Source organism: Toxotes jaculatrix, chromosome 1 (genome assembly GCF_017976425.1).
Source record: "Toxotes jaculatrix isolate fToxJac2 chromosome 1, fToxJac2.pri, whole genome shotgun sequence".
NCBI lineage: Eukaryota > Metazoa > Chordata > Actinopteri > Toxotidae > Toxotes > Toxotes jaculatrix.
This window is the reverse complement of record NC_054394.1, coordinates 32561592-32632990: the sequence shown is the minus strand read 5'-3', so window position 1 is coordinate 32632990 and position 71399 is coordinate 32561592. Positions and strand designations below refer to the sequence as shown.

Below are 71399 nucleotides of genomic sequence, written 5' to 3'. Positions count from 1 at the left end.
TCACAATTTTTTTTGACCTCAAAATGTCATAAAAAACGTCATAGTATAGTATGCCGTTTTTTTTCGGGCAAAAAAAGTCAAAAATTTTTTTGACCTCAAAATGTCATAAAAAACGTCATAGTATAGTAAGGCGTTTTTTTCGGGCAAAAAAAGTCAAAATTTTTTTTGACCTCAAAATGTCATAAAAAACGTCATAGTATAGTAAGGCGTCAAAATCGGCCAAAAAAAGTCAAAAATTTTTTTGACCTCAAAATGTCATAAAAAACGTCATAGTATACTATGGCGTCAAAATCGGCAAAAAAAAGTCAAAATTTTTTTTGACCTCAAAATGTCATAAAAAACGTCATAGTATAGTAAGGCGTCAAAATCGGCCAAAAAAAGTCAAAATTTTTTTTGACCTCAAAATGTCATAAAAAACGTCATAGTATAGTAAGGCGTCAAAATCGGCCAAAAAAAGTCAAAAAATTTTTTGACCTCAAAATGTCATAAAAAACGTCATAGTATACTATGGCGTCAAAATCGGCAAAAAAAAGTCAAAATTTTTTTTGACCTCAAAATGTCATAAAAAACGTCATAGTATAGTATGGCGTTTTTTTCAGGCAAAAAAAGTCACAATTTTTTTTGACCTCAAAATGTCATAAAAAACGTCATAGTATAGTATGCCGTTTTTTTCGGGCAAAAAAAGTCACAAATTTTTTTGACCTCAAAATGTCATAAAAAACGTCATAGTATAGTATGCCGTTTTTTCGGGAAAAAAAAGTCAAAAAATTTTTTGACCACAAAATGTCATAAAAAACGTCATAGTATACTAAGGCGTCAAAATCGGCCAAAAAAAGTCCAAAATTTTTTTGACCTCAAAATGTCATAAAAAACGTCATAGTATAGTAAGGCGTCAAAATCGGGCAAAAAAAGTCAAAAATTTTTTTGACCTCAAAATGTCTTAAAAAACGTCATAGTATAGTATGGCGTCAAAATCGGCCAAAAAAAGTCAAAATTTTTTTTGACCTCAAAATGTCATAAAAAACGTCATAGTATAGTATGCCGTTTTTTTTCGGGCAAAAAAAGTCAAAAAATTTTTTGACCTCAAAATGTCATTAAAAACGTCATAGTATAGTAAGGCGTCAAAATCGACCAAAAAAAAATCAAAATTTTTTTGGACCTCAAAATGTCATAAAAAACATCATAGTATAGTATGGCGTTTTTTTCGGGCAAAAAAAGTCAAATTTTTTTTGACCTCAAAATGTCATAAAAAACGTCATAGTATACTATGGCGTCAAAATCGGCCAAAAAAAGTCAAATTTTTTTTTGACCTCAAAATGTCATAAAAAACGTCATAGTATACTAAGGCGTCAAAATCGGCCAAAAAAAGTCAAAATTTTTTTTGACCTCAAAATGTCATAAAAAACGTCATAGTATAGTATGGCGTTTTTTTCAGGCAAAAAAAGTCACAATTTTTTTTGACCTCAAAATGTCATAAAAAACGTCATAGTATAGTATGCCGTTTTTTTCGGGCAAAAAAAGTCAAAAATTTTTTTGACCTCAAAATGTCATAAAAAACGTCATAGTATAGTAAGGCGTTTTTTTCGGGCAAAAAAAGTCAAAATTTTTTTTGACCTCAAAATGTCATAAAAAACGTCATAGTATAGTATGCCGTTTTTTCGGGAAAAAAAAGTCAAAAAATTTTTTGACCACAAAATGTCATAAAAAACGTCATAGTATAGTAAGGCGTCAAAATCGGCCAAAAAAAGTCCAAAATTTTTTTGACCTCAAAATGTCTTCAAAAACGTCATAGTATAGTATGGCATCAAAATCGGCCAAAAAAAGTCAAAAATTTTTTTGACCTCAAAATGTCATAAAAAACGTCATAGTATAGTAAGGCGTTTTTTTCGGGCAAAAAAAGTCACAATTTTTTTTTACCTCAAAATGTCATAAAAAATGTCATAGTCAAAATTTTTTTTGACCTCAAAATGTCATAAAAAACGTCATAGTATAGTATGGCGTTTTTTTCGGGCAAAAAAAGTCAAAAAATTTTTTGACCTCAAAATGTCTTGAAAAACGTCATAGTATAGTATGGCGTCAAAATCGGCCATAAAAAGTCAAAATTTTTTTTGACCTCAAAATGTCATAAAAAACGTCATAGTATAGTAAGGCGTCAAAATCGGCCAAAAAAAGTCAAAATTTCTTTTGACCTCAAAATGTCATAAAAAACGTCATAGTATAGTATGGCGTTTTTTCGGGCAAAAAAAGTCAAAAAATTTTTTGACCACAAAATGTCATAAAAAACGTCATAGTATAGTATGCCGTTTTTTTTCGGGCAAAAAAATTCAATTTTTTTTTTGACCTCAAAATGTAATAAAAAACGTCATAGTATAGTAAGGCGTTTTTTTCGGGCAAAAAAAGTCAAAAATTTTTTTGACCTCAAAATGTCATAAAAAACGTCATAGTATAGTAAGGCGTCAAAATCGACCAAAAAAAATCAAAAATTTTTTTGACCTCAAAATGTCATAAAAAACGTCACAGTATAGTAAGGCGTTTTTTTCGGGCAAAAAAAGTCAAAAAATTTTTTGACCTCAAAATGTCATAAAAAACGTCATAGTATACTATGGCGTCAAAATCGGCCAAAAAAAGTCAAATTTTTTTTTGACCTCAAAATGTCATAAAAAACGTCATAGTATACTAAGGCGTCAAAATCGGCCAAAAAAAGTCAAAATTTTTTTTGACCTCAAAATGTCATAAAAAACGTCATAGTATAGTATGCCGTTTTTTTCGGGCAAAAAAAGTCAAAATTTTTTTTGACCTCAAAATGTCTTCAAAAACGTCATAGTATAGTAAGGCGTTTTTTTCGGGCAAAAAAAGTCAAACATTTTTTTCACCTCAAAATGTCATAAAAAACGTCATAGTATATGCCGTTTTTTTCGGACAAAAAAAGTCAAAAAATTTTTTGACCTCAAAATGTCATAAAAAACGTCATAGTATAGTATGCCGTTTTTTTCGGGCAAAAAAAGTCAAAAATTTTTTTGACTTCAAAATGTCATAAAAAACGTCATAGTATACTATGGCGTCAAAATCGGCAAAAAAAAGTCAACATTTTTTTTGACCTCAAAATGTCATAAAAAACGTCATAGTATAGTATGGCGTTTTTTTTCAGGCAAAAAAAGTCACAATTTTTTTTTACCTCAAAATGTCATAAAAAACGTCATAGTATAGTATGCCGTTTTTTTCGGGCAAAAAAAGTCAAAAATTTTTTTGACCTCAAAATGTCATAAAAAACGTCATAGTCAAAATTTTTTTTGACCTCAAAATGTCATAAAAAACGTCATAGTATAGTAAGGCGTCAAAATCGGCCAAAAAAAGTCAAAATTTTTTTTTACCTCAAAATGTCATAAAAAACGTCATAGTATAGTATGCCGTTTTTTTCGGGCAAAAAAAGTCACAATTTTTTTTGACCTCAAAATGTCATAAAAAACGTCATAGTATAGTAAGGCGTCAAAATCGGCCAAAAAAAGTCAAAAATTTTTTTGACCTCAAAATGTCATAAAAAACGTCATAGTATACTATGGCGTCAAAATCGGCAAAAAAAAGTCAAAATTTTTTTTGACCTCAAAATGTCATAAAAAACGTCATAGTATAGTATGCCGTTTTTTTCGGGCAAAAAAAGTCACAAATTTTTTTGACCTCAAAATGTCATAAAAAACGTCATAGTATAGTATGCCGTTTTTTCGGGAAAAAAAAGTCAAAAATTTTTTTGACCACAAAATGTCATAAAAAACGTCATAGTATAGTAAGGCGTCAAAATCGGCCAAAAAAAGTCCAAAATTTTTTTGACCTCAAAATGTCTTCAAAAACGTCATAGTATAGTAAGGCGTTTATTTCGGGCAAAAAAAGTCAAAAATTTTTTTCACCTCAAAATGTCATAAAAAACGTCATACTATATGCCGTTTTTTTCGGACAAAAAAAGTCAAAAAATTTTTTGACCTCAAAATGTCATAAAAAACGTCATAGTATAGTATGCCGTTTTTTTCGGGCAAAAAAAGTCAAAAATTTTTTTGACCTCAAAATGTCATAAAAAACGTCATAGTATACTATGGCGTCAAAATCGGCAAAAAAAAGTCAACATTTTTTTTTACCTCAAAATGTCATAAAAAACGTCATAGTATAGTATGGCGTTTTTTTCAGGCAAAAAAAGTCACAATTTTTTTTGACCTCAAAATGTCATAAAAAACGTCATAGTATAGTATGCCGTTTTTTTCGGGCAAAAAAAGTCAAAAATTTTTTTGACCTCAAAATGTCATAAAAAACGTCATAGTATAGTAAGGCGTTTTTTTCGGGCAAAAAAAGTCAAAATTTTTTTTGACCTCAAAATGTCATAAAAAACGTCATAGTATAGTAAGGCGTCAAAATCGGCCAAAAAAAGTCAAAAATTTTTTTGACCTCAAAATGTCATAAAAAACGTCATAGTATACTATGGCGTCAAAATCGGCAAAAAAAAGTCAAAATTTTTTTTGACCTCAAAATGTCATAAAAAACGTCATAGTATAGTAAGGCGTCAAAATCGGCCAAAAAAAGTCAAAATTTTTTTTGACCTCAAAATGTCATAAAAAACGTCATAGTATAGTAAGGCGTCAAAATCCGCCAAAAAAAGTCAAAAATTTTTTTGACCTCAAAATGTCATAAAAAACGTCATAGTATACTATGGCGTCAAAATCGGCAAAAAAAAGTCAAAATTTTTTTTGACCTCAAAATGTCATAAAAAACGTCATAGTATAGTATGGCGTTTTTTTCAGGCAAAAAAAGTCACAATTTTTTTTGACCTCAAAATGTCATAAAAAACGTCATAGTATAGTATGCCGTTTTTTTCGGGCAAAAAAAGTCACAAATTTTTTTGACCTCAAAATGTCATAAAAAACGTCATAGTATAGTATGCCGTTTTTTCGGGAAAAAAAAGTCAAAAAATTTTTTGACCACAAAATGTCATAAAAAACGTCATAGTATACTAAGGCGTCAAAATCGGCCAAAAAAAGTCCAAAATTTTTTTGACCTCAAAATGTCATAAAAAACGTCATAGTATAGTAAGGCGTCAAAATCGGGCAAAAAAAGTCAAAAATTTTTTTGACCTCAAAATGTCTTAAAAAACGTCATAGTATAGTATGGCGTCAAAATCGGCCAAAAAAAGTCAAAATTTTTTTTGACCTCAAAATGTCATAAAAAACGTCATAGTATAGTATGCCGTTTTTTTCGGGCAAAAAAAGTCAAAAAATTTTTTGACCTCAAAATGTCATTAAAAACGTCATAGTATAGTAAGGCGTCAAAATCGACCAAAAAAAATCAAAATTTTTTTGGACCTCAAAATGTCATAAAAAACATCATAGTATAGTATGGCGTTTTTTTCGGGCAAAAAAAGTCAAATTTTTTTTGACCTCAAAATGTCATAAAAAACGTCATAGTATACTATGGCGTCAAAATCGGCCAAAAAAAGTCAAATTTTTTTTTGACCTCAAAATGTCATAAAAAACGTCATAGTATACTAAGGCGTCAAAATCGGCCAAAAAAAGTCAAAATTTTTTTTGACCTCAAAATGTCATAAAAAACGTCATAGTATAGTATGGCGTTTTTTTCAGGCAAAAAAAGTCACAATTTTTTTTGACCTCAAAATGTCATAAAAAACGTCATAGTATAGTATGCCGTTTTTTTCGGGCAAAAAAAGTCAAAAATTTTTTTGACCTCAAAATGTCATAAAAAACGTCATAGTATAGTAAGGCGTTTTTTTCGGGCAAAAAAAGTCAAAATTTTTTTTGACCTCAAAATGTCATAAAAAACGTCATAGTATAGTATGCCGTTTTTTCGGGAAAAAAAAGTCAAAAAATTTTTTGACCACAAAATGTCATAAAAAACGTCATAGTATAGTAAGGCGTCAAAATCGGCCAAAAAAAGTCCAAAATTTTTTTGACCTCAAAATGTCTTCAAAAACGTCATAGTATAGTATGGCATCAAAATCGGCCAAAAAAAGTCAAAAATTTTTTTGACCTCAAAATGTCATAAAAAACGTCATAGTATAGTAAGGCGTTTTTTTCGGGCAAAAAAAGTCACAATTTTTTTTTACCTCAAAATGTCATAAAAAATGTCATAGTCAAAATTTTTTTTGACCTCAAAATGTCATAAAAAACGTCATAGTATAGTATGGCGTTTTTTTCGGGCAAAAAAAGTCAAAAAATTTTTTGACCTCAAAATGTCTTGAAAAACGTCATAGTATAGTATGGCGTCAAAATCGGCCATAAAAAGTCAAAATTTTTTTTGACCTCAAAATGTCATAAAAAACGTCATAGTATAGTAAGGCGTCAAAATCGGCCAAAAAAAGTCAAAATTTCTTTTGACCTCAAAATGTCATAAAAAACGTCATAGTATAGTATGGCGTTTTTTCGGGCAAAAAAAGTCAAAAAATTTTTTGACCACAAAATGTCATAAAAAACGTCATAGTATAGTATGCCGTTTTTTTCGGGCAAAAAAATTCAATTTTTTTTTTGACCTCAAAATGTAATAAAAAACGTCATAGTATAGTAAGGCGTTTTTTTCGGGCAAAAAAAGTCAAAAATTTTTTTGACCTCAAAATGTCATAAAAAACGTCATAGTATAGTAAGGCGTCAAAATCGACCAAAAAAAATCAAAAATTTTTTTGACCTCAAAATGTCATAAAAAACGTCACAGTATAGTAAGGCGTTTTTTTCGGGCAAAAAAAGTCAAAAAATTTTTTGACCTCAAAATGTCATAAAAAACGTCATAGTATACTATGGCGTCAAAATCGGCCAAAAAAAGTCAAATTTTTTTTTGACCTCAAAATGTCATAAAAAACGTCATAGTATACTAAGGCGTCAAAATCGGCCAAAAAAAGTCAAAATTTTTTTTGACCTCAAAATGTCATAAAAAACGTCATAGTATAGTATGCCGTTTTTTTCGGGCAAAAAAAGTCAAAATTTTTTTTGACCTCAAAATGTCTTCAAAAACGTCATAGTATAGTAAGGCGTTTTTTTCGGGCAAAAAAAGTCAAACATTTTTTTCACCTCAAAATGTCATAAAAAACGTCATAGTATATGCCGTTTTTTTCGGACAAAAAAAGTCAAAAAATTTTTTGACCTCAAAATGTCATAAAAAACGTCATAGTATAGTATGCCGTTTTTTTCGGGCAAAAAAAGTCAAAAATTTTTTTGACTTCAAAATGTCATAAAAAACGTCATAGTATACTATGGCGTCAAAATCGGCAAAAAAAAGTCAACATTTTTTTTGACCTCAAAATGTCATAAAAAACGTCATAGTATAGTATGGCGTTTTTTTCAGGCAAAAAAAGTCACAATTTTTTTTTACCTCAAAATGTCATAAAAAACGTCATAGTATAGTATGCCGTTTTTTTCGGGCAAAAAAAGTCAAAAATTTTTTTGACCTCAAAATGTCATAAAAAACGTCATAGTCAAAATTTTTTTTGACCTCAAAATGTCATAAAAAACGTCATAGTATAGTAAGGCGTCAAAATCGGCCAAAAAAAGTCAAAATTTTTTTTTACCTCAAAATGTCATAAAAAACGTCATAGTATAGTATGCCGTTTTTTTCGGGCAAAAAAAGTCACAATTTTTTTTGACCTCAAAATGTCATAAAAAACGTCATAGTATAGTAAGGCGTCAAAATCGGCCAAAAAAAGTCAAAAATTTTTTTGACCTCAAAATGTCATAAAAAACGTCATAGTATACTATGGCGTCAAAATCGGCAAAAAAAAGTCAAAATTTTTTTTGACCTCAAAATGTCATAAAAAACGTCATAGTATAGTATGCCGTTTTTTTCGGGCAAAAAAAGTCACAAATTTTTTTGACCTCAAAATGTCATAAAAAACGTCATAGTATAGTATGCCGTTTTTTCGGGAAAAAAAAGTCAAAAATTTTTTTGACCACAAAATGTCATAAAAAACGTCATAGTATAGTAAGGCGTCAAAATCGGCCAAAAAAAGTCCAAAATTTTTTTGACCTCAAAATGTCTTCAAAAACGTCATAGTATAGTAAGGCGTTTATTTCGGGCAAAAAAAGTCAAAAATTTTTTTCACCTCAAAATGTCATAAAAAACGTCATACTATATGCCGTTTTTTTCGGACAAAAAAAGTCAAAAAATTTTTTGACCTCAAAATGTCATAAAAAACGTCATAGTATAGTATGCCGTTTTTTTCGGGCAAAAAAAGTCAAAAATTTTTTTGACCTCAAAATGTCATAAAAAACGTCATAGTATACTATGGCGTCAAAATCGGCAAAAAAAAGTCAACATTTTTTTTTACCTCAAAATGTCATAAAAAACGTCATAGTATAGTATGGCGTTTTTTTCAGGCAAAAAAAGTCACAATTTTTTTTGACCTCAAAATGTCATAAAAAACGTCATAGTATAGTATGCCGTTTTTTTCGGGCAAAAAAAGTCAAAAATTTTTTTGACCTCAAAATGTCATAAAAAACGTCATAGTATAGTAAGGCGTTTTTTTCGGGCAAAAAAAGTCAAAATTTTTTTTGACCTCAAAATGTCATAAAAAACGTCATAGTATAGTAAGGCGTCAAAATCGGCCAAAAAAAGTCAAAAATTTTTTTGACCTCAAAATGTCATAAAAAACGTCATAGTATAGTAAGGCGTCAAAATCGGCCAAAAAAAGTCAAAATTTTTTTGACCTCAAAATGTAATAAAAAACGTCATAGTATAGTATGCCGTTTTTTTCGGGCAAAAAAAGTCACAAATTTTTTTGACCTCAAAATTTCATAAAAAACGTCATAGTATAGTATGCCGTTTTTTCGGGAAAAAAAAGTCAAAAAATTTTTTGACCACAAAATGTCATAAAAAACGTCATAGTATAGTAAGGCGTCAAAATCGGCCAAAAAAAGTCCAAAATTTTTTTGACCTCAAAATGTCTTCAAAAACGTCATAGTATAGTAAGGCGTTTTTTTCGGGCAAAAAAAGTCAAAATTTTTTTTGACCTCAAAATGTCATAAAAAACGTCATAGTATAGTAAGGCGTCAAAATCGGCCAAAAAAAGTCAAAAATTTTTTTGACCTCAAAATGTCATAAAAAACGTCATAGTATAGTATGCCGTTTTTTTCGGGCAAAAAAAGTCACAAATTTTTTTGACCTCAAAATGTCATAAAAAACGTCATAGTATAGTATGCCGTCTTTTCGGGAAAAAAAAGTCAAAAAATTTTTTGACCACAAAATGTCATAAAAAACGTCATAGTATAGTATGGCGTCAAAATCGGCCAAAAAAAGTCAAAATTTTTTTTGACCTCAAAATGTCATAAAAAACGTCATAGTATAGTATGGCGTCAAAATCGGCCAAAAAAAGTCAAAATTTTTTTTGACCTCAAAATGTCATAAAAAACGTCATAGTATAGTAAGGCGTTTTTTTCGGGCAAAAAAAGTCACAATTTTTTTTGACCTCAAAATGTCATAAAAAATGTCATAGTCAAAATTTTTTTTGACCTCAAAATGTCATAAAAAACGTCATAGTATCGTATGGCGTCAAAATCGGCCAAATAAAGTCCAAAATTTTTTTGACCTCAAAATGTCTTAAAAAACGTCATAGTATAGTAAGGCGTCAAAATCGGCCAAAAAAAGTCAAAAATTTTTTTGACCTCAAAATGTCATAAAAAACGTCATAGTATACTATGGCGTCAAAATCGGCAAAAAAAAGTCAAAATTTTTTTTGACCTCAAAATGTCATAAAAAACGTCATAGTATATGCCGTTTTTTTCGGACAAAAAAAGTCAAAAAATTTTTTGACCTCAAAATGTCATAAAAAACGTCATAGTATAGTATGCCGTTTTTTTCGGGCAAAAAAAGTCAAAAATTTTTTTGACTTCAAAATGTCATAAAAAACGTCATAGTATACTATGGCGTCAAAATCGGCAAAAAAAAGTCAACATTTTTTTTGACCTCAAAATGTCATAAAAAACGTCATAGTATAGTATGCCGTTTTTTTCGGGCAAAAAAAGTCAAAAATTTTTTTGACCTCAAAATGTCATAAAAAACGTCATAGTATACTATGGCGTCAAAATCGGCCAAAAAAAGTCAAAAATTTTTTTGACCTCAAAATGTCATAAAAAACGTCATAGTATAGTAAGGCGTTTTTTTCGGGCAAAAAAAGTCAAAATTTTTTTTGACCTCAAAATGTCATACAAAACGTCATAGTATAGTATGCCGTTTTTTCGGGAAAAAAAAGTCAAAAAATTTTTTGACCACAAAATGTCATAAAAAACGTCATAGTATAGTAAGGCGTCAAAATCGGCCAAAAAAAGTCCAAAATTTTTTTGACCTCAAAATGTCTTCAAAAACGTCATAGTATAGTATGGCGTCAAAATCGGCCAAAAAAAGTCAAAATTTTTTTTGACCTCAAAATGTCATAAAAAACGTCATAGTATAGTATGGCGTCAAAATCGGCCAAAAAAAGTCTAAATTTTTTTTGACCTCAAAATGTCATAAAAAACGTCATAGTATAGTAAGGCGTTTTTTTCGGGCAAAAAAAGTCACAATTTTTTTTTACCTCAAAATGTCATAAAAAATGTCATAGTCAAAATTTTTTTTGACCTCAAAATGTCATAAAAAACGTCATAGTATAGTAAGGCGTCAAAATCGGCCAAAAAAAGTCAAAAATTTTTTTGACCTCAAAATGTCTTAAAAAACGTCATAGTATAGTATGGCGTCAAAATCGGCCAAAAAAAGTCAAAATTTTTTTTGACCTCAAAATGTCATAAAAAACGTCATAGTATAGTATGCCGTTTTTTTCGGGCAAAAAAAGTCAAAAAATTTTTTGACCTCAAAATGTCATTAAAAACGTCATAGTATAGTAAGGCGTCAAAATCGACCAAAAAAAATCGAAATTTTTTTGGACCTCAAAATGTCATAAAAAACATCATAGTATAGTATGGCGTTTTTTTCGGGCAAAAAAAGTCAAATTTTTTTTTGACCTCAAAATGTCATAAAAAACGTCATAGTATACTATGGCGTCAAAATCGGCCAAAAAAAGTCAAATTTTTTTTTGACCTCAAAATGTCATTAAAAACGTCATAGTATACTAAGGCGTCAAAATCGGCCGAAAAAAGTCAAAATTTTTTTTGACCTCAAAATGTCATAAAAAACGTCATAGTATAGTATGCCGTTTTTTTCGGGCAAAAAATGTCAAAATTTTTTTTGACCTCAAAATGTCATAAAAAACGTCATAGTATAGTAAGGCGTTTTTTTCGGGCAAAAAAAGTCAAAATTTTTTTTGACCTCAAAATGTCATAAAAAACGTCATAGTATAGTAAGGCGTTTTTTTCGGGCAAAAAAAGTCACAATTTTTTTTTACCTCAAAATGTCATAAAAAACGTCATAGTATAGTAAGGCGTTTTTTTCGGGCAAAAAAAGTCAAAATTTTTTTTGACCTCAAAATGTCATAAAAAACGTCATAGTATAGTAAGGCGTCAAAATCGGCCAAAAAAAGTCAAAATTTTTTTTGACCTCAAAATGTCATAAAAAACGTCATAGTATAGTATGCCGTTTTTTTCGGGCAAAAAAAGTCACAATTTTTTTTGACCTCAAAATGTCATAAAAAACGTCATAGTATAGTAAGGCGTCAAAATCGGCCAAAAAAAGTCAAAAATTTTTTTGACCTCAAAATGTCATAAAAAACGTCATAGTATACTATGGCGTCAAAATCGGCAAAAAAAAGTCACAATTTTTTTTGACCTCAAAATGTCATAAAAAACGTCATAGTATAGTATGCCGTTTTTTTCGGGCAAAAAAAGTCACAAATTTTTTTGACCTCAAAATGTCATAAAAAAACGTCATAGTATAGTATGCCGTTTTTTCGGGAAAAAAAAGTCAAAAATTTTTTTGACCACAAAATGTCATAAAAAACGTCATAGTATAGTAAGGCGTCAAAATCGGCCAAAAAAAGTCCAGAATTTTTTTGACCTCAAAATGTCTTCAAAAACGTCATAGTATAGTAAGGCGTTTTTTTCGGGCAAAAAAAGTCAAAAATTTTTTTCACCTCAAAATGTCATAAAAAACGTCATAGTATATGCCGTTTTTTTCGGACAAAAAAAGTCAAAAAATTTTTTGACCTCAAAATGTCATAAAAAACGTCATAGTATAGTATGCCGTTTTTTTCGGGCAAAAAAAGTCAAAAATTTTTTTGACCTCAAAATGTCATAAAAAACGTCATAGTATACTATGGCGTCAAAATCGGCAAAAAAAAGTCAACATTTTTTTTGACCTCAAAATGTCATAAAAAACGTCATAGTATAGTATGGCGTTTTTTTCAGGCAAAAAAAGTCACAATTTTTTTTGACCTCAAAATGTCATAAAAAACGTCATAGTATAGTATGCCGTTTTTTTCGGGCAAAAAAAGTCAAAAATTTTTTTGACCTCAAAATGTCATAAAAAACGTCATAGTATAGTAAGGCGTTTTTTTCGGGCAAAAAAAGTCAAAATTTTTTTTGACCTCAAAATGTCATAAAAAACGTCATAGTATAGTAAGGCGTCAAAATCGGCCAAAAAAAGTCAAAAATTTTTTTGACCTCAAAATGTCTTAAAAAACGTCATAGTATAGTATGGCGTCAAAATCGGCCAAAAAAAGTCAAAATTTTTTTTGACCTCAAAATGTCATAAAAAACGTCATAGTATAGTATGCCGTTTTTTTCGGGCAAAAAAAGTCAAAAAATTTTTTGACCTCAAAATGTCATTAAAAACGTCATAGTATAGTAAGGCGTCAAAATCGACCAAAAAAAATCAAAATTTTTTTGGACCTCAAAATGTCATAAAAAACATCATAGTATAGTATGGCGTTTTTTTCGGGCAAAAAAAGTCAAATTTTTTTTGACCTCAAAATGTCATAAAAAACGTCATAGTATACTATGGCGTCAAAATCGGCCAAAAAAAGTCAAATTTTTTTTTGACCTCAAAATGTCTTAAAAAACGTCATAGTATAGTATGGCGTCAAAATCGGCCAAAAAAAGTCAAAAATTTTTTTGACCTCAAAATGTCTTAAAAAACGTCATAGTATAGTAAGGCGTCAAAATCGGCCAAAAAAAGTCCAAAATTTTTTTGACCTCAAAATGTCTTCAAAAACGTCATAGTATAGTATGGCGTCAAAATCGGCCAAAAAAAAGTCAAAATTTTTTTTGACCTCAAAATGTCATAAAAAACGTCATAGTATAGTATGGCATCAAAATCGGCCAAAAAAAGTCAAAATTTTTTTTGACCTCAAAATGTCATAAAAAACGTCATAGTATAGTAAGGCGTTTTTTTCGGGCAAAAAAAGTCACAATTTTTTTTTACCCTCAAAATGTCATAAAAAATGTCATAGTCAAAATTTTTTTTGACCTCAAAATGTCATAAAAAACGTCATAGTATAGTAAGGCGTCAAAATCGGCCAAAAAAAGTCAAAAATTTTTTTGACCTCAAAATGTCTTAAAAAACGTCATAGTATAGTATGGCGTCAAAATCGGCCAAAAAAAGTCAAAATTTTTTTTGACCTCAAAATGTCATAAAAAACGTCATAGTATAGTATGCCGTTTTTTTCAGGCAAAAAAAGTCAAAAAATTTTTTGACCTCAAAATGTCATAAAAACGTCATAGTATAGTAAGGCGTTTTTTTCGGGCAAAAAAAGTCAAAAATTTTTTTAACCTCAAAATGTCATAAAAAATGTCATAGTATAGTAAGGCGTCAAAATCGACCAAAAAAAATCAAAATTTTTTTGGACCTCAAAAATGTCATAAAAAACGTCATAGTATAGTATGGCGTTTTTTTCTGGGCAAAAAAAAGTCAAATTTTTTTTTGACCTCAAAATGTCATAAAAAACGTCATAGTATACTATGGCGTCAAAATCGGCCAAAAAAAGTCAAATTTTTTTTTGACCTCAAAATGTCATAAAAACGTCATAGTATAGTAAGGCGTTTTTTTTGGGCAAAAAAAGTCAAATTTTTTTTTGACCTCAAAATGTCTTAAAAAACGTCATAGTATAGTATGCCGTTTTTTTCGGGCAAAAAAAGTCAAAAAATTTTTTGACCTCAAAATGTCATAAAAAACGTCATAGTATAGTATGCCGTTTTTTTTCGGCCAAAAAAAGTCAAAATTTTTTTTCACCTCAAAATGTCATAAAAAAACGTCATAGTATATGCCGTTTTTTTTTTCGGACAAAAAAAGTCAAAAAAATTTTTGACCTCAAAATGTCATAAAAAACGTCATAGTATAGTATGCCGTTTTTTTTTCGGGCAAAAAAAGTCAAAAATTTTTTTGACCTCAAAATGTCATAAAAAACGTCATAGTATAGTAAGGCGTTTTTTTCGGGCAAAAAAAGTCACAATTTTTTTTTACCTCAAAATGTCATAAAAAATGTCATAGTCAAAATTTTTTTTGACCTCAAAATGTCATAAAAAACGTCATAGTATAGTAAGGCGTCAAAATCGGCCAAAAAAAGTCAAAAATTTTTTTGACCTCAAATGTCTTAAAAAACGTCATAGTATAGTATGGCGTCAAAATCGGCCAAAAAAAGTCAAAATTTTTTTTGACCTCAAAATGTCATAAAAAACGTCATAGTATAGTATGCCGTTTTTTTTCAGGCAAAAAAAGTCAAAAAAATTTTTTGACCTCAAAATGTCATAAAAACGTCATAGTATAGTAAGGCGTTTTTTTCGGGCAAAAAAAGTCAAAAAATTTTTTTAACCTCAAAATGTCATAAAAAATGTCATAGTATAGTAAGGCGTCAAAATCGACCAAAAAAAATCAAAATTTTTTTGGACCTCAAAATGTCATAAAAAACGTCATAGTATAGTATGGCGTTTTTTTCGGGCAAAAAAAGTCAAATTTTTTTTTGACCTCAAAATGTCATAAAAAACGTCATAGTATACTATGGCGTCAAAATCGGCCAAAAAAAGTCAAATTTTTTTTTGACCTCAAAATGTCATAAAAAACGTCATAGTATAGTATGGCGTTTTTTTCAGGCAAAAAAAAGTCACAATTTTTTTTGACCTCAAAATGTCATAAAAAACGTCATAGTATAGTATGCCGTTTTTTCGGGCAAAAAAAGTCAAAAATTTTTTTGACCTCAAAATGTCATAAAAAAACGTCATAGTATAGTAAGGCGTTTTTTTCGGGCAAAAAAAGTCAAAATTTTTTTTGACCTCAAAATGTCATAAAAAACGTCATAGTATAGTAAGGCGTCAAAATCGGCCAAAAAAAGTCAAAAATTTTTTTGACCTCAAAATGTCATAAAATAACGTCATAGTATACTATGGCGTCAAAATCGGCAAAAAAAAGTCAAAATTTTTTTTGACCTCAAAATGTCATAAAAAACGTCATAGTATAGTATGTCGTTTTTTTCAGGCAAAAAAAGTCACAAATTTTTTTGACCTCAAAAATGTCATAAAAAACGTCATAGTATAGTATGCCGTTTTTTTCGGGAAAAAAAAGTCAAAAAATTTTTTGACCACAAAATGTCATAAAAAACGTCATAGTATAGTAAGGCGTCAAAATCGGCCAAAAAAAGTCCAAAATTTTTTTGACCTCAAAATGTCTTCAAAAACGTCATAGTATAGTATGGCGTCAAAATCGGCAAAAAAAAGTCAAAATTTTTTTTGACCTCAAAATGTCATAAAAAACGTCATAGTATAGTATGGCATCAAAATCGGCCAAAAAAAGTCAAAATTTTTTTTGACCTCAAAATGTCATAAAAAACGTCATAGTATAGTAAGGCGTTTTTTTCGGGCAAAAAAAGTCACAATTTTTTTTTACCTCAAAATGTCATAAAAAATGTCATAGTCAAAATTTTTTTTGACCTCAAAAATGTCATAAAAAACGTCATAGTATAGTAAGGCGTCAAAATCGGCCAAAAAAAGTCAAAAATTTTTTGACCTCAAAATGTCTTAAAAAACGTCATAGTATAGTATGGCGTCAAAATCGGCCAAAAAAAGTCAAAATTTTTTTTGACCTCAAAATGTCATAAAAAACGTCATAGTATAGTATGCCGTTTTTTTCAGGCAAAAAAAGTCAAAAAATTTTTTGACCTCAAAATGTCATAAAAAACGTCATAGTATAGTATGCCGTTTTTTTCGGGCAAAAAAAGTCAAAATTTTTTTTGACCTCAAAATGTCATAAAAAAACGCCATAGTATAGTAAGGCGTTTTTTTCGGGCAAAAAAAGTCACAATTTTTTTGACCTCAAAATGTCATAAAAAACGTCATAGTATAGTAAGGCGTTTTTTTCGGGCAAAAAAAAGTCAAAATTTTTTTTGACCTCAAAATGTCATAAAAAACGTCATAGTATAGTATGCCGTTTTTTTCGGGCAAAAAATGTCAAAATTTTTTTTTGACCTCAAAATGTCATAAAAAACATCATAGTATAGTATGGCGTTTTTTTCGGGCAAAAAAAGTCAAAAAATTTTTTGACCTCAAAAATGTCTTGAAAAACGTCATAGTATAGTATGCCGTTTTTTTCGGGCAAAAAATGTCAAAATTTTTTTTGACCTCAAAATGTCATAAAAAACGTCATAGTATAGTATGCCGTTTTTTTCGGGCAAAAAAAAGTCAAAAATTTTTTTGACCTCAAAATGTCATAAAAAACGTCATAGTATAGTAAGGCGTTTTTTCGGGCAAAAAAAAAGTCAAAAATTTTTTTAACCTCAAAATGTCATAAAAAATGTCATAGTATAGTAAGGCGTCAAAATCGACCAAATAAATCAAATTTTTTTGGACCTCAAAATGTCATAAAAAACGTCATAGTATAGTATGGCGTTTTTTTCGGGCAAAAAAAGTCAAAGAAATTTTTTGACCTCAAAATGTCATAAAAAACGTCATAGTATACTATGGCGTCAAAATCGGCCAAAAAAAAGTCAATTTTTTTTTGACCTCAAAATGTCATAAAAAACGTCATAGTATACTAAGGCGTCAAAATCGGCCAAAAAAAGTCACAATTTTTTTTGACCCTCAAAATGTCATAAAAAACGTCATAGTATAGTATGCCGTTTTTTTCGGGCAAAAAATGTCAAAATTTTTTTTGACCTCAAAATGTCATAAAAAACGTCATAGTATAGTATGCCGTTTTTTTCGGGCAAAAAAAGTCAAAATTTTTTTTGACCTCAAAATGTCATAAAAAACGTCATAGTATAGTATGCCGTTTTTTTCGGGCAAAAAAATGTCAAAATTTTTTTTGACCTCAAAATGTCATAAAAAAACGTCATAGTATAGTAAGGCGTTTTTTTCGGGCAAAAAAAGTCAAAATTTTTTTTGACCTCAAAATGTCATAAAAAAACGTCATAGTATAGTAAGGCGTTTTTTTTCGGGCAAAAAAAGTCACAATTTTTTTTTTACCTCAAAATGTCATAAAAAACGTCATAGTATAGTAAGCGTTTTTTTCGGGCAAAAAAAGTCAAAATTTTTTTTGACCTCAAAATGTCATAAAAAACGTCATAGTATAGTAAAGGCGTCAAAATCGGCCAAAAAAAGTCAAAATTTTTTTTGACCTCAAAATGTCATAAAAAACGTCATAGTATAGTATGCCGTTTTTTTTCGGCCAAAAAAAGTAAAAATTTTTTTTCACCTCAAAATGTCATAAAAAACGTCATAGTATATGCCGTTTTTTTCGGACAAAAAAAGTCAAAAAAATTTTTGACCTCAAAATTGTCATAAAAAACGTCATAGTATAGTATGCCGTTTTTTTCGGCCAAAAAAAGTCAAAAATTTTTTTGACCTCAAAATGTCATAAAAAACGTCATAGTATACTATGGCGTCAAAATCGGCCAAAAAAAGTCAAATTTTTTTTGACCTCAAAATGTCATAAAAAACGTCATAGTATAGTATGCCGTTTTTTCGGGCAAAAAAAGTCAAAATTTTTTTTTTTTTGACCTCAAAATGTCATAAAAAACGTCATAGTATAGTAAGGCGTTTTTTTCGGGCAAAAAAAGTCACAATTTTTTTTGACCTCAAAATGTCATAAAAAACGTCATAGTATAGTAAGGCGTCAAAATCGGCCAAAAAAAGTCAAATTTTTTTTTGACCTCAAAATGTCATAAAAAACGTCATAGTATAGTAAGGCGTTTTTTTTGGGCAAAAAAAGTCAAATTTTTTTTTGACCTCAAAATGTCTTAAAAAACGTCATAGTATAGTATGCCGTTTTTTTCGGGCAAAAAAAGTCAAAAATTTTTTTGACCTCAAAATGTCATAAAAAACGTCATAGTATAGTATGCCGTTTTTTTCGGCCAAAAAAAGTAAAAAATTTTTTTCACCTCAAAATGTCATAAAAAACGTCATAGTATATGCCGTTTTTTTCGGACAAAAAAAGTCAAAAAAATTTTTGACCTCAAAATGTCATAAAAAACGTCATAGTATAGTATGCCGTTTTTTTCGGGCAAAAAAAGTCAAAAATTTTTTTGACCTCAAAATGTCATAAAAAACGTCATAGTATACTATGGCGTCAAAATCGGCCAAAAAAAGTCAAATTTTTTTTTGACCTCAAAATGTCATAAAAAACGTCATAGTATACTAAGGCGTCAAAATCGGCCAAAAGAAGTCAAAATTTTTTTTGACCTCAAAATGTCATAAAAAACGTCATAGTATAGTATGCCGTTTTTTTCGGGCAAAAAATGTCAAAATTTTTTTTGACCTCAAAATGTCATAAAAAATGTCATAGTATAGTATGCCGTTTTTTTCGGGCAAAAAAAGTCAAAAATTTTTTTGACCTCAAAATGTCATAAAAAACGTCATAGTATAGTAAGGCGTTTTTTCGGGCAAAAAAAGTCAAAAATTTTTTTAACCTCAAAATGTCATAAAAAATGTCATAGTATAGTATGCCGTTTTTTTCGGGCAAAAAATGTCAAAATTTTTTTTGACCTCAAAATGTCATAAAAAACGTCATAGTATAGTATGCCGTTTTTTTCGGGCAAAAAAAGTCAAAATTTTTTTTGACCTCAAAATGTCATAAAAAACGTCATAGTATAGTATGGCATCAAAATCGGCCAAAAAAAGTCAAAATTTTTTTTGACCTCAAAATGTCATAAAAAACGTCATAGTATAGTATGCCGTTTTTTTCAGGCAAAAAAAGTCAAAAAATTTTTTGACCTCAAAATGTCATAAAAAACGTCATAGTATAGTATGCCGTTTTTTTTCGGGCAAAAAAAGTCAAAATTTTTTTTGACCTCAAAATGTCATAAAAAACGCCATAGTATAGTAAGGCGTTTTTTTCGGGCAAAAAAAGTCACAATTTTTTTTGACCTCAAAATGTCATAAAAAACGTCATAGTATAGTAAGGCGTTTTTTTCGGGCAAAAAAAGTCAAAATTTTTTTTGACCTCAAAATGTCATAAAAAACGTCATAGTATAGTATGCCGTTTTTTTCGGGCAAAAAATGTCAAAATTTTTTTTGACCTCAAAATGTCATAAAAAACATCATAGTATAGTATGGCGTTTTTTTCGGGCAAAAAAAGTCAAAAAATTTTTTGACCTCAAAATGTCTTGAAAAACGTCATAGTATAGTATGCCGTTTTTTTCGGGCAAAAAATGTCAAAATTTTTTTTGACCTCAAAATGTCATAAAAAACGTCATAGTATAGTATGCCGTTTTTTTCGGGCAAAAAAAGTCAAAAATTTTTTTGACCTCAAAATGTCATAAAAAACGTCATAGTATAGTAAGGCGTTTTTTCGGGCAAAAAAAGTCAAAAATTTTTTTAACCTCAAAATGTCATAAAAAATGTCATAGTATAGTAAGGCGTCAAAATCGACCAAAATAAATCAAAATTTTTTTGGACCTCAAAATGTCATAAAAAACGTCATAGTATAGTATGGCGTTTTTTTCGGGCAAAAAAAGTCAAAAAATTTTTTGACCTCAAAATGTCATAAAAAACGTCATAGTATACTATGGCGTCAAAATCGGCCAAAAAAAGTCAAATTTTTTTTTGACCTCAAAATGTCATAAAAAACGTCATAGTATACTAAGGCGTCAAAATCGGCCAAAAAAAGTCACAATTTTTTTTGACCTCAAAATGTCATAAAAAACGTCATAGTATAGTATGCCGTTTTTTTCGGGCAAAAAATGTCAAAATTTTTTTTGACCTCAAAATGTCATAAAAAACGTCATAGTATAGTATGCCGTTTTTTTCGGGCAAAAAAAGTCAAAATTTTTTTTGACCTCAAAATGTCATAAAAAACGTCATAGTATAGTATGCCGTTTTTTTCGGGCAAAAAATGTCAAAATTTTTTTTGACCTCAAAATGTCATAAAAAACGTCATAGTATAGTAAGGCGTTTTTTTCGGGCAAAAAAAGTCAAAATTTTTTTTGACCTCAAAATGTCATAAAAAACGTCATAGTATAGTAAGGCGTTTTTTTCGGGCAAAAAAAGTCACAATTTTTTTTTACCTCAAAATGTCATAAAAAAACGTCATAGTATAGTAAGGCGTTTTTTTCGGGCAAAAAAAGTCAAAATTTTTTTTGACCTCAAAATGTCATAAAAAACGTCATAGTATAGTAAGGCGTCAAAATCGGCCAAAAAAAGTCAAAATTTTTTTTGACCTCAAAATGTCATAAAAAACGTCATAGTATAGTATGCCGTTTTTTTCGGCCAAAAAAAGTAAAAATTTTTTTTCACCTCAAAATGTCATAAAAAACGTCATAGTATATGCCGTTTTTTTCGGACAAAAAAAGTCAAAAAAATTTTTGACCTCAAAATGTCATAAAAAACGTCATAGTATAGTATGCCGTTTTTTTCGGCCAAAAAAAGTCAAAAATTTTTTTGACCTCAAAATGTCATAAAAAACGTCATAGTATACTATGGCGTCAAAATCGGCCAAAAAAAGTCAAATTTTTTTTTGACCTCAAAATGTCATAAAAAACGTCATAGTATAGTATGCCGTTTTTTTCGGGCAAAAAAAGTCAAAATTTTTTTTGACCTCAAAATGTCATAAAAAACGTCATAGTATAGTAAGGCGTTTTTTTCGGGCAAAAAAAGTCACAATTTTTTTTGACCTCAAAATGTCATAAAAAACGTCATAGTATAGTAAGGCGTCAAAATCGGCCAAAAAAAGTCAAATTTTTTTTTGACCTCAAAATGTCATAAAAAACGTCATAGTATAGTAAGGCGTTTTTTTTGGGCAAAAAAAGTCAAATTTTTTTTTGACCTCAAAATGTCTTAAAAAACGTCATAGTATAGTATGCCGTTTTTTTCGGGCAAAAAAAGTCAAAAATTTTTTTGACCTCAAAATGTCATAAAAAACGTCATAGTATAGTATGCCGTTTTTTTCGGCCAAAAAAAGTAAAAAATTTTTTTCACCTCAAAATGTCATAAAAAACGTCATAGTATATGCCGTTTTTTTCGGACAAAAAAAGTCAAAAAAATTTTTGACCTCAAAATGTCATAAAAAACGTCATAGTATAGTATGCCGTTTTTTTCGGGCAAAAAAAGTCAAAAATTTTTTTGACCTCAAAATGTCATAAAAAACGTCATAGTATACTATGGCGTCAAAATCGGCCAAAAAAAGTCAAATTTTTTTTTGACCTCAAAATGTCATAAAAAACGTCATAGTATACTAAGGCGTCAAAATCGGCCAAAAGAAGTCAAAATTTTTTTTGACCTCAAAATGTCATAAAAAACGTCATAGTATAGTATGCCGTTTTTTTCGGGCAAAAAATGTCAAAATTTTTTTTGACCTCAAAATGTCATAAAAAATGTCATAGTATAGTATGCCGTTTTTTTCGGGCAAAAAAAGTCAAAAATTTTTTTGACCTCAAAATGTCATAAAAAACGTCATAGTATAGTAAGGCGTTTTTTCGGGCAAAAAAAGTCAAAAATTTTTTTAACCTCAAAATGTCATAAAAAATGTCATAGTATAGTATGCCGTTTTTTTCGGGCAAAAAATGTCAAAATTTTTTTTGACCTCAAAATGTCATAAAAAACGTCATAGTATAGTATGCCGTTTTTTTCGGGCAAAAAAAGTCAAAATTTTTTTTGACCTCAAAATGTCATAAAAAACGTCATAGTATAGTAAGGCGTCAAAATCGACCAAAATAAATCAAAATTTTTTTGGACCTCAAAATGTCATAAAAAACGTCATAGTATAGTATGGCGTTTTTTTCGGGCAAAAAAAGTCAAAAAATTTTTTGACCTCAAAATGTCATAAAAAACGTCATAGTATACTATGGCGTCAAAATCGGCCAAAAAAAGTCAAATTTTTTTTTGACCTCAAAATGTCATAAAAAACGTCATAGTATACTAAGGCGTCAAAATCGGCCAAAAAAAGTCACAATTTTTTTTGACCTCAAAATGTCATAAAAAACGTCATAGTATAGTATGCCGTTTTTTTCGGGCAAAAAATGTCAAAATTTTTTTTGACCTCAAAATGTCATAAAAAACGTCATAGTATAGTATGCCGTTTTTTTCGGCCAAAAAAAGTAAAAAATTTTTTTCACCTCAAAATGTCATAAAAAACGTCATAGTATATGCCGTTTTTTTCGGACAAAAAAAGTCAAAAAAATTTTTGACCTCAAAATGTCATAAAAAACGTCATAGTATAGTATGCCGTTTTTTTCGGGCAAAAAAAGTCAAAAATTTTTTTGACCTCAAAATGTCATAAAAAACGTCATAGTATACTATGGCGTCAAAATCGGCCAAAAAAAGTCAATTTTTTTTTTGACCTCAAAATGTCATAAAAAACGTCATAGTATACTAAGGCGTCAAAATCGGCCAAAAGAAGTCAAAATTTTTTTTGACCTCAAAATGTCATAAAAAACGTCATAGTATAGTATGCCGGTTTTTTTCGGGCAAAAAATGTCAAAATTTTTTTTGACCTCAAAATGTCATAAAAAACGTCATAGTATAGTATGCCGTTTTTTTTCGGGCAAAAAAAGTCAAAAATTTTTTTGACCTCAAAATGTCATAAAAAAACGTCATAGTATAGTAAGGCGTTTTTTCGGGCAAAAAAAGTCAAAAATTTTTTTAACCTCAAAATGTCATAAAAAATGTCATAGTATAGTAAGGCGTCAAAATCGACCAAAATAAATCAAAAATTTTTTGGACCTCAAAATGTCATAAAAACGTCATAGTATAGTAAGGCGTCAAAATCGGCCAAAAAAAGTCAAAAATTTTTTTGACCTCAAAATGTCATAAAAAACGTCATAGTATACTATGGCGTCAAAATCGGCAAAAAAAAGTCAAAATTTTTTTTGACCTCAAAATGTCATAAAAAACGTCATAGTATAGTATGGCGTTTTTTTCGGGCAAAAAAAGTCAAAAAAATTTTTGACCTCAAAATGTCTTGAAAAACGTCATAGTATAGTATGGCGTCAAAATCGGCCATAAAAAGTCAAAAATTTTTTTGACCTCAAAATGTCATAAAAAACGTCATAGTATAGTAAGGCGTCAAAATCGGCCAAAAAAAGTCAAAATTTCTTTTGACCTCAAAATGTCATAAAAAACGTCATAGTATAGTATGCCGTTTTTTTCGGGCAAAAAATGTCAAAATTTTTTTTGACCTCAAAATGTCTTAAAAAACGTCATAGTATAGTATGCCGTTTTTTTCGGGCAAAAAAAGTCAAAATTTTTTTTTACCTCAAAATGTCATAAAAAACGTCATAGTATAGTAAGGCGTTTTTTTCGGGCAAAAAAAGTCACAATTTTTTTTGACCTCAAAATGTCATAAAAAACGTCATAGTATAGTAAGGCGTTTTTTTCGGGCAAAAAAAGTCAAAATTTTTTTTGACCTCAAAATGTCATAAAAAACGTCATAGTATAGTAAGGCGTCAAAATCGGCCAAAAAAAGTCAAATTTTTTTTTGACCTCAAAATGTCATAAAAAACGTCATAGTATAGTAAGGCGTTTTTTTTGGGCAAAAAAAGTCAAATTTTTTTTTGACCTCAAAATGTCTTAAAAAACGTCATAGTATAGTATGCCGTTTTTTTTGGGCAAAAAAAGTCAAAAATTTTTTTGACCTCAAAATGTCATAAAAAACGTCATAGTATACTATGGCGTCAAAATCGGCCAAAAAAAGTCAAATTTTTTTTTGACCTCAAAATGTCATAAAAAACGTCATAGTATACTAAGGCGTCAAAATCGGCCAAAAAAAGTCACAATTTTTTTTGACCTCAAAATGTCATAAAAAACGTCATAGTATAGTATGCCGTTTTTTTCGGGCAAAAAATGTCAAAATTTTTTTTGACCTCAAAATGTCATAAAAAACGTCATAGTATAGTATGCCGTTTTTTTCGGGCAAAAAAAGTCAAAATTTTTTTTTACCTCAAAATGTCATAAAAAACGTCATAGTATAGTAAGGCGTTTTTTTCGGGCAAAAAAAGTCACAATTTTTTTTGACCTCAAAATGTCATAAAAAACGTCATAGTATAGTAAGGCGTTTTTTTCGGGCAAAAAAAGTCACAATTTTTTTTGACCTCAAAATGTCATAAAAAACGTCATAGTATAGTAAGGCGTCAAAATCGGCCAAAAAAAGTCAAATTTTTTTTTGACCTCAAAATGTCATAAAAAACGTCATAGTATAGTAAGGCGTTTTTTTTTGGGCAAAAAAAGTCAAATTTTTTTTTGACCTCAAAATGTCTTAAAAAACGTCATAGTATAGTATGCCGTTTTTTTTGGGCAAAAAAAGTCAAAAATTTTTTTGACCTCAAAATGTCATAAAAAACGTCATAGTATAGTATGCCGTTTTTTTCGGCCAAAAAAAGTAAAAATTTTTTTTCACCTCAAAATGTCATAAAAAACGTCATAGTATACTATGGCGTCAAAATCGGCCAAAAAAAGTCAAATTTTTTTTTGACCTCAAAATGTCATAAAAAACGTCATAGTATAGTAAGGCGTCAAAATCGGCCAAAAAAAGTCAAATTTTTTTTTGACCTCAAAATGTCATAAAAAACGTCATAGTATAGTAAGGCGTTTTTTTTTGGGCAAAAAAAGTCAAATTTTTTTTTTGACCTCAAAATGTCTTAAAAAACGTCATAGTATAGTATGCCGTTTTTTTCGGGCAAAAAAAGTCAAAAATTTTTTTGACCTCAAAATGTCATAAAAAACGTCATAGTATAGTATGCCGTTTTTTTCGGCCAAAAAAAGTAAAAATTTTTTTTCACCTCAAAATGTCATAAAAAACGTCATAGTATATGCCGTTTTTTTCGGACAAAAAAAGTCAAAAAAATTTTTGACCTCAAAATGTCATAAAAAACGTCATAGTATAGTATGCCGTTTTTTTCGGGCAAAAAAAGTCAAAAATTTTTTTGACCTCAAAATGTCATAAAAAACGTCATAGTATACTATGGCGTCAAAATCGGCCAAAAAAAGTCAAATTTTTTTTTGACCTCAAAATGTCATAAAAAACGTCATAGTATAGTATGCCGTTTTTTTTCGGGCAAAAAAAGTCAAAATTTTTTTTGACCTCAAAATGTCATAAAAAACGTCATAGTATAGTAAGGCGTTTTTTTCGGGCAAAAAAAGTCACAATTTTTTTTGACCTCAAAATGTCATAAAAAACGTCATAGTATAGTAAGGCGTCAAAATCGGCCAAAAAAAGTCAAATTTTTTTTTGACCTCAAAATGTCATAAAAAACGTCATAGTATAGTAAGGCGTTTTTTTTTGGGCAAAAAAAGTCAAATTTTTTTTTGACCTCAAAATGTCTTAAAAAACGTCATAGTATAGTATGCCGTTTTTTTCGGGCAAAAAAAGTCAAAAATTTTTTTGACCTCAAAATGTCATAAAAAACGTCATAGTATAGTATGCCGTTTTTTTTCGGCCAAAAAAAGTAAAAATTTTTTTTCACCTCAAAATGTCATAAAAAACGTCATAGTATATGCCGTTTTTTTCGGACAAAAAAAGTCAAAAAAATTTTTGACCTCAAAATGTCATAAAAAACGTCATAGTATAGTATGCCGTTTTTTTCGGGCAAAAAAAGTCAAAAATTTTTTTGACCTCAAAATGTCATAAAAAACGTCATAGTATACTATGGCGTCAAAATCGGCCAAAAAAAGTCAAATTTTTTTTTGACCTCAAAATGTCATAAAAAACGTCATAGTATACTAAGGCGTCAAAATCGGCCAAAAGAAGTCAAAATTTTTTTTCACCTCAAAATGTCATAAAAAACGTCATAGTATAGTATGGCGTTTTTTCGGGCAAAAAAAGTCAAAAAATTTTTTGACCACAAAATGTCATAAAAAACGTCATAGTATAGTATGCCGTTTTTTTCGGGCAAAAAAATTCAATTTTTTTTTTGACCTCAAAATGTAATAAAAAACGTCATAGTATAGTAAGGCGTTTTTTTCGGGCAAAAAAAGTCAAAAATTTTTTTGACCTCAAAATGTCATAAAAAACGTCATAGTATAGTAAGGCGTCAAAATCGGCAAAAAAAAGTCAAATTTTTTTTTGACCTCAAAATGTCTTAAAAAACGTCATAGTATAGTATGCCGTTTTTTTCGGGCAAAAAAAGTCAAAAATTTTTTTGACCTCAAAATGTCATAAAAAACGTCATAGTATAGTATGCCGTTTTTTTCGGCCAAAAAAAGTAAAAATTTTTTTTCACCTCAAAATGTCATAAAAAACGTCATAGTATATGCCGTTTTTTTCGGACAAAAAAAGTCAAAAAAATTTTTGACCTCAAAATGTCATAAAAAACGTCATAGTATAGTATGCCGTTTTTTTCGGGCAAAAAAAGTCAAAAATTTTTTTGACCTCAAAATGTCATAAAAAACGTCATAGTATACTATGGCGTCAAAATCGGCCAAAAAAAGTCAAATTTTTTTTTTACCTCAAAATGTCATAAAAAACGTCATAGTATACTAAGGCGTCAAAATCGGCCAAAAGAAGTCAAAATTTTTTTTGACCTCAAAATGTCATAAAAAACGTCATAGTATAGTATGCCGTTTTTTTCGGGCAAAAAAAGTCAAAATTTTTTTTGACCTCAAAATGTCATAAAAAACGTCATAGTATAGTATGGCGTTTTTTTCGGGCAAAAAAAGTCAAAAAATTTTTTGACCTCAAAATGTCTTGAAAAACGTCATAGTATAGTATGCCGTTTTTTTCGGGCAAAAAATGTCAAAATTTTTTTTGACCTCAAAATGTCATAAAAAACGTCATAGTATAGTATGCCGTTTTTTTCGGGCAAAAAAAGTCAAAAATTTTTTTGGACCTCAAAATGTCATTAAAAACGTCATAGTATAGTATGGCGTTTTTTTCGGGCAAAAAAAGTCACAATTTTTTTTGACCTCAAAATGTCATAAAAAACGTCATAGTATAGTATGGCGTCAAAATCGGCCATAAAAAGTCAAAAATTTTTTTGACCTCAAAATGTCATAAAAAACGTCATAGTATAGTAAGGCGTCAAAATCGGCCAAAAAAAGTCAAAATTTCTTTTGACCTCAAAATGTCATAAAAAACGTCATAGTATAGTATGGCGTTTTTTCGGGCAAAAAAAGTCAAAAAATTTTTTGACCACAAAATGTCATAAAAAACGTCATAGTATAGTATGCCGTTTTTTTCGGGCAAAAAAATTCAATTTTTTTTTTGACCTCAAAATGTAATAAAAAACGTCATAGTATAGTAAGGCGTTTTTTTCGGGCAAAAAAAGTCAAAAATTTTTTTGACCTCAAAATGTCATAAAAAACGTCATAGTATAGTAAGGCGTCAAAATCGGCAAAAAAAAGTCCAAAATTTTTTTGACCTCAAAATGTCTTCAAAAACGTCATAGTATATGCCGTTTTTTTTCGGACAAAAAAAGTCAAAAAATTTTTTGACCTCAAAATGTCATAAAAAACGTCATAGTATAGTATGCCGTTTTTTTCGGGCAAAAAAAGTCAAAAATTTTTTTGACCTCAAAATGTCATAAAAAACGTCATAGTATACTATGGCGTCAAAATCTGCAAAAAAAAGTCAACATTTTTTTTGACCTCAAAATGTCATAAAAAACGTCATAGTATAGTATGGCGTTTTTTTCGGGCAAAAAAAGTCAAACATTTTTTTCACCTCAAAATGTCATAAAAAACGTCATAGTATATGCCGTTTTTTTCGGACAAAAAAAGTCAAAAAATTTTTTGACCTCAAAATGTCATAAAAAACGTCATAGTATAGTATGCCGTTTTTTTCGGGCAAAAAAAGTCAAAAATTTTTTTGACCTCAAAATGTCATAAAAAACGTCATAGTATACTATGGCGTCAAAATCGGCAAAAAAAAGTCAACATTTTTTTTGACCTCAAAATGTCATAAAAAACGTCATAGTATAGTATGGCGTTTTTTTCGGGCAAAAAAAGTCACAATTTTTTTGGACCTCAAAATGTCATAAAAAACGTCATAGTATAGTAAGGCGTTTTTTTCGGGCAAAAAAAGTCAAAATTTTTTTGGACCTCAAAATGTCATAAAAAACGTCATAGTATAGTAAGGCGTCAAAATCGGCCAAAAAAAGTCAAAAAATTTTTTGACCTCAAAATGTCATAAAAAACGTCATAGTATACTATGGCGTCAAAATCGGCAAAAAAAAGTCAAAATTTTTTTTGACCTCAAAATGTCATAAAAAACGTCATAGTATAGTATGCCGTTTTTTTCGGGCAAAAAAAGTCACAAATTTTTTTGACCTCAAAATGTCATAAAAAACGTCATAGTATAGTATGCCGTTTTTTCGGGAAAAAAAAGTCAAAAAATTTTTTGACCACAAAATGTCATAAAAAACGTCATAGTATAGTAAGGCGTCAAAATCGGCCAAAAAAAGTCCAAAATTTTTTTGACCTCAAAATGTCATAAAAAACGTCATAGTATACTATGGCGTCAAAATCGGCAAAAAAAAGTCAAAATTTTTTTTGACCTCAAAATGTCATAAAAAACGTCATAGTATAGTATGCCGTTTTTTTCGGGCAAAAAAAGTCACAAATTTTTTTGACCTCAAAATGTCATAAAAAACGTCATAGTATAGTATGCCGTTTTTTCGGCCAAAAAAAGTCAAAATTTTTTTTGACCTCAAAATGTCATAAAAAACGTCATAGTATAGTATGGCGTCAAAATCGGCCAAAAAAAGTCAAAATTTTTTTTGACCTCAAAATGTCATAAAAAAACGTCATAGTATAGTAAGGCGTTTTTTTCGGGCAAAAAAAGTCACAATTTTTTTTGACCTCAAAATGTCATAAAAAATGTCATAGTATAGTAAGGCGTTTTTTTTGGGCAAAAAAAGTCAAATTTTTTTTTTGACCTCAAAATGTCTTAAAAAACGTCATAGTATAGTATGGCGTCAAAATCGGCCAAAAAAAGTCAAAAATTTTTTTTGACCTCAAAATGTCTTAAAAAACGTCATAGTATAGTATGCCGTTTTTTTCGGGCAAAAAAAGTCAAAAATTTTTTTGACCTCAAAATGTCATAAAAAACGTCATAGTATAGTATGCCGTTTTTTTCAGCCAAAAAAATTCAAAATTTTTTTTCACCTCAAAATGTCATAAAAAACGTCATAGTATATGCCGTTTTTTTTCGGACAAAAAAAGTCAAAAAATTTTTTGACCTCAAAATGTCATAAAAAACGTCATAGTATAGTATGCCGTTTTTTTTCGGGCAAAAAAAGTCAAACATTTTTTTGACCTCAAAATGTCATAAAAAACGTCATAGTATACTATGGCGTCAAAATCGGCCAAAAAAAGTCAAAATTTTTTTTGACCTCAAAATGTCATAAAAAACGTCATAGTATAGTATGGCGTTTTTTTCAGGCAAAAAAAAGCCAACATTTTTTTTTGACCTCAAAATGTCATAAAAAATGTCATAGTATAGTATGGCGTTTTTTCGGGAAAAAAAAGTCAAAAAATTTTTTGACCACAAAATGTCATAAAAAACGTCATAGTATAGTAAGGCGTCAAAATCGGCCAAATAAAGTCCAAAATTTTTTTGACCTCAAAATGTCATAAAAAACGTCATAGTATAGTATGGCGTCAAAATCGGCCAAAAAAAGTCAAAATTTTTTTTGACCTCAAAATGTCATAAAAAACGTCATAGTATAGTAAGGCGTTTTTTTCGGGCAAAAAAAGTCACAATTTTTTTTTACCTCAAAATGTCATAAAAAATGTCATAGTCAAAATTTTTTTTGACCTCAAAATGTCATAAAAAACGTCATAGTATAGTATGCCGTTTTTTACGGGCAAAAAAAGTCAAAAATTTTTTTGACCTCAAAATGTCATAAAAAACGTCATAGTATACTATGGCGTCAAAATCGGCCAAAAAAAGTCAAAAATTTTTTTGACCTCAAAATGTCATAAAAAACGTCATAGTATATTAAGGCGTTTTTTTCGGGCAAAAAAAGTCAAAATTTTTTTGACCTCAAAATGTCTTAAAAAACGTCATAGTATAGTATGGCGTTTTTTCGGGAAAAAAAAGTCAAAAAATTTTTTGACCTCAAAATGTCATAAAAAACGTCATAGTATAGTAAGGCGTCAAAATCGGCCAAATAAAGTCCAAAATTTTTTTGACCTCAAAATGTCTTAAAAAACGTCATAGTATCGTATGGCGTCAAAATCGGCCAAATAAAGTCCAAAATTTTTTTGACCTCAAAATGTCTTAAAAAACGTCATAGTATAGTAAGGCGTCAAAATCGGCCAAAAAAAGTCAAAAATTTTTTTGACCTCAAAATGTCATAAAAAACGTCATAGTATACTATGGCGTCAAAATCGGCAAAAAAAAGTCAAAATTTTTTTTGACCTCAAAATGTCATAAAAAACGTCATAGTATAGTATGCCGTTTTTTTCGGGCAAAAAAAGTCACAAATTTTTTTGACCTCAAAATGTCATAAAAAACGTCATAGTATAGTATGCCGTTTTTTCGGGAAAAAAAAGTCAAAAATTTTTTTGACCACAAAATGTCATAAAAAACGTCATAGTATAGTAAGGCGTCAAAATCGGCCAAAAAAAGTCCAAAATTTTTTTGACCTCAAAATGTCTTAAAAAACGTCATAGTATAGTATGGCGTCAAAATCGGCCAAAAAAAGTCAAAATTTTTTTGACTTCAAAATGTCATAAAAAACGTCATAGTATACTATGGCGTCAAAATCGGCAAAAAAAAGTCAACATTTTTTTTGACCTCAAAATGTCATAAAAAACGTCATAATATAGTATGGCGTTTTTTTCAGGCAAAAAAAGTCACAATTTTTTTTGACCTCAAAATGTCATAAAAAACGTCATAGTATAGTATGCCGTTTTTTTCGGGCAAAAAAAGTCAAAAATTTTTTTGACCTCAAAATGTCATAAAAAACGTCATAGTATACTATGGCGTCAAAATCGGCCAAAAAAAGTCAAAAATTTTTTTGACCTCAAAATGTCATAAAAAACGTCATAGTATAGTAAGGCGTTTTTTTTCGGGCAAAAAAAGTCAAAATTTTTTTTGACCTCAAAATGTCATAAAAAACGTCATAGTATAGTATGCCGTTTTTTCGGGAAAAAAAAGTCAAAAAATTTTTTGACCACAAAATGTCATAAAAAACGTCATAGTATAGTAAGGCGTCAAAATCGGCCAAAAAAAGTCCAAAATTTTTTTGACCTCAAAATGTCTTCAAAAACGTCATAGTATAGTATGGCGTCAAAATCGGCCAAAAAAAGTCAAAATTTTTTTTGACCTCAAAATGTCATAAAAAACGTCATAGTATAGTATGGCGTCAAAATCGGCCAAAAAAAGTCAAAATTTTTTTTGACCTCAAAATGTCATAAAAAACGTCATAGTATAGTAAGGCGTTTTTTTTCGGGCAAAAAAAGTCACAATTTTTTTTTACCTCAAAATGTCATAAAAAATGTCATAGTCAAAATTTTTTTTGACCTCAAAATGTCATAAAAAACGTCATAGTATAGTAAGGCGTCAAAATCGGCCAAAAAAAGTCAAAAATTTTTTTGACCTCAAAATGTCTTAAAAAACGTCATAGTATAGTATGGCGTCAAAATCGGCCAAAAAAAGTCAAAATTTTTTTTGACCTCAAAATGTCATAAAAAACGTCATAGTATAGTATGCCGTTTTTTTCGGGCAAAAAAAGTCAAAAAATTTTTTGACCTCAAAATGTCATTAAAAACGTCATAGTATAGTAAGGCGTCAAAATCGACCAAAAAAAATCAAAATTTTTTTGGACCTCAAAATGTCATAAAAAACATCATAGTATAGTATGGCGTTTTTTTCGGGCAAAAAAAGTCAAATTTTTTTTTGACCTCAAAATGTCATAAAAAACGTCATAGTATACTATGGCGTCAAAATCGGCCAAAAAAAGTCAAATTTTTTTTTGACCTCAAAATGTCATAAAAAACGTCATAGTATACTAAGGCGTCAAAATCGGCCAAAAAAAGTCAAAATTTTTTTGACCTCAAAATGTCATAAAAAACGTCATAGTATAGTATGCCGTTTTTTTCGGGCAAAAAATGTCAAAATTTTTTTTGACCTCAAAATGTCATAAAAAACGTCATAGTATAGTAAGGCGTTTTTTTCGGGCAAAAAAAGTCAAAATTTTTTTTGACCTCAAAATGTCATAAAAAACGTCATAGTATAGTAAGGCGTTTTTTTCGGCCAAAAAAAGTCAAAATTTTTTTTGACCTCAAAATGTCATAAAAAACGTCATAGTATAGTATGGCGTCAAAATCGGCCAAAAAAAGTCAAAATTTTTTTTGACCTCAAAATGTCATAAAAAACGTCATAGTATAGTAAGGCGTTTTTTTCGGGCAAAAAAAGTCACAATTTTTTTTTACCTCAAAATGTCATAAAAAATGTCATAGTCAAAATTTTTTTTGACCTCAAAATGTCATAAAAAACGTCATAGTATAGTAAGGTGTCAAAATCGGCCAAAAAAAGTCAAAAATTTTTTTGACCTCAAAATGTCTTAAAAAACGTCATAGTATAGTATGGCGTCAAAATCGGCCAAAAAAAGTCAAAATTTTTTTTGACCTCAAAATGTCATAAAAAACGTCATAGTATAGTATGCCGTTTTTTTCGGGCAAAAAAAGTCAAAAAATTTTTTGACCTCAAAATGTCATTAAAAACGTCATAGTATAGTAAGGCGTCAAAATCGACCAAAAAAAATCAAAATTTTTTTGGACCTCAAAATGTCATAAAAAACATCATAGTATAGTATGGCGTTTTTTTCGGGCAAAAAAAGTCAAATTTTTTTTTGACCTCAAAATGTCATAAAAAACGTCATAGTATACTATGGCGTCAAAATCGGCCAAAAAAAGTCAAATTTTTTTTTGACCTCAAAATGTCATAAAAAACGTCATAGTATACTAAGGCGTCAAAATCGGCCAAAAAAAGTCAAAATTTTTTTTGACCTCAAAATGTCATAAAAAACGTCATAGTATAGTATGCCGTTTTTTTCGGGCAAAAAATGTCAAAATTTTTTTTGACCTCAAAATGTCATAAAAAACGTCATAGTATAGTAAGGCGTTTTTTTCGGGCAAAAAAAGTCAAAATTTTTTTTGACCTCAAAATGTCATAAAAAACGTCATAGTATAGTAAGGCGTTTTTTTCGGGCAAAAAAAGTCACAATTTTTTTTTACCTCAAAATGTCATAAAAAACGTCATAGTATAGTAAGGCGTTTTTTTCGGGCAAAAAAAGTCAAAATTTTTTTTGACCTCAAAATGTCATAAAAAACGTCATAGTATAGTAAGGCGTCAAAATCGGCCAAAAAAAGTCAAAATTTTTTTTGACCTCAAAATGTCATAAAAAACGTCATAGTATAGTATGCCGTTTTTTTCGGGCAAAAAAAGTCACAATTTTTTTTGACCTCAAAATGTCATAAAAAACGTCATAGTATAGTAAGGCGTCAAAATCGGCCAAAAAAAGTCAAAAATTTTTTTGACCTCAAAATGTCATAAAAAACGTCATAGTATACTATGGCGTCAAAATCGGCAAAAAAAAGTCAAAATTTTTTTTGACCTCAAAATGTCATAAAAAACGTCATAGTATAGTATGCCGTTTTTTTCGGGCAAAAAAAGTCACAAATTTTTTTGACCTCAAAATGTCATAACAAAACGTCATAGTATAGTATGCCGTTTTTTCGGGAAAAAAAAGTCAAAAAATTTTTTGACCACAAAATGTCATAAAAAACGTCATAGTATAGTAAGGCGTCAAAATCGGCCAAAAAAAGTCCAAAATTTTTTTGACCTCAAAATGTCTTAAAAAACGTCATAGTATAGTAAGGCGTTTTTTTCGGGCAAAAAAAGTCACAATTTTTTTTTACCTCAAAATGTCATAAAAAACGTCATAGTATAGTAAGGCGTTTTTTTCGGGCAAAAAAAGTCAAAATTTTTTTTGACCTCAAAATGTCATAAAAAACGTCATAGTATAGTAAGGCGTCAAAATCGGCCAAAAAAAGTCAAAATTTTTTTTGACCTCAAAATGTCATAAAAAACGTCATAGTATAGTATGCCGTTTTTTTCGGGCAAAAAAAGTCACAATTTTTTTTGACCTCAAAATGTCATAAAAAACGTCATAGTATAGTAAGGCGTCAAAATCGGCCAAAAAAAGTCAAAAATTTTTTTGACCTCAAAATGTCATAAAAAACGTCATAGTATACTATGGCGTCAAAATCGGCAAAAAAAAGTCAAAATTTTTTTTGACCTCAAAATGTCATAAAAAACGTCATAGTATAGTATGCCGTTTTTTTCGGGCAAAAAAAGTCACAAATTTTTTTGACCTCAAAATGTCATAAAAAACGTCATAGTATAGTATGCCGTTTTTTCGGGAAAAAAAAGTCAAAAAATTTTTTGACCACAAAATGTCATAAAAAACGTCATAGTATAGTAAGGCGTCAAAATCGGCCAAAAAAAGTCCAAAATTTTTTTGACCTCAAAATGTCTTCAAAAACGTCATAGTATAGTAAGGCGTTTTTTTCGGGCAAAAAAAGTCAAAAAATTTTTTCACCTCAAAATGTCATAAAAAACGTCATAGTATATGCCGTTTTTTTCGGACAAAAAAAGTCAAAAAATTTTTTGACCTCAAAATGTCATAAAAAACGTCATAGTATAGTATGCCGTTTTTTTCGGGCAAAAAAAGTCAAAAATTTTTTTGACCTCAAAATGTCATAAAAAACGTCATAGTATACTATGGCGTCAAAATCGGCAAAAAAAAGTCAACATTTTTTTTGACCTCAAAATGTCATAAAAAACGTCATAGTATAGTATGGCGTTTTTTTCAGGCAAAAAAAGTCAATTTTTTTTGACCTCAAAATGTCATAAAAAACGTCATAGTATAGTATGCCGTTTTTTTCGGGCAAAAAAAGTCAAAAATTTTTTTGACCTCAAAATGTCATAGAAAACGTCATAGTATAGTAAGGCGTTTTTTTCGGGCAAAAAAAGTCAAAATTTTTTTTGACCTCAAAATGTCATAAAAAACGTCATAGTATAGTAAGGCGTCAAAATCGGCCAAAAAAAGTCAAAAATTTTTTTGACCTCAAAATGTCATAAAAAACGTCATAGTATACTATGGCGTCAAAATCGGCAAAAAAAAGTCAAAATTTTTTTTGACCTCAAAATGTCATAAAAAACGTCATAGTATAGTATGGCGTTTTTTTCAGGCAAAAAAAGTCACAATTTTTTTTGACCTCAAAATGTCATAAAAAACGTCATAGTATAGTATGCCGTTTTTTTCGGGCAAAAAAAGTCACAAATTTTTTTGACCTCAAAATGTCATAAAAAACGTCATAGTATAGTATGCCGTTTTTTCGGGAAAAAAAAGTCAAAAAATTTTTTGACCACAAAATGTCATAAAAAACGTCATAGTATAGTAAGGCGTCAAAATCGGCCAAAAAAAGTCCAAAATTTTTTTGACCTCAAAATGTCATAAAAAACGTCATAGTATAGTAAGGCGTCAAAATCGGCCAAAAAAAGTCAAAAATTTTTTTGACCTCAAAATGTCTTAAAAAACGTCATAGTATAGTATGGCGTCAAAATCGGCCAAAAAAAGTCAAAATTTTTTTTGACCTCAAAATGTCATAAAAAACGTCATAGTATAGTATGCCGTTTTTTTCGGGCAAAAAAAGTCAAAAAATTTTTTGACCTCAAAATGTCATTAAAAACGTCATAGTATAGTAAGGCGTCAAAATAGACCAAAAAAAATCAAAATTTTTTTGGACCTCAAAATGTCATAAAAAACATCATAGTATAGTATGGCGTTTTTTTCGGGCAAAAAAAGTCAAATTTTTTTTTGACCTCAAAATGTCATAAAAAACGTCATAGTATACTATGGCGTCAAAATCGGCCAAAAAAAGTCAAATTTTTTTTTGACCTCAAAATGTCATAAAAAACATCATAGTATACTAAGGCGTCAAAATCGGCCAAAAAAAGTCAAAATTTTTTTTGACCTCAAAATGTCATAAAAAACGTCATAGTATAGTATGCCGTTTTTTTCGGGCAAAAAATGTCAAAATTTTTTTTTACCTCAAAATGTCATAAAAAACGTCATAGTATAGTAAGGCGTTTTTTTCGGCCAAAAAAAGTCAAAATTTTTTTTGACCTCAAAATGTCATAAAAAACGTCATAGTATAGTAAGGCGTTTTTTTCGGCCAAAAAAAGTCACAATTTTTTTTTACCTCAAAATGTCATAAAAAACGTCATAGTATAGTAAGGCGTTTTTTTCGGGCAAAAAAAGTCACAATTTTTTTTGACCTCAAAATGTCATAAAAAACGTCATAGTATAGTAAGGCGTTTTTTTCGGGCAAAAAAAGTCCAAATTTTTTTGACCTCAAAATGTCATAAAAAACGTCATAGTATAGTATGCCGTTTTTTTCGGGCAAAAAAAGTCAAAAATTTTTTTGACCTCAAAATGTCATAAAAAACGTCATAGTATAGTATGCCGTTTTTTTCGGGCAAAAGAAGTCAAAATTTTTTTTGACCTCAAAATGTCATAAAAAGCGTCATAGTATAGTAAGGTGTTTTTTTCGGGCAAAAGAAGTCAAAAATTTTTTTGACCTCAAAATGTCATAAAAAACGTCATAGTATAGTATAGCGTCAAAATCGGCCAAAAAAAGTCAAAAATTTTTTTTACCTCAAAATGTCATTAAAAACGTCATATGGTGGTAAGGCGTCAAAATATGACAAAAAAAAGTCAGGGTATGGTTGAACAACTACAACAACGACCCACAACTGCCACAAAGACATGGATACACCTATGTTTAGTCTGGGGGGATCTCGGCCCTCTGTAGGGGCATGGGGACCTTTCGCGTGTGTCAGCAGCAGGACTCCAGTCCACTTTCAGTGATCCACGTTTTATCAGGACAGTATCCACAGGACCAGGACCGGGCCAGAGGTAGAAGACACAGTTGTTGGACTGTCCACTGACTGTCCACGGTGAATACACCACCAAAACATTACTACGGTAACACAGCAGAACTGGAGTCTGCAGGTCTCCGTCTCAGTGGCAGAGATGGACTTTAAAACTCAACAAGACTCTGAAGACATCAGTGGAAATATACAGTGCTTCACAAACACACTGCTCATCTGAAGAAGCTGAAGTTCAGCAGCTGATGTTTTATTTGTTATAAATGCCACAGTGAAAACAATAAATACAAATTTAAACAGGCCATAAATTTACACTGAAACAGACTTGATCTGAGAACTGCTCAAAGTCCTGTCATCCTGCTGGGGTTCATGCTGTGGTGCATTTAAGGGCTTCAGGACATCACAGAGTTGGCAGCAGTCAGCAGAGAGGAGAACAGTGAGTCTGGTCTCTGTTGCAACACGTGTGGATGATCGAACTCTACGACCTGCAGGACAACGCAGAGGCAGAGGTCACACAGAGAACCTGGAACATCACAGTCATCCATCTGTTCAAGTCATGGCTTTTACAGATATTCCACAGTGACCCTGAACATCACAGGAGCCTCTTCCAGACCTGAACCTCGTCATGTAAACACATGACTCTGTTTAATGTCCCACTCTGCTTCAGATCCATGTTGGATTCATATTCTCTGCAGACTGTGATGGAAATAATGACCAGCCCTGACAGCTGTTTGCTCCTGTGCTCTGTTTCCCATCATATTCATATTCATATGCATTGAATTGAATTGAACTGGTAATTTCACGTGTTGGCCTCACGTATGAATAACGACCAGAGTCAGTTAGATGGAAACGTGACGAGGTCCGAGCTGAAACGTTCCTGTAACGCTGAGCCGGAGCCCGGTGTGCGGCAGTTACCTGTCCGTGGTTGAGGACGAGGATGCGGTCCGCCTGCAGCACCGTGTTGATGCGGTGAGCGATGGTGAGCATGGTGCAGTGCTGAAAGGCCTCTCTGATGGTGATCTGGATCAGAGCGTCCGTCTCTGCGTCAACAGACGCCGTGGCCTCGTCCAACAGGATGATCTGATGGACAGTAGGGGTGGTGACGCAAGACGTGAAAACGGACAGACAGACGTGCAGTCAGTTACACAAACGGCATTTCAGATAAACGGACAGACCTTAGAGTTTCGTAGCAGAGCTCTGCTCAGACACATCAGCTGCCTCTGTCCCACAGAGAAGTTCCCTCCGTTGTCCGTCAGCTGGGCCTGCAGCTTCCCGTGCAGACCAGAGACCTGGTCCAACAGCACCGCGATGAGACGAGAGACACCAGAGCAGTGATGTGAGGTGACAAAACTACAACCAACACAGAACATGGAACACAGAACGCGAACCACAGAACACAGAACACAGAACACAGACCACAGACCACAGAACACAGACCACAGAACACAGAACACAGACCACAGACCACAGAACACGGACCACGGACCACAGACCACAGAACACAGAACACGGACCACAGAACGCGGACCGCGGACCACGGAACACAGAACAAAGACCACAGAACACGGAACACAACACAGAACACAGAACACAGACCACAGAACCCAGAACACGGACCACAGAACACAAAACACAGACCACAGAACACGGACCACAGAACACAGAACACAGACCACAGAACACGGACCACGGACCACAGACCACAGAACACGGACCACAGAACGCGGACCGCGGACCACGGAACACAGAACACAGACCACAGAACACAGACCACAGAACACGGACCACAGAACACAGACCACAGAACACGGACCACAGAACGCAGACCACAGACCACGGAACACAGAACACAGAACACGGACCACAGAACACAGATCACAGATCACGGAACACGGACCACAGACCACAGAACACGGACCACAGAACACAGAACACAGAACACAGACCACAGAACACAGAACACAGAACACATAACCCAGAACACAACACAGAACACAGACCACGGACCACGGACCACAGAAGGCAGACCACAGACCACAGAACACAGAACACAGAACACGGACCACAGAACACAGACCACAGAACACAGAACACGGACCACAGACCACAGAACACAGAACACGGACCACAGAACGCGGACCACAGAACACAGAACACAGACCACAGACCACAGACCACAGAACCCAGAACACGGACCACAGAACACATAACCCAGAACACGGACCACAGAACACGGACCACAGAACACAGAACACAGACCACAGAACACGGACCACGGACCACAGACCACAGAACACAGACCACAGAACACGGACCACAGAACGCAGACCACAGACCACGGAACACAGAACACAGAACACGGACCACAGAACACAGATCACAGATCACGGAACACGGACCACAGACCACAGAACACGGACCACAGAACACAGAACACAACACAGACCACAGAACACAGAACACAACACAGACCACAGAACACAGAACACAGACCACAGAACACAGAACACAGAACACGGACCACAGACCACAGAACATGGACCACAGAACACAGACCACGGACCACAGAACGCGGACCACAGAACACGGAACACAGACCACAGAACACAGAACACGGGCCACAGAATGCAGACCACAGAACGCGGACCACAGAACACAGAACACGGACCACAGAATTCTTGCAGCTAAACGGCAGGAACACAAACATACCGTGTCCTTCATGTAGGTCTTCTCCAGAGCTGCCCAGATCTCCTCATCACTGTAGCTGTTGAAAGGGTCCAGGTTGTACCTGCAGACGAGCACAAACACTGACACACCTGTCTCTGAAAACACGTCTGCAGCCGTTTCCATGGAAACAAAACTGTTTGAACCAGCATGTTAGTTAAAGGTCGGTTATGGAGGCAGATACAGGAGTCGTTTTACAGTCACATGTTCAATTTATCCTCCAATCCTGTACGTCCCTGACCTTCAGTGTCCCTGTCCCTGACCTGCAGGCGGTTGATATAAACCAGTGGAGCTCTGGTTCCCTGATCCTCCATAGCCTCCTCCTGTATGAGGAACGTGCTCTGCCTGTCTCCATCTGTCAGACGACCCTCGCATTGCCAGACGTAGCTGTCTGTCGAGACTTACACACAAGCCAGCTCCCAAAGCATGATGGGTCAAAGAGGTGGAGTCGGAGATGTGGTGGTCATTTGTATCATGCTTGTCCAAATGTGGACTGATGGTGTTTCATAAGAGCACAGACTGTGGAGGCGGCTGAGGTTACCTCACGGTCCCGGTGAACAGCACTGGGTCTTGGGGGATAATGGAGAGTTTTCTGCGCAGGTCAGACAGGCCGATGGACGTGACGTCCACTCCGTCGATCAGGATGCTTCCTGCTGCTGGTTCAACCAGTCGGAACAAAGCCACGGCCAGAGACGACTTCCCTGAACACACAAAGGACATGTTTACTCTGCAGCACTTCATCATCACAGCTGTTACTCTCTGTTCAGTCTATCACATGATTCCACATGATACAAGAACGACACTGGGTGAAAACCAGTGTCCTCCAGAAGGAACCAGAGGGACAGAGAGATCCTGGGACTGCCCTGCTCTACACCTATTTCAGGTGCAATATGTACAGCATTGTGCAGTTCACACTCTCTCTGCTGCTTATACTGTCTCTACTTTGGCTCTGACTGTGTACGATATCCTATATACTGCTCATACTGTGCATCGTAATTCTAACACTCTTACATCGTATCTGAACTCTTTCTATTTGTTGTATATTCTGGGTGAATCTGTCTCTTTGCTGCTGTGACAGATACAGTTTCCCCACTGTGGGACTTTTATCTATTATTTATTTGTTGTTGTTTTTAAGTTAAAAGTTTTCTCCATAACCTGGGCTCTTTAGAAAAGGACCCCAGCAGGGTGGAACGGCTATAGACCTGTTCTTACCGGAGCCGGTCCTTCCCACGATGCCCAGCTTCTCCCCGGCTCTGATGTGGATCTGTAGCCCATTGAGGACGATGGGTGAGTTCGGCCTGTACCTCATTGTATAGTCCAGGAAGGTGATTGCTCCGTGTTGAGGCCAGTCCTCTGAGACCTGATCCATCTGCCGCTGCCTCGAGCCCTCTGACTCACAGCCCTGAATCACAGCCAGCACTTAATATTTGGGACCATACTTCAGTACAAATACTTATATGAATCAATTTATGAAATATCATGTACATATGTAAATATGAAGATATGCTTTTATTTTGATGATGTTAGGGTTTATGTATATTCTAAGGGGTAGGTATTGTAGTATTTTTTTATTTGATTTGATTTGATTTATTTTAGAACATGTTTTTTCTTGCCTCTGTCTTCCAGCTCTTCTGTACACTACGTTTCATTTTCTTCATTTTTCACAGGGAGTTTGATTGTAACCAAGGAATTTCTCTCTGGGGATTAATAAAATTTCTCTGAACACAAACTTCCTTTAAAACAACTGATTTTTTATGAATACAACATGAAGTGAAACAAAACACTAACATTTCACCCTTTAAGTTGATGCGTTGAACTTATTCTCAAACAGCCGCTTATCTCCATATCCCTCAGTCACAGACGGAGTGGTCTCTGAGTCCGCCTGAGGTCTCTGAGTCCACCTGAGGTCTGAGTCCACTTGAGGACTCTCAGTCCACCAGAGGTTTCTGAGTCCACCTGAGGTTTCTGAGTCCACCTGAGGTTTCTGAGCCCACCTGAGGTCTCTGAGTCCACCTGAGGACTCTCAGTCCAGCATTCCCTGTCTTTTAGCTCAGTGTTTGGTCTCCACCAGTTCCTTTCTGTACTTGGGTTCCACTATTTTCACTCTGTCAGTGTAACTTTATTCATCTAATGTGAATGAGATTTTCCTTTACTGACCGTGATGTACTCCAGCACCCGCTCCACAGAGATGAACCTGGCCTCCACCTCCATCAGCGACTGGATCATATACTGACAGTTACTCGTCAGCTGGAAACAAAAGCATTAATAATATGACTTACAAACACACTATCAGAGACGTAACCTTGACTTATCCATCAACATCCATCGGATTTACTGTGTAAAGTGGTGCAGAAATGCAGATTTGGAGCCAGAGATCTCCTGAGACACCGCTCAGGTGTGTTTCAGGTCAGTTTACTGTGGCTGGGTCACATTTACAGGTTTGGTGAAGCATCTCAACTCTCAGCTGCTGGATGGACCGATGATGAAATGTTTCAGACATTCATGTTCCCCTCGGGATGAACCGGAATAACTCTGGTGATCATGTGACTTCTTGTCTATCACCATCTTCAGGTCACTATCAGAGTTCTGCTGCAGAGCGTGGCAGCAGCAGCATCAGGTGACAATGACAGAGGCAGTGCTCAGGTTCAGGAAACCTGGTGATCCAGGAAGCCTGAATGATTCATTGCGCTGCAGAGTCAGAACCGACTACAAACTCGGCTTTTACTTAAAAAAAACAAAACGGAGCTAACGTTAGCTTGATTTGGACGAGCTAACATTCAGCAGCTCAGCAACTGAGGAGAGTCTGCGTCACACACGTCGTCAAACACAGTCCTGTCAGACTGTTTCATTATTTCATTTGTTTATTTATGGTGTTTACTGTTTATTTATTCCTGTTCTCTAAAACACTTTAAGCACGAGTGAGTGTCAGGTGATAGCTGTACCTGTATGATGTAGCACAGGGCGAGGGCCTTCATGGGGGGGCTGCAGACGTCGTTAGAGCTGAAGACGACGAGCAAAGCGACCGGCAGCGTCATGACGGCACACAGAGAGTCGACCAGGAAACAGAGCCAACGCATGGCGTAGTTAAAGAGCAGGAAGTGGTTTGCATTGACATCAGAGAGACTCTTAAACCTGCAACACAAACAGGTGCACACACACACACTGTGGATCTGTAACACAACAACTTTAACATGCCAGGGATCCATCCACAGACACCAAACACATGTGGAAACAGATGTTCTTACAGCTGTGTGTAGCTGTGCATCTTGTTGTAGGCGTGGATGGTGCTGAGGCCCTGAGCGATGGAGGTGCACAGAGAGATGCAGGGAGAGCGACTGATGTTCTCCATCTTCTTTAACTCACAGATGTTTCTCAGGAACATCCTGCAGAGAGAGGAGAGTCGGTAAAGCTCAGCATCACTGTCCCGACCGTCACTTCACCTCCGCAGGGAACATCAGCAGCTCTCTGCTGAATCCACCACTCCAGCAGCAGAACCTCTGCCTCAGACCTCCACCACAGGTGAGTAACAGGCAGGTACAGGCAGGTACAAGCAGCAGGGTCTCAGGGCAACACTGAGGAGGAAAACCAGACGTGACGAGTAGCCTGTGACAACAGCAGGTTTAAAACTGGGAACAGGTGTGTCAGCGGGCCAGGAAGCTCAGGTGACTGTAAAAGAAAAACAGGTGAGCAGATGGACATGGGTACAGGAAGCAAGTCTGAGGACAGGTGGGCAGAGGAAGAACGGCAGGACTGAGGAAATGAAGGGGAGAACAGGGAAACAGGGCCTGATGGGAACAGGGAAGCAGACTGTGACCAGCTGTTAGAGTTCGATTCCAGCTGTTTCACTGTCACAACAATCAATATCAATACTTCAGCTGATCACAGGTCAGAAATCTTTATTTATAACTTCATGAGATTCAATGTGATTGGCAGGTCTGTGCGGTCACCTGATGAAATGAGGACTCACCAGAGGAGGAGGGCGAGGAGCGCGGTGAGGACGAGCACCGGCAGCAGCATGACGGGGAAGATGATGGAGTTGATGATGCAAACGCAGACGGCGATCAGACAGAAGATGAGCAGGGCGTTCAGATGGTGAGGGACCAGAGAGTCCATCTCATCCTGATACCTGGAGAAACAGTTGAGGACGCGTCCGGTCGGAGTCGTGTCGAAGAAACTCATCGGACTCACCACGATCTGAGGGAGAGGCCGACCGGTCAGCTGATCACAACTGTTTACAAACTCACAACAACAACAACAACAACTGGATGGAGACAAAGACTTAGAGTGGCTTCAGAGGACGAACATGTAAGGACAATGCTAAGGACATCCTTTATGAAGATGATGATGATGATGAGCACTGAGGCTAAAGATGATGTCGATAATAACAGCCTAACAAACAATGTCTCCACGTCGCAGTCTCCACGTCCCTGTCTCCACTCCCCTGTCTCCACTCCCCTGTCTCCACGCCCCTGTCCATGCCCCTGTCACTCATCTGGCTGTTCATTCTTGGTTGTCGCTGAGTTTCTGTCTCACCTTCCTCAGCAGGCTGTTGTGCAGCGAGGTGGAGGCGTGAAATGTGACCTTGATGTAGCAGAAACATTTGATCGTGCAGACGCTCAGCAGGAGGACGATCATCACGCCAAACATCAGCTGGTAGAAGGGAAGGTCGGCGTTCACAGAGACGTTTCCTCGCTCAGAGGATGTCACGTTGGCGGTCTGAGGAACAACACAACGCCCAGTCCAGATGTTTGAATTGTTTGGTTTAGAAAAAAATTTCCTCTGAAGTTTTTCTTTTCTTTAAATCGTCTGCTGCTGCAGCTCCAAACTCCACTGTCACAGTATTAATGAGGAACCTTCTACCAGGAGAACCAATGATCCCTTTATATTTAACTGTCATTCATTTTTTAATCAAGTGTGTGTGTGTGTTTGTGTGTGTGTGTGTGTGTCTGACCCCGTGTCCCTGGAACAGCCAGTAGCTGAGCCACCAGTAGCTTAAAGCTACATTAGTGATCAGGATGATGAAGAGGAGGAGGATGAAGAGGCTCACACAGAATCCTGCAGGAAGACACGAAAAACATGTCTCATAAAAAATGCTTTTATTTTGAAGGGTGCAGGCTACCACCCCATTGTGTTCGTGTTCTGTGCGTGCGTGTGTTTGTATGTGTGTGTATGTGTGCGTGCGTGCTGACCTCCTGCTGCCTGGCTGTAGCCTCTGAACGTTCTCCAGGTGACCAGGGTTCCTGTGCTGTTCTCCTGGAGGATCAGCTGATCAGCAGCTACACAGAGAACGAACACGTTAGTGAAGTTCCTGCTGAGCCTCAGGTTCTCAGCAGCTTTCATTCAGTTCTTTATGAGAACCGGCAGCTGGACTGATCCCGACCACAGGTCTGTTAACAGTCAGTCAGAGACCCTGAGGAGAACCGAGGGAACCCTGAGGAATCACGGAGCAGCTGAACAGCTGGTCCAGTTTTGGGTCAGAACCTCGGTCTCACGTGTCCCATCAAACAGAAAATGATGTGAATAAATGAAGTCAGCGTTAACGTGGCTCCTACAGGTATGAAGATGTAAAAACTGGCCACATGATGGTGCTGTTCTCACTCTGCAGACTTCTTTACCTCAGTGTCAGAGAGAACCAGGCTTTTATTTTGGCTTCTCTTAGAAAAAGACCTTTATTTTGAATTTCCCCAGTTTTGTCTGGACACTTCTTCCACGTTTACCTGTTGTAATAAATTCCCTCAGGTGTTCTCCTTCCATGAATGAAACACTTCCTACAGGATTTTCACAGTAAAGTCCTGCTGCCTTCTCTTTACAGGCAGGCTTTTACTGTGAAAGCAGACAGCGCAGGAATGAATGAATGAATTCAGATGACAGGGTGCAGCGTATCTTCCCTCTGTGTTTTTCACCTGTCCTTTCTCACAGGTGAAGCTCTGCCATTAGTTGAACAGTAGCTTTTATATGTTGTTCTTCAGCTTAATGTTGTTTTTGTAAAGTTTTCCAGAAACTAGGAAATCTGTGACAGACGACCCAGAATCACCGGGACCGGTCCTGTGTTTGGTGAACATGACTGAGGAACTGTCCTGTTCCAACACAAGCGCTGTTCTCACAGAACCTCACAAAGACAGTCTGTGAGAACGCTGAGGAACGCTGAGGAACGCTGAGGTTCCCTGGGTTAAAGACATGAATATGAGGACAGACTTACGTTTGTCAGGTGACGGTGCGGCGGTGCTCTCGTCTGACATGTCGAACACTGTGAACAAACAGAGCGTCACAGGACAGATCACGTGACCAGACTGATTCTGCTGGTGAATAAAGTGCAGCTGCGGTAAAACAGCGACGGTGAGGCTGAAGTTCTCTGTGTAACCACTGAACCAAACTGCTTCAGCGGAGTCTGAGAGCGACTGATCTGAGATTTCATCATGTTTAAAAACACTGAGCTGTGTGCACGTCAGATCACTTCCTGTCATGTGACTGTTCAGCTGCTGCTCTGAGTCTGTGTCCATGAGCTGTGTGACGTACCTGGGTTAACGATGCCTCTGTCCATGTGGCAGTTAAGCTCCGCCTCCTCCTTCTTCTGGTCTTCCTGAGGCTGGAAACATGAAGCGGCAGCACGAAGTGAAGACGCTCAGTAAGAAAATGTTCATGTCAAACTGAGGACGGTGGAGTCGGGGGGCGTGTCTTACTGTTCTCTGCTCCCTCAGGTGTTTGGTGATGAGCTCGGCGTAGTGACCCTCCATCCTCATCAGGTCTACGTGACTTCCTGTTTCCAGGACTGACCCATCCTTCAGGACCAGGACCTCATCACAGAACTCCATGTACTGATGGACACAGAGACACAGAGAGACAGAGAGACACAGACACAGACAGAGACACAGACAGAGACACAGAGAGAGACACAGAGAGACACAGAGAGACAGAAACACAGAGACACAGAGAGACAGAAATTAAAAATTCCCCTTGGAGAAGGAGACAGGACAAATCTTTGTGCCATGAGCTTGTCACAACCTGACACACACACCCACACACACCCACACACACACACGCACGCACGCACAATTTCAAAGATGACATACAACATGACCACAGACAGACGTTCTAGTCGTCCACACTGGCCACAGATGGGGGTCAGCCTGCAGCTGGTGGGTGACCAGTATGAACCCACCTGCAGCTGGTGGGTGACCAGTATGACAGACTTCCCCTGCAGGTCCTTCTTGATGCACTCCTCAAAGATGCGTTTCCCTACGTGGACGTCCACAGCGGACAGCGGGTCGTCCAGCAGGTAGATGTCTTTGTTGGCGTAAACGGCTCGTGCCAGACTGATTCTCTGTTTCTGTCCCCCCGAAAGGTTCACGCCCTGCTCCCCTAACTGAAGACACACACAGTTACACTCTGCATCTGAGAGGACGAGCAGCTGACACATGGACACTCAAACGTCCTCCGCTGTCGGACAGTCGTGTCCTCGGTCTCATACTAGAGAAAACTCAGACGAACAGACGAACAGAAGAAAAATAATTAAAGAAGAAGAAGCTGACATTTCTTCTACACTGGGATAATATCTCTCTTCAGGTGTGTCCAGGTGAGTCACTTCCTCTGCACCTGACTGAACACACCCACGTTCCAAAGAGAAGAATTATTAAAAATGAAAATCAAACACAACATCAGGTGGGTCTCATGTCCTCTGATAGGTTCTAAGCTGTTGTAATGGAACTCAAGCTGAGGGTTGACGGTCCATCAGATGTCCTCTGCTCTGTGAGGACACCTGAAGGACCATCAGTTGTCCTCACTCAATCAGTAACAGAGCAGTCTCTCACCACAGTCTGATCCCCGTGAGCCAGGATGTGGAGGTCGGCCTCCAGGTCACAGCTCCTCAGGACTCTGCTGTACCTGCAGAGCAGCAACGCAGCGTCACCACAGACGTTCGCTCACACCTGTACACACCGACAGGACTGTTCATCTTACCTGGACTGGTCCAGAGTTTCCCCCATCAGGATGTTGTCCTGGACTGTCCCATAGAAGATCCAGGCCTGCTGGGAGGCATAGGCGATCGATCCGTCCACCGAAACCGATCCCTGCTGCAGGTGCATCTGATACACGACACAGCAACAGTGTTTACCTGCTCAGGTTTTTACCTGATGAAGTGTTTTCAATAAGAACCATTTTAAAACCGTGATGTGGTCTGAAGACTTTTCATGGACGTGTCTGTCACTAAGGAGACTACATGGCAGATGATACGACAGGTTCACCTGGACAGAGACCTGCAGAGAAACTCTGAGGCACCTGTCAGAGGCGAAGCTTCACCAATACCTGTCGACATTAGTGGACTATAGGAGGTCCAGGAAGACTGAACACGCTCCTGTCTGCATACATGAGGACGCGGTGGAGCGTGTGGACAGCATAAAGTTCCTGGGCATCCACATTTCCTCTGACCTCTCCTGGTCTGTGAACACTTCACACCTGGTGAAAAAGCTCTTCTTTCTCAGGAAGCTGAAGCGGACTGGACTCTCTTCTCAGCTGCTCGCAAACTTCTACAGGGCCACGATTGAAAGCGCACTGTTTGTACCGCTTCCATCAGGAACGCGGTACAGGAACATTAAAACCATCACCAACAGACTCAGGGACAGCTTCTTCCCCAGAGCTGTAAAAGCAACAGCCCCACCGCAGTGAAACCACCCACATCCCATCCCCCTACTGGAGCCTCAAACATGTGACCCCCCCCCCACACACACACAGCATTCCATACACTGGACTGGCACTAAGCTGCACTTTATTACTTACTTACTTTACTTACTCTACTTTGTGTTTATATTTTCATAAGTCTTCTTTTTTAAGTATTGTGTTATTTATTTGTGTGTGTGCCTTAAAGCCGGGAGTCTGCAAAATTTCGTTATGCTCGCATAATGACAATAAAGACTCTTGATTCTTGATTCTATCATGAGAACAAACCCGTCTGGTTCTAACCCGTCTGTCTAAGACGGTCTGTGTGTTCACAGGTGAGCATGATGCAGGATCAGGTGAACTCACCTGTTCTAACAGACTGCAGATCAGTGACGTCTTCCCACTGCCGACGTTGCCACACACGCCCAGCAGCCTGCCCTGCACCACAAACACACAGCGTCAGGAACACACACACTGATCCTCACCAACAGAAGTCCAGCAGCTGTTACGGGATCCAGCTGTGTCTCAGCTGAGGAGACCAGGTCCCAGGAGAGCCTCAGACCGGAGACATGAGGCCTGTTCCTGTTCGGATCAGTCTGAGACAGGAAACTCACGCAGAGAAGACGGAAGCGAAGGTAAAAACCACTGTCACCTTGTTGAGGGTGAAGGAGACGTTCCTCAGGGTGGGCGTCACCTCAGTGAGGCTGGTTTTGTTCACCAGGTCGTCCCTGTCCTCTGCGGTGCAGGTGCTGAGGGGTTTGGTCCAGGACAGCGTGGCCTTGTCCATGATGACGGCTGCTGACCTGGAGTCAGTCTTCTGGACGACATAGGACTCTGGATTCTCTATCAGCAGTAACCTCTGCAACACACACACAGACACAGACACCCACAGAGACACAGACACAGACACAGACACAGACACACACACACACACACACACACACACACACACACAGAGACAGACACAGACACACACACACACACACACACACACACAGACACACACAGAGACACAGACACACACACAGACACAGACACACACACACACACACACACAGAGACAGACACAGACACACACACAGACACACACACCCACACAGACACCCACAGAGACACAGACACACACACAGACACAGACACAGACACACACACACACACACACACACACACACACACACACACACACACAGTGTTTGGAGCAGTAGAAACCATTAATTCTCCAGTTGAACCTGATTCAGTTTATCAGGACCAACGATCCACAGCTGAACTGAGACCTGGTTCCGGCTCCGTGTTTGGCCGGTCAGAAATGAATGAACTGGACGTCCACAATCTGCTCACTAACAGTGGGATGAGTGGCAGGCCCCGCCCACCGCCAGACGGCAGGACGACAGCGTCTCGGCATCAAGCGGCAGTAACCGGAGCGTCTGTGCAGAGACACGCAGACCGTGATCAGGTTCGTCCCAGGTTCTTACCTTCAGACGAGCCACAGACACGGCGGCCTCAGCCAGGAACTTCACGGCCGTGGGAGACATGGACAGAATGAACCTCATGCAGTTGAAGATGGTGACGACCGGAAAAGCCTGAAGAGGAAGGATTCAGAGCGAGCTCCCTGTGAGTCACCACACCTCTCAACACCTTTCATCACAGGGAGGAGACACAGGTGTGTGCAGGTAGATCAGCTGTTTGTACTCACAGTGCTGGTGCTGAGAGGTAAACCGAGCCAGGTGTGAACCAGGAAGGTGCAGGTGGCGGCGATGATGGGGACGAGGGGACTCATGGTCACACTGAAGTTCTGGATGAGGGCAGCCTTCTCCAAAATCCTCCTCTCTGTGGTCCTGATGTCTGACACACGACAACACACACACCACACACACACACACACACACACGATTTCTGAGTGTTTGTGTGTGTGTTCAGTCCGACCTGCAGATTTTGCAGAGCAGTGAGGGAAACAGAAAGCGTCTCCTCTCACCTGTGATCTTCTTCTCGAAGGATTCCTCCCACACGTACATCTTGATGAGTTTGATGCAGGTGAGGAGCTCGTTCGTGGTCCGGACTCGACTGTCGGTGACAGGTGAAGCTCTCTGCTGGAACATATTGATGAGCCTGGCAAACACAAACTGACACACACACAGATTAAACTCTCTTTGGTCCGGGTCTGTCCATTGTCTCTATCAGTAAAAACCACACGGACCATCAGACCGGCTGGAAACCGGTTTCAGATCCAGGATCATGACGTCATATAAAGTCATGTGACTGTAAAGAACCTGATCAGTGAGGTCACTGATCGATACACAGGCTGCAGAGTGTTTCAGTGAGCGAGCAGGTTGCTCAGGATTCACTTCACGTTCGCGTGAGTTTGTCATGTGTTTGTCGGCTTGGACTCGATCAGCTGAACGGCAGTGACAGAAACACGGAGACTTGTGTTCGCTCTTTGTTAAAAAGTTGATGATCTGACCTCAAACGTCGCCTCAGACACCGAACGTGACAAGAGCTGCAGCTGGAGATGACATGAGCCAATCACAGCACAGGACAGGACCGTCTCTAACCAATCAGATTCTGTTAAACACATCATGTGATCAATTTGTTTCATGCAAAAAATGTCAGAAAACAGTGAAAGAAGCCTGTGAAATTTTCCCCCTGACTGTGGGACGGACGAGGGGGCGTCTTTAAATGTCCTGTTTCAGTTGATGAACACAGTTTTCTGACAAATCTGAGACAAAAAGACGCAGCAGCTCCTTAATTTTCTGTCAATCAACTTATCGATCAATCAACGAATCACTCAGCTCTGCTCTGAGGACACTCAGACGGGCGGTCGGTCCTCAGTCAGACCAGGTCGCACAGGTGAGCGCTGATGAGTCTTCACAGAGAAACAAACCTCAAATGCATGCCAAGCTAAGCTAAGCTAAGCTAAGCTAAGCTAACGTGTATGAGCAGTGTGTCCACAGACCTGCAGCACGATGAAGATGAGGAAGATGAAGAAGCCAATGAGGGCGGTGTAGTCCAGGATGTAGCAGGAGTAGATGGAGCAGATGATGAGCAGCAGAGGAAACGGCAGAACTAATGGACCCAACAGGACGGCGTCAAAGAGACGGTAACTGTCCGTGGTCAGGATGTTCACCATCTGAGACAGAGACAGGCAGACAGAGAGGGACACGCAGAGAGAGAGGGACACACAGAGAGAGACAGACAGGCAGACAGAGACAGGCAGACAGAGACAGACAGGCTGTGATTATGCAGATATGTTTAGGAGCTTTCAGCTACATCAGCTGGTCATCATCTTCATCATCTTCACTGATGAAAACCAGTCGACTGTCAGGAGACGACCGTCAGAGTCAGAGCATCACAGGAAGAACACGGAACACAACACAAAATGTGGAAACGATCATTTCACATTTGGAAAATAAAAGCTGGGGGATTTTCAGAATAAAGCTCTGCTTCATTACTGTCTGCTGCTGTCACCAACAGACGTGCTTCCAATGTGTCTACCTGTCCCACGGAGACTCCACTGTGCGTCCTCAGAGAGATGATCTTGTTGAAGCCCAGCATACAGAACCCGGCCTTCAGCCTGATGCCTGTCCTCAGGTTCATGGCCCAGCTCAGAGTGAGACAGCCGACCCTGAAGAGCTCCACGGAGACCAGAACCAGACAAAGAGCCACGCCCCCCAACAGCGAGGATGACTCCGGGTGGAGGACATAGCTGAGGATCTCATGGACCAGGACGCCCTGACAGAAGAAACCAAGAGGAACCCTGAGGAACCCTGTGTGGAACCCTGTGTGGAACCCTGTGGTGGTGGGATATCATGTGATGCTGGTTGCACTGGGCAGCAGAGACTCACTGAGCCAACAAACAGAGCCAACATGAAGAGGACGGTGACGCAGAGGACGAGCAGCAGACGATCTCTCTGGAAGCAGAGCAGCACTCGGGTCAGAGACGCTTTCTGTAGACCGACCGCACACACTTCCTGTTCCCAGAGTCTCTGAAGCCTGAACACACACACACACATTAACAAACATCTTCGCACATGGTAATAATCATTATCAGAACTGTTATTACTGTCCTACCTGTCTCCGTTGGCATCGGCTCCGTCCAGAGGGGACAGACTGAGTGAGCTGAAGTCCAGCCGTTTCCTGGACATGGACCACATCACAGGAGTCATCCAGGACATGGTACTGAAGGACAGGAAGCCTGCTCTGTCCAGAGGACTGAACCTGGACACCAGTCAATCAGCAGAATCAGGTATCATGTATCAGAAAGATGAAGATGGACGTCTCACCTGTCCACACAGGTCATCGAGACCTGAGACAAATGTGACTTTATCTTTTGAGGTCTGATTTACCTTTACCTGCTGATGAAGACAGAGTCAGTTGAGAGAAAGCTCCACAGCTTGAGTCCCTTGAGTGGACTGTGTGTTTATGGATGATTTTATTGATACTGATCGATTATCAGCTCTGCTCGTCGACCTGATCCTTCGTCAGGTAAAGAACCTGAACGCTGCCTGATGAACGTGCTGAGGATAAAAGCAGGTGAGTGGACGCTGCAGCGCACAGAGCGTCTCTGCGTCCTTTTCTTTTACAGTGTCAGACACTTGGACGTCCTGGACTCTAAGCCGTGCTGCACACAGCGATGCCTCAGCATTTAGCTGGTGTTTCTGGTATTTATTCATATATCATCAGGAAGTGGAAGTTACACTGTGTGTATCAGTGTGTTTCATGTCAGCGTTAAGGTTTTACACGGGATAATCACTCACCTCGACCCTGCCGCTGTCTCTGATTGGCTGGAGGAGCAGGTGGGAGGAGCTGGAGGTCTCCTCAAATCTGCTGCTGGGGCTCTTTTACCGTCCATCCTGCTGAGACAGAAACACACCTGTGACTGTAGATCAGCTGTGATTGGCCGGCCTCCGTGTGGACGAGGGGTTTAGCTAACAGACCCTGTTCAGACCCTCCTCAGCTCAAATGTTCCAGCATCATCCCAGTCCCAAAGAAACTACGACCCGAAGACCTGAATGACCTCAGGCCGGCTGCCCCGGAGTTACACGTGATGAAGATGATAGTGGCTGCGGCTGCACCACCTGAGGCCACAGGTCTGCCACGTCCTCCACCCGCTGCAGTCTGCGTACCTGTCTACACGCTCCAGCGTCTCACCTGTCTCACCTTCAGCACCATCCAGCCTCTGCTCGTCAGTGATGAACTGACAGAGACGGGTTCACACCTGGTGGCACGGATCACGCACAGCCTCACAGGTAAACCTCAGAACGTGCGCTTACATTAGCGTTCTCCACCGTTCTGTACTGGAACCTGCTCGTCACACTGTTCACCTTTACATGATTCATTCTGCTGCTGTGTACCAGACTCTTACTCATTTTACCTACTGTATTTATCACACGCCTTCTTATCTTAGCTTGTGGATTCTGCTGGAATCTGTGAATTTCCCCCGGGGACGAATAAAGTTTCTTTCTGTTTAAACACTGAAGTGTCTCAATGCGAACGTTAAAGCGAACAGTCTCTCAGTTAGTTAGATACCACTGGTTCCTCGAGTCTCCATAAGTACAGCAGATCCTTCAGTTCTCAGGCTCCTCTCCTGTGGAACCATTTACCCCTTTGGGCCTTGGAGGCAGACTGGGAGGCAGACTGGGAGGCAGACTGGGAGGCAGACTGGGAGGCAGACTCCTTCCTCTGTGATAAAGCATATAGTTCGTTCTGGCTCAGGCTTGAACCATCTACTAGTTAAGCTGCTGTAGGCTCAGACTGCCGGGACTTCCCATCATGCACTGAGCTCCCTCTAATGGTTATTATTAGTCCTACTATCAGTCTGACCATCATTAGTTCTTCCATTGTTGTTGTTTGTATTCATGTTGTTACTAATCATGTTATTGTCGTCTTGTTGTTACTTTTAATCCTGTTCTTCATGAAACCTGCACTGTCCCAAGTTCTCTGTCACTGCCTCTGTGTGTCTCTGTCTGTCTCTGTCTCTGCTCTTGGGTGAAATGTCTCTGTAGACATTATACAGAGTACAGTCTGAACCTTAACTTCTGTGATGACTTGGTGCTGTATAAATAAAACTGAACTGAATTAGTAGAGAGGCCATGCAGCCACTGCATCATGATCTGACACAGTCACAACAATAAGAGCAGAGAGATGAGTGACAGCTGCCAACGGGCGTCAGCCGTCTGTGATCTGAGGCACCGCCCACACACATCCAGTTAAACTGATGATGATGATGATGAAGGTTGAAAGCCTGTGTGCTGTGACCCTGCTGCAGATATCCACAGTCAGATCACACATGTTGACTGCGTGTGACAGGTGTGCGTCCTCGGGTCAGATCTGTCGGTTGGCTCAGTCAACAGTAAGTGTGTGTCAGTTACACAGCAAACATTCAGCAGCAGCTCAGAGAGAACAGCCGACCCGATCAACAGACTGAAGTATGTGCTTCACAGGACCCTGCCCTGTTTCCTCAGACACACCTGCTCATACCTGAAGACGCTACTTCCCCAATTCCCCATTCAGAACCTTAACTACAAAGCAGCTAACTTCAGCTGCCTCGCTGCTGTAAGAGTCCTGCCGGTGGAGAGGAGGAGCAGCTCCGGCTGAAACCTTCTTACAGGGGAATCTGTGCAGTTACAACACAGAAACTGCTGCTGAATCATTTTATCTTCAGGTTATGGGTTTGATTGAAACTGAATTGTTTGGCCCAGCTGTGACGTTCCAACCTGACCCACAACAGCTGTGAAAACATGGTGTCCTCACGAAGACGATGGACTGAGTCCACACAGACACCACAGAACCTGCAGCTTCCAGGACGACATCTACAACTACACTGGATCAGATCTGTTACAGTCAGCTGATCTGGACTGAACCCCAAACCTGAACCAAGTCTCTTAGATCCAGTGAGAGCTGGAGTCGGTCTGACTCTGATGTCGGAGTAAAGACAGTTCAATGAATTCACACGTGACAAAATAGAAAAAAGAACTAATCCAGGTTTTGAGTAAAAAGACAAAAGCTCAGAAACAATGGAGCCTTCACACGTGCTCCGTCATCGGACAGTAGAACAGGAAACGGTGAACAGCTGAGCTGAAGGCTCTGATGAATTAAAGCTTCTGGAGTCCATCAGAGAGACACTCGGCCTTCAGGAACCAAACGGTGTGGAACACAGAACAGCAGCAGCAATGCCAGGACATTTCACAGCAACAGTCCACAGGTATTCAAGATAACTTCATCCAGGATCAAACAAATCTGTCCTCGGCCTGATGACAGCACGTTAGTCTGGATTTGATAAACCAGATGTGAAGAGCAGGACCTGTGGACGTGCTTTTCTCAGACCTTCAAACCCTGAGGAAAACATTCAAACCAGGAGAACGGCCCACGCCAAAAAACGTCTGGCTGTGCTGTTCACTGTTCGGGACATCTGTCTCCGACGTCATCCCTGGACTAAATGTCCTGCTTCATTAGATTAACACACAGCTGTGAAACTGATCTCGGAACAGCGTGCTCAGTAACACTGCAGTCACACTGTGTCGATCAGAAACAACACAACAAACAGCCAGAAATCCAGATCACTACCTGAGCACAGCGTGAACCATCACGTGACACGGAGAACATCCAGCTGTTACACAGCAACATCTGGAGCTCAGATTCACATTCAGCTTCCAGTCAGTGCAGAGCTGTCTGTCCACAGACAGAGACAGAGCTCCACAGTGCGGGGACGGTGTCTCTCACAGGATGGAGGACAGCTGCACGGCTCAGCGTGACTGATCGAACTTTCAGTGTTCATTACTGAATCATTGATCTGACCGATTAATCACTGGGTCAATAAAACGTCGGTGCCTGAGGAAGCTGTGGCCCGTTCGACCGCTTTCAGCTCAGTTCACAGGAAAAAGGAAACGACTGAAGAGTCGCTAAGTTTCCTGTGGACTCGGACTCAGGTCCGAACCCGAATCCCTCTGATGTCGATCCTGCAGAACTTCATTCACAATCCTGCTGTTTTTCACTTTCCTGCGTATCAAAGACGTTACTCACTCAGCTGGTCTTCAAAGCCGCAGCCCGCAGGGTCCTGAGTCCTGTGAGTCCTCTGGGTCCTGTGGGTCCTGTGGGTCCTCTGAGTCCTCCCGGTCCTCACAGATCCAAACTCGGTAAAGTGAACTCGTCTCAGTCTGTAAAGCTGCTGCCGAACGCTCCTCATCCCTCCCGTGTGCCGCCTGCTGTGAGCGCGTTTACCTGTGTGCACCTGCATTGTTCTCCTGCCGCCTCCGGCCAATCAGCAGAGAGCAGCGGTTACCTGTTATCTGCCTCATCTGGAGGTAAACAGCCGCTCGGTTAGAACAAACCTTACATTTGACTAAAAGTCTCCCAGCAAACTGAAAAAGCCCCCAAGACTGTGCATAATTATTATTACCGTTTATTTATCGTTGTTGTTTTATTTTTATTTATTTTGTGACGTGCTGCTGAGTCAGAGGTCTGTTGTTTCAGTGCATTTATATCTGTGTGTGAGTTTGTTCCTTTAATGAGTTTTTTTTTCCACTTCAAACTCCCGCTGCCGGATTATTCACACAGGTGTTTCACTCAGGTGCTGCAGAGCAGATGCTGAACAGATGCTGGGTGTGAGAGTAACATGAACGTGACAGTTTACTGTCCAAACAAACCTCTGCCTCAGGGACCACACGTGTCCAGGACCTGGGACGTCCCGTCCTACCTTTCCTGTCTCATCACGTGACACAGCTGTAAACACCGCGTCATGAAATAACTCTGCTCAGGTAACGTCCTCCACAGCAGCCTGTGATCAGCAGAGGACACTGACTTTAGTGAGGACATCAGCCTGACACTGGGAGGGTGAGGACATGTCCCTTCATCTGCAGTGGACGTTACATCTTTGCAAAGACAGTCCACCCAGCTGCTGTAAGACAGAGAACAAGCCCACACCTGAAAGAGCACTGGGGCGTCATTAGTATCAATCAGTCAATTAATCAGTCAATTAATCAGTCAATTAATCAGTCACCTGTTAAAGGTCAAAGTAAACTTCATGATCCCAGACAGGAACGTTCAGGTGCCGCTGCCTCCCCCCAACACACACACACACACACACACACACACACACACACACACACACACACACACACACACACACACACACACACACACACACACACACACACACACACACACTCTCTGGGTGGATTGTTGGACCCTGATTCAGGAAGGTGATCAGCTGTTCAGATCAGAGGCCAGAAAAGTGACATCTGGAGGCGGGATGTCTGGAACAGGAAGTTGTCAGCAGGTCATCCACCAATCAGAGGATGTATGTGAACAGGTGGAGGTGGTTTACAGTGTTCTCTTTTCTCATTGGCTGTTGAACAGTCAGGTTAAACTATTTCAAACATTAACATTAAAGTTGCCTTTCGTTCATTGTTAACAGGTGACGTGTCCTGACCATCCCCACAGACGTGGCGTCTCCTGGCAGCGTCTGACCCCCGAGTGGACAGGAGGAGACGCTGAGGACTGGATCAGTCCTGCGTCTGACGTTCAGGTTCATGGTGTTAGAGACGTAAAGCAGGTTTTACAGTCAGGACCCAGAGCACGTCAGCACACCTCTGTATGAAGTTAGTCTCATCACGCTCCGTGTATTATTACTGACAGCATGCGGTCTCCATTCTGCTTCAAGTAAACTTTATTAGTAACTGCAGTGTGAACACACGTCTCACCTCTTCCCCTCAGGCTTCACACTGCGTGCACACAGAAACCAAAGACAGAGGACAGTGTCCACCCAGTCCGGTCAGTGCAACACACACTCCGTCCTTCTCCCTCAGACCTGGACCTGGACGTCACTGCTGATGGGGTTTCTCCAGGTCCACAGCAAACTGAACAAACAGCTTCGTTAATGCTGAGCTTTAATGTTTTATTCCCACGTTGGTAAACACACACGTATAAAACACATCAAACACGTTTCCAGGCAGTGTAAATAAAGCAGTCGGCGATATGTTGGTGATGTGGAGCTGCTCTCTGATCACTAACCCATCATTTCTGTTTGATGACGAAGCAGAGACGTCCTGAGAGAACAGGACGTCCAACAAGCTGAGCTGAAACAGCTGAGGGGAATCAGCTGTGTGGAGGGACGTGGACGTGAGACCTTATGTCGTCCACGTCCCTCCACACATGTTGTTTTTATTTATTAAATTCTGAACAACAATAATGTTTGAATGTCTGAACTGATGAATGAAACTCACAGTGATTCATTCTGATGTTAACAAACCTCCATCTTCTGTTCTTCTACGGTCCTCGGCCAATCACATGCTATTCTGTTGTCATGTGACCCACCTCCTGCTGAAGAGAAACTCCATCAGCCTCTGTCCTGCTCAGACACTTCCCTCCGTCCTGTTTCCTCTGAGTTCTTGTCATTCGTCCCATCACATCCTCGACTCCTTCATATGTTGGTGGTGGAGTGCGTGGTGGAGAAGTTCTCCATGCGGAGGCGAACCACCTTGCCCTGGGGCGGCGGCGGGTACAGGAGGCGGCAGGTGAAGACCTGGCGACAGGCCTTGCGGAAGTTCTCGGACAGGAAGGCATAGAGGACGGGGTTCACGCACGAGTTTCCGTAAGACAGGCAGTGGGAGACAATCCGAAAGGCAAAGGAGGCGTCGTTCAGGGGGAAGGTGCCAAACTCCACCCACATGGCGATGATGTGGTGGGGCATCCAGCAGAGCGCGAAGGCAGTAACGACCAGAAGAACCGTCTGAGCCGTCTGCGGTGGGACAGAGAGGAGACATCAGCATGAGTCTGTTCAAGGACGCGAAGGGTGTTTAACATCATTACACACACACACACACACACACGCACACACACGCACACACGTACACACACACACGCACACACAAACACACTAATACTGTACATGCTGTACAGCCCATAAGTACAGAACATAAACTCCTTCAATACACCACAGAGGACAAACACTCACTCTGAACCCTCCCCTAGTTAAGCTGCTGTAGGCCTAGACTACAGAGGGACTTCCCATCATGCACTGAGCCCCTGTCTCCTCCTCTCCCTCTATCTGTTCTCAGTTTAATGAAGACTAAACTCCGCCTGCGAGGGACCGTCCCGCCCTCCGCCTGTGAGGGACCGTCCCCCCCCCCGCCTGCGAGGGACCGTCCCGCCCTCCGCCTGTGAGGGACCGTCCCCCCCCCCGCCTGTGAGGGACCGTCCCCCCCTCCGCCTGTGAGGGACCGTCCCGCCCTCCGCCTGCGAGGAATTGTCCCGCCCTCCGCCTGCGAGGGACCGCCCCCCCCCCCTCCACCTGCGAGGGACCGTCCCGCCCTCTGCCTGCGAGGGATTGTCCCCCCCTCCGCCTGCGAGGGATTGTCCCGCCCTCCGCCTGTGAGGGACCATCCCCCCCTCCGCCTGTGAGGGACCGCCCCGCCCTCCGCCTGCGAGGGATTGTCCCGCCCTCCGCCTGTGAGGGACCATCCCCCCCTCCGCCTGCGAGGGACCGCCCCCCCCCCCCCCTCCGCCTGCGAGGGACCGTCCCGCCCTCTGCCTGCGAGGGATTGTCCCCCCCCTCCGCCTGCGAGGGACCGTCCCGCCCTCCGCCTGCGAGGGATTGTCCTGCTGTGTGAGCAGTTCTTCCTGAAGCCTCTGTCAGGTTCAGGTTTTCCTTTGTGTTTCCTGTGAGCAGCTTCGACTGTGGAGCAGAAAGTTTTCTGTTGTCACGTCTTCGCTGTGACTCATCGCCAAACTCAACACATCCAAACTTCACACGCTTTCCCTCACAGCTCTGGAGCCGACCACAGCAGCTATTTATACAGTCTGAGCTCACGTCTAAATTTAACCTGATGAAGGAGAGACTCTTCTCCAGCATCAGCAGCTGTGATCTCAGGTTCAAGGTTCATTCCTCTCAGCTCTCACACCCGACAGCTGAGCCCATCCACCCACGACCCACAGGAGGACGGTGGTGAAGCTGTCCTCAGTAACGGCGAACCAGTCCCACCTCATGCAGGACACACTGACAGCACCGAGCAGCTCCGTCCTCCCTGCTGCTGTTAGACTGTACAGCCAGCATCATGTGACCCAGCTGGACATTAAAGTTTCTGTGGTTCAGATAAAAGGCAACAAGCCAACAGGCTGGATAACACACAACACACAACACACACACAACACACAGCACACAGCACACAACACAACACACAACACACAACACACACACAACACACAGCACACAGCACACAACACAACACAACACACAACACACACACAGCACACAGCACACAACACAACACACAGCACACACACAGCACACAGCACACAGCACACAACACAACACACAACACACAACACACAACACACACACAACACACAGCACACAACACAACACACAGCACACACACAGCACACAACACACAACACACAACACACACACAACACACAGCACACAGCACACAACACAACACACAACACACAACACACACACAACACACAGCACACAGCACACAACACAACACACAACACACAACACACACACAACACACAGCACACAACACAACACACAGCACACACACAGCACACAACACACAGCACACAACACACACTGAGGTGGAGTCACCGTGTGAATGCACACCTGTCGTCTCACTCTTCTGTTGTGGGTCTGTCTGGTTCTTACTTTTGTCACTGTTTGTGTGTATGTGAATGTGTCCTCCATCTGCCTGTCTCCGTCTGTCTGTCTCAGTGCAGAGATAAAACCTTCAGGACTCAGCTGACGATCTGATGTGGACACTGCTGAAATAGGCCACTGTTTTTCTGACCAGCTGATTTAAAACATCCAAACAGAACAGGAGATGATGTCCAGTGACACTCAGTCCAACACAAACGTCCTCTCAGAGGGTCTGAAGTGTCTGTTGTTTCCACAGAGGATGAAGCTGTTGAAGATGTTGAGTCTGCTGTGGATGAAGCGTTCAGACTCTCAGGGAATCTCCTCTATTCTTAGTTCTGCTGTCTAAATATTTACCCAGCAGCTTTTCTTCCTGCGGCACTGACCCAGGAGCAGCAGATACTCCGCTGGACAGTGATCCCTGATCAGCCCCGACGGCTGGCTGTCAGCCAGGGCGGGGCCTCAACCACCACCCGTCCACCTCCACCTCCAAAAAACATTTAGAGAAGTGTCATGTGATCAAAAGGAAATTAATCATCAATCAGCTTCAGCAGCTTTTAATCCCTGACGTGATTTTCAGAATAAAACTCTGCTGCCACGTCCAGATGTTTCCTACACAACAGCATATGTTTCACCTTCATCATGACAACCACCATCATCATCATCATCACGGGCTCACCCTAACCCTTCTAACGCAGGGAGCACACTGCTCTGCTGTGCTGATGGGATTGTTGCTATCTATGCTATGCTAGCACCACTGCTGCACTATGTTTTCCAGTGTTCCAGTATCACTGACAGTCTTTAGCATTAGCGATGGGGTTAGCATGGTAAGCTAGCGCTAGCTAACAGTTCGATCGTTTCATCTCGCGGAGCAGATGAACAGGAGAAACCAGCAGGAGACACAGTTTAACTCTAAGATCATTTACTGGAATATTCGTCACCAAGAGCTTCCTCTTTCTTCCTCCTCCTCCTCCTCCTCCTCCTCTACTCACCTGTCCTCGAGTTTCGCGGTCCGAGTGTCGAGCCGGAAGCGGCAGGTTCCATTATTTTTTTTTGGGGGGGGGGGGGTGGCAGCAGAATGTACCATATGTAAATTAGTTCAGAGGGGTGTTTCTGTTTTCAGTCAGGCGTTTCTGTGTCAGGGCAGATTAAATGAAAACAGAAATGTTTTTCCTGTAAATATTGGATCTGTTGGTTTATTGATTTCAGGTCACTGTGGTTAGGGCCGGGGTGGAGACAGCTACACCCACAGCCCTGTGGCCTGTTCTATTCTGTTCTATTCTCTTCCTACTTTTTATACTCAGCAGATTTTCACACCACCACTGTGTTTTCATCACATACTCAGCAGATCCTGGAGGACCTCAGAGACAAAGCTTTGCTGCTTCAGAGGCAACACGGCCGAGCAAACAGTGACAGACACAGAGCCGTTACAGGAACCTAAGGCAGTGTCCAGGTGTCTCTGCACAGGTGTGTCACCTGCAGTTTCACTGACTGCAGAATGAATGCAGTACTTTACTTGTAATGGAGTATTATGATGATGTGGGATTACTGAGGTAAAGAATCTGAGCCTTGTCTGCTTCAACTGTTGGAGACAAACTGTTGACACCTGAGGAGCAGAGGGAGGAAGAGCAGAGGGAGGAAGAGCAGAGGGAGGAGGAGCAGAGGGAGGAGGAGCAGAGGCTGACTGAAGTGTTTCTCATCAGTCTGATTACAGCTCTTCATCACAGTGACAGTCCATCAACACCACCCACTCACAGCTCCACCCAGAAAACAACGCCAGCAACAGCTGGAAACAACTGTGCCAAACATCTGAAGAACAGAAAACATCTAATAACTGACAGGAGAGTATGAGAGGAGGAGGAGGAGGAGGGGGGGGGGAGGAGGAGAAGGAGGAGGAGGAGGGGGAGGAGGAGGAGAAGGAGGAGGAGGAGGGGGAGGAGGAGGAGGAGGAGGAGGAGGAGAAGGAGGAGGAGGAGGAGGGGGAGGAGTGTACCTTTCTTTTGGACTGCTCCGATTTCTTAGACATGTTCTTCATTTTTGTATGAAGGTGAAACAAAACCTGGAAAAAAACACAGTGTGTGAGCAGACAGACACACAGACACACAGACACACAGACACAGAGACAGACAGATAGACACACACACACACACACACACACACACACACACACAGACACACACGCACAGACAGACACACACACAGACAGACAGACACACACACACACACACACACAGATTGAGCCACCTGACACACAGGTGATGGTTTACCTGTCAGCAGGACAGTGACCTGACTGTCCCCTGGTCCCTGAGTCCAGATTTACAGCCCAACAACAGAAACGTGTTAAACAGTTCGATCACAACATGCAAAGACAGAGAAAGGACGAGACACTGGGCTGTTTCCTTCCTTCATGTTTCCTTCTGTCCTTCACTGGACGATGTGGAGGAAAAGACGTTCAGACAGAACCAACTTTTCTTTTTGTCTGAAATAAAGAATTCAACAGGAAGGAGTGTGTAGCGTGAAACAAGCTGAGGGAAGCACCACCTCCACCTCCACCTCCCTCTTCACTCACTTTAACTTCGATAGATTTTTCGTTTCTACTCTGACTTCATATTATTTTTCACTGCCTCAGTATCTCAGCTGACTCACTGCAGCCCAGGCTTTTACAACCGTCTCTCGTTTTTCATCTTTTATTTTGAAACTTCTCCGCGGTGTGGGTCTCCGCGCGCTTGCCGCGGGTTTTTACGCACAGGTTTTATGGTGGCAGGACTTTGTGCGCGCCCTTTGGCCCCTGTGCTCTGTTATTAATGCGTGTTTTACAGCAGCTGGGAGTCAAACATTATCCTGTTAAACGGGCTCTTTGCTGAACTGACCTTGGTGTAGCAGCAGCTGATGAGCAGCAGCGGCAGCAGGTATCCGATCAGCAGGATGGTCACCTTGTAGGTGTGCTTGGAGGCTCCGGACCACTTCTCCCAGCAGAAGGTGCTGTTGGGGGCGGTAGGGTGGTTGGTGAGGACCTGGTGCTGGGCCACTGGCACCGAGCACACCAGGGACAGCGTCCAGATGGCGCACACCCCGCCCAGCGCGTTCCTGCGGCTCCTGACGCACGGAGACTTCTTGGAGTGAACCACGGCGATGTAGCGGTCCACGGACATGGCGACCAGCGTGAAGATGCTGACCAGCATGCTGACCGTGGAGAAGTAGTGTCCGAACTTACAGAGGAATGCTCCGAACACCCACTCCGGCAGGGAGTAGATGGTGGCCTGGAGGGGGACGCAGAAGAGGAGGAAGCTGAGGTCCGCCACGCTCAGGTTCAGGATGAAGATGTTGGTCGGGCTGCCCGAGCGCTTTCCCCCTCCTCCCCCACCGCCTCCCCCACCGCCGCTGTACCTCACCTTTCCGATTACCACCATCACCAGAGAGTTCCCCACCACCCCCACCACGAAGATCAGCCCGAACACCACCGGTACGATTACCGCCTCCGGTCCGGACCCGCCGCCCTCCGCCGCGCCGCCACCGCCGCCCGCCTCCTCGGACCGGTTCGCCTCCGGGACTTCAGCCCAACCGGAGGAATCGTTTCCCGGCAGCAGCATGTTGGAGCTCCACGGGGGGAGCTGGAAGGTTAGAGAAGACCGTGACGGACTGACTGAAATCCCAGATCCATGATCCGGATCAACCGTCCAGAAGTGGAGTCCAGACTCCACAGACTGCTGGAGACACGGCAAGTTAACGGAAACGTGAAATACTGTTTCCTGTCAGGGGATGTCAAAGTAAAACCACTCAGCACTAAAACAATCAGTAAGACAGACACTGCAGGAGGTGGACTGTGCGCTGAGACACTACACCCTGACGTGTTATGTTACAGGTGTTCTGAGGTAATAAAGCACGTGCTCAGAAACCTGAACATAAAGGTTCAAAATTCCTGTTTCATTTTGTTGACATATTAGAGCCACAGGTTTTTCAGGGGGTGTCTCCTCATTTATCAGTCAGCGTACAGCCAAATGAAATGTCCCAGGAGTGGAGACGGATCCCTGTCAGACGCTGCACAACACAAACACACATAAAACTGCAAAGAGTCCAGCCTGTCCCAACTCTGCTCTGTCTCTGCTCTGTCCTCACGTCTGTCCTCACCTCTGTGTGCTGGGAGACCTGAGAGCTGATGCAGAGAAAATTTACAACTCAGGTTATTTTTATTGTCAGTGATTTACAGACACAGAACACGAGTAGTTACAGATGGTGCAGGAAGGTAACAGGTAAAAACAGCATCAGGTGTGATGAACAGAACAGACGGTGATCAGACCAGGTGTTTACAAACCACAGAGTTCATTTCCTCTCTGATGATTTATGATATCAGAGATAGATTCACATGTTTATGTGTGTGTGTGTGCATCATTAAAGCAGTCCAGGTGGATCATGTTGTGGACGGTGTTGGTAGCGGTCATGTGGCTTCACCCTTTAATGCAGCACACCTGTATGTGGATGAAGCTGTGAGTGGGTCACGAGCAGCAGGTGACGTGTTGTTCCATCTGAGCTGTAACAGGAAGTCTGAGTGTGTTTTCTTTTCCAGCTCCTCAGTAAACTTCCTGTGCACGTGAGGTTCACACAGGGACCTGAAGTTTACAGAGACCTGGTCAAAGGTTTAACAGTTAGTGAGAATGTCTGCAGAAATAAAACCACGAACCGTTTTTATTTCTCAGCGAGCTCAATCCAAAGTGCAGCAAAGAGAAAAAAACCTGAACCAGATCAGGATTCGCTGTGACCGCCTTTAAACCAGCTCCAGTTCTCCTCAGTTCACCTGCACACAGGTGCTCAGGTACTTGGCAGGATGTTAGAGGGGTTTTGGGGCAGCCACAGTGCACCGTGTGTTAGAGTGCCAGCTTTACCTTCCCCTTGTCCCTGTCTCAGTCTGTCTCTATGTGTGAGCGTGTGCTGGGCGTGGCATCCCGCATCCACGCCTGCACCTGATCCACCCCCTGGCTCAGCAGGCCGCTGCGGTACGAAACCCCAGCTCCGGTCTGCAGATCCACCACAGCATGTTCTCTGTTTACTGCCAGAGTCCGTGTTCCACCTGTGCTCTCCGTCCGTCCTGTACTCCAGCCACGTCCCGCTCTGTCCTCGCCTGCTGTTCCCTGATTGGACCGTGAGCTTTCAGAGAGAAAACATCTGCAGACACACAACAAACAACAGCAACATCAGGCAAAAATGAAAAACTGCTGATTCAGCAGGGACCTGAGGACAGTCAGTCCAGGTCCAAACATGTTCTGATAATGTTACAGTCGCTGTAAGTCACAACTACACCTTTCAGTTAGGTCGGTGCTCGTACAGGCGGCGGGACCAGTCTTTAAACATGTAAGATGTGTGTAACAGAAGCGTGAGCTGTCTGTGTGGACGGTGATGTTTGTTTCAGCAGGCGTGTTCTTCGTTCATGAGCAGCGTCTTCGATCCGTCACAGGGACACAGCTTCGTCCTCACTGAGAAAATAATCCAAAGTTTTACTGTGAGAAAATGAAAGTGATCTGTTCCCTCAGCTGTTCAGTGTGAAGACCACACCGGATCACTGACAGTCTTCTCAGCATCAGGAGACACACCAGTTACAGTGGAGACGATGATTAGGTGTTTGTACACGTGGACACGGCCATGTGTATTTCCTGGAATCATTTAGCAAAAACCCAGGTTGGAATGTGACTTCAATCAGACAATCACACCTGTAAGATAAAGGTCACGCTGCACCGTTCCTGCACTTCATTAGGTTCTTCTCTGTTAGATACAGGAACAGGTGTTTGTTCCTGACAGGGACAAGGTGCTAAGATTTCTTATGATGTAGGGCCCACCTGAACCTGAGCTGAGAGCAGGTCAGTGTTAATGAGATTGCAGTTGGACACAATTGGACAGTTTGATCCTTTTTGTTGGACGGACGCAGAGAGCTGTGTCCTCTGCTCTAAGCTCCGGTTTTTCCTCAGATGAGTTCCGGATGCTGTTTGATGACATTTTATATTGAGGTTTGTTTTGCTTCAGTTGAGAAAAAGCATCCAATTCCACTGTTGTACCGTTGCCATAGCAACAGGTGTCTGTAAACTTAGGGGGCGGAGCTTATAAAGCAGCACCAAAGGGAGGGGTGTATTTGTAAATCTCCTCCTTCAGCTCACACGGTGAGTTTACTTTAACTAAGTTAACTTCTGGTTAAATATTAACTGCAACAAATTTAACTTTAGCTCAGCAACACGAGCTTCAGCTGTTCTCAGTCTCATGTTCAGAATCCTGACTTCAGGTGAGAGTCAAGTGAGATGTGTGAGAGCAGTTGGTGTTTTTCACTCAGAGAAACTATTCCAGCTGTAAAAACAAAGCGAGTGACTGTGACATTTCTCCGGCAGCAAGCTGTTTCCTCCGTCTCACATTCATCTCCACAAACTTCCAGAAACAAAGGAAGCTGCTCCGGGAACAAATGAAATTACTGACAGAGAAATGAGACAGAAAGACGAACGAGGCCGTTTAACGAGCAGCTGCGTCCTGATTTATAACGTTTAACTTTGCTGCAGTTTTTCCAACTCTGACGGCCGAGCAGACTGAAGTGTAGAAACCCATCAGAAAAGTGTGTGATGGACAGATGGAGGACAGATAGAGGACAGATGGAGGGCAGATGTAGGACAGATGGAGGGCAGATAGAGGACAGATAGGGGACAGATAGGGGACAGATAGAGGACAGATAGGGGACAGATAGGGGACAGATAGAGGACAGTGTGACTGACTGAGATCAGTCCTTTTCTCTGGGGGTCTCGTCCTGCAGAGACTAACAGACCGGTTTGACGTGACACTGCCCAGATTCCAGAGGAAATCATTAGAGCTGATCCGACTCTTTCACACTCTGAGGAATCAGGATCTGTCTGCAGACAGGAATGTCTCAGGATGGACGTGGACTCACTGTGGGATCATTACACACACCTGAAAACAGCAAGCTTTATTATCTCCTGTCTGTGTGTGTTATATGGGCCAGAGGTTCCTTATCATATTATATTAGAACGTGGAAACAGTTTGGAATGTTCAGGAGTCTGTGATGGACAGAGGTTTACAGCTGGATCCTCCCAGATGTTTCCCTCAGGAGGTGGAGACCAAAGACAGAGCTAAAAGAGAGGGACAACTGGACTGAGATTCCTCTGTGGACTCAGAGACCACGCCACATGAAGGATCATGACGGTCTGTAACAGCTGGATGTGGAAATAAGCAGCTGTTTGATCAGAAGGTGCTGATGTGTCAGTGCTGCTATGACTGCAGACAGGGACGGAGACAGAGACACCTGCAACCCTGCAGAGAGACCAGAGAGAGACAGGCACAGGACAACGGGACAGAGAGGACACAGAGTTAATGACATGGAATAAAGGAAAATACACGTGAGAGTGGGTCTGAGGAGAGACAGAGAGAGGAGGAGAGCAGAGGATCATGGGAAGTCTCCCAGCAGCCTCGGCCTATAGCAGCATCAGTAAGGGATGGTTCAGTTTCCTGAGCCAGTCCTACTCTGGGCTTTATCCTGAGCTGTGACAGAGTCTGTAGGAATAACTGGGACTAACTACAGGTTTAGTCAGAATAACTAAGACTGGAACTACAACTAATTCTAAGCTTTGTCAGACGAGCTGCTGAGTTTCTTTCAGTCTTTCCAGAGTTTCTCAGGTACAGTCAGGACGTCTGTTACTGTGAAGAGCTGAGTGAGTTAGAGATGACAGGTTTCTTTAATCAGGAAGTTTTATTTCCCTCTTTTACAGTTTCAGAATAATAAAAAAGGAAAAGAGCCTGAAGCGTAACCTGGGCCCCTGCACGGTCCTCTGCAGCTGGCTCGGACTTTCCTGTGCAGGGATCTTTGGTTCTGGTTCTGTGATGGATGTTCTGCTCTTTCATGGTTCACTTCATCTTCCTCTCACTTCACTGTGAAGAGTAAGAGAACGTTTGCCCTGCACTGTGCCTCAGCACAGCTCTGAGGAACATCAACACAGCATGAATAAATCCATACACTGCTACTGAGTTCTTTAATGTTCTACATGGATCTGTTACAGGTTCCTTTACAGGTAAGAACAAAACATGATTAATAATAATAAAATAATAAATATGAAATCTGTCTGTAATGTTATTTTATCATAGATATATCTTTCTACATTGAGTAATTTAATTTTAAATTAACCAGAAGCACATTTAGATGATAAAACATCTGCACGTTTACTTAAATAACATTTCGACTGCAGGACTTTTTCTGGTGACCAGTTTCTTTACAGTGTGGTTTTACTACCTTTAGAAGTAAAGGATCTAATATCTGTTCCACCACTGGTCCTTTAATGTGATTTGCCGACAGTAAGAAAACACTGAGTATTTCAGGCCTCGTCCTTTAACAGCCGTCGATAAAAGTGAAAAAGTTTTAAACAGAGGACAGAAGAACACAGGAAGCGAGAGAAGGTGCAGCTCAGTGGGAACACTCAGCTTTTAACAAGATAAAGCTTCCTTTGTTTATCATGACAGGACAAGTTACACTATCACATGTTGCCATGACAACATCTGACCTGCTGAGGATGGGCATACCAACGGGCATCCATCCGTCTGTCCAACGCTTTGTCCACAATCACACGTCTCAACATCCACCAGTCAGGAAATAAATGCTCTGACCTCGCTCCTGCTCCTCAGAGGATGAAACCTTTAGATGACAATGACTCCACCATCTTTCCTGCAGCACCACCCTCAGGATGAATTTAACACTTTTACCTCCATCACTGCTCAGACAAAGAATCAATACTCTGTGGCCTGTAGGGGGCGCTGACGTTGCAACAGTCTGTTAGTGCTGTAATTCTTCACCACAGGAGGTCACGGCTGGAAAAAAGCAGGGAGCGGGTCTGCCAGCCATCAGCTGATCCTGGTGTACAGAGTCCTCCTGGCGCTGCTCTGAGGTCAGATCTCGGGAGCTTCGGCTCCAGCTGTCGTCCACATGTGAAGAGAAAAATAACATAAAAGCAGTCAAACAGAGTCCTGGGAAGAAGACGGAGACAGAGGTCTGCTCAGGACTGACGATTCTTTGGAAATATTCTGTCTTCACTCTGGGTCACTCTGAATGAGGAAGTGACATCACGCGTCATGTTGCCGCCTCCTGCGTGTGTTGTTCAGGTTCTCCGGCGTCGTTGCTTCTCAGACATCACATGTCTTCATACAGCAGAACGCCGTTGAAGATGGTGAGGGGCTCCACGGAGTGAGCCAGTTTGCCCATCACCAGGTCAATGCAGACCGTGTCCCGGGTCTGCAGAGGCAGGACGATGCTGAAGACGGCCAGAGAGCCCGGAGTGGTTTTCGCCTCGGCCACGGGGTTGTTCTCCAGTCCTTCGGGCTGGTAGCCTCCAGAGTCCACCCGTGCCATGCCGTAGTTAGACTTTGACAGAACCGCCTCGATCTTCTCGTTCTTATGGCCCGTCAGGACGGCGCTGAAGAAGTAATGTCCGTCTATAGGGGCGGTGAAGACACCTGAGGGGGACAGGTTCACGATTAAAGTTCAGACTGAGACCTGATCAAACCAAATCCTGTTTCCTTCACATGCAGCGAGAGCAGGAACGTTTAAAGACTCGGAATCAACAGGAAACGAACCGTTTCAGTTCCTCGGGTTTGATCATCACACAGATCATCACTCATCACACACTCACACACACTGATGCTCTGCTCCACCACACCAGCTGCTGCTCGGACCATCAGGAGCAGATCACGGTTCAGTGTCCTGCTCAAAGACACTTTGACATGTGGACAGGAGGAGCTGGGTTTGAACCACCAAAACCGTGTCAGTCCTGGACTTCACCTGTTCGCGGGTCGTAGAACTCTCCTTCATTGACAAAGATCTTGTCAAAGACGATGGTTCCTGCTCTGTCCATGGGGACTGTGAGGGCAGCAGAGAACGACAGTCTGGGTACATGAGCATCAGCTCCAGGCAGACCTGAAAACACACACAGACACAGACACACACAGACACACACACACACACACACACACACACACACACACACACACACACACACACACACAGACACACACACACACACACACAGACACACACACACACACACAGACAGACACACACAGACACAGACACACACACACACACACACACACACACACACACAGACACACACACACACACACACAGACACACACACACACACAC

The 71399-nt window shown here is 39.2% G+C and overlaps 3 protein-coding genes across 5 annotated transcripts in view; all 3 read right to left on the bottom strand.

The window, feature by feature from the left end:
* Positions 1-37439: 37439 nt before the first annotated feature.
* On the bottom strand, positions 37440-53444 carry LOC121184618 (ATP-binding cassette sub-family C member 12-like). 2 transcript variants are annotated; one of them, XM_041042418.1, is made up of 29 exons: positions 53349-53444; positions 52663-52809; positions 52437-52584; positions 52087-52323; positions 51548-51721; positions 50570-50717; positions 50291-50439; positions 50070-50177; positions 49250-49456; positions 48964-49035; positions 47902-48026; positions 47754-47826; positions 47105-47308; positions 46626-46760; positions 46462-46531; positions 46145-46192; positions 45135-45221; positions 44897-45000; positions 44479-44661; positions 43913-44139; positions 43191-43328; positions 42888-43107; positions 42103-42192; positions 41158-41347; positions 40487-40646; positions 39931-40009; positions 38397-38510; positions 38137-38301; positions 37440-37706 (listed from the first exon to the last, which is right to left on the bottom strand). In XM_041042418.1, the coding sequence occupies exons 1-29, from the start codon at positions 53441-53443 to the stop codon at positions 37614-37616; spliced, it is 3990 nt and encodes a 1329-aa protein (XP_040898352.1). In that variant the 5' UTR covers position 53444; the 3' UTR covers positions 37440-37613. The 2 variants fall into 2 exon arrangements, with proteins under 2 accessions (XP_040898352.1, XP_040898346.1); XM_041042412.1 differs by lacking the exons at positions 52663-52809; positions 53349-53444 and having other exon boundaries at positions 42888-43077; positions 52437-52551.
* A 5567-nt stretch (positions 53445-59011) lies between these two features.
* Positions 59012-64818, bottom strand: galr1b (galanin receptor 1b). Its single transcript, XM_041042429.1, has 3 exons — positions 64099-64818; positions 63222-63287; positions 59012-59329 (listed from the first exon to the last, which is right to left on the bottom strand). Exons 1-3 carry the CDS (start codon positions 64816-64818, stop codon positions 59012-59014), a joined length of 1104 nt encoding a protein of 367 aa, XP_040898363.1.
* Positions 64819-69221: 4403 nt separating this feature from the next.
* LOC121183011 (EMILIN-1-like) overlaps positions 69222-71399 on the bottom strand; it is a 13439-nt gene continuing 11261 nt past the window's right edge. For both annotated transcript variants that reach the window (XM_041039775.1, XM_041039784.1), the window contains 2 exons: positions 71037-71171; positions 69222-70711 (listed from right to left, as the gene is read on the bottom strand). In XM_041039775.1, the coding sequence (XP_040895709.1) occupies positions 70389-70711; positions 71037-71171 (458 nt within the window). In that variant the 3' untranslated portion in view covers positions 69222-70388. The remainder of the gene's footprint in view (positions 70712-71036; positions 71172-71399) is intronic.

Coding starts and splice junctions, on each gene's coding strand:
- LOC121184618 (XM_041042418.1), bottom strand. CDS start 53,443: ATGGACGGTAAAAGAGCCCCAGCAGCAGATTTGAGGAGACCTCCAGCT. Junction 46,761..47,104: donor TGGTCACCCACCAGCTGCAG/GTGGGTTCATAC, acceptor TGTGTCCATCAG/TACATGGAGTTCTGTGATGA. Junction 45,001..45,134: donor CTACAGCCAGGCAGCAGGAG/GTCAGCACGCAC, acceptor GTCTTCCTGCAG/GATTCTGTGTGAGCCTCTTC.
- galr1b (XM_041042429.1), bottom strand. CDS start 64,818: ATGCTGCTGCCGGGAAACGATTCCTCCGGTTGGGCTGAAGTCCCGGAG. Junction 63,288..64,098: donor TCAGCTGCTGCTACACCAAG/GTCAGTTCAGCA, acceptor GTTTTTTTCCAG/GTTTTGTTTCACCTTCATAC. Junction 59,330..63,221: donor CGGAGCAGTCCAAAAGAAAG/GTACACTCCTCC, acceptor GTCCCACCGCAG/ACGGCTCAGACGGTTCTTCT.